General features: G+C 40.5%; 2 protein-coding genes across 7 annotated transcripts; one reads left to right on the plus strand and one right to left on the minus strand.

Annotated features, from left to right (window-relative positions):
* Positions 1–604: 604 nt before the first annotated feature.
* Positions 605–27,258, minus strand: TXNRD1 (thioredoxin reductase 1). The gene is made up of 14 exons (XM_059816164.1): positions 27,215–27,258; positions 24,875–24,997; positions 21,420–21,492; positions 21,186–21,305; positions 20,242–20,384; positions 19,997–20,112; positions 17,985–18,210; positions 15,124–15,216; positions 13,288–13,364; positions 11,505–11,661; positions 8,450–8,557; positions 6,334–6,429; positions 3,957–4,091; positions 605–732 (listed from the first exon to the last, which is right to left on the minus strand). Exons 2-14 carry the CDS (start codon positions 24,959–24,961, stop codon positions 670–672), a joined length of 1,494 nt encoding a protein of 497 aa, XP_059672147.1. The 5' UTR covers positions 24,962–24,997; positions 27,215–27,258; the 3' UTR covers positions 605–669.
* Positions 27,259–49,198: 21,940 nt separating this feature from the next.
* NFYB (nuclear transcription factor Y subunit beta) lies at positions 49,199–67,266 on the plus strand. 6 transcript variants are annotated; one of them, XM_059816272.1, is made up of 8 exons: positions 49,199–49,268; positions 52,997–53,117; positions 58,654–58,747; positions 59,236–59,366; positions 61,189–61,386; positions 63,419–63,500; positions 66,536–66,615; positions 66,826–67,266. In XM_059816272.1, exons 3-8 carry the CDS (start codon positions 58,654–58,656, stop codon positions 66,856–66,858), a joined length of 618 nt encoding a protein of 205 aa, XP_059672255.1. In that variant the 5' UTR covers positions 49,199–49,268; positions 52,997–53,117; the 3' UTR covers positions 66,859–67,266. The 6 variants fall into 6 exon arrangements, with proteins under 6 accessions (XP_059672255.1, XP_059672258.1, XP_059672253.1 ...); XM_059816274.1 differs by lacking the exon at positions 49,199–49,268 and adding an exon at positions 49,287–49,296; XM_059816273.1 differs by lacking the exon at positions 49,199–49,268 and adding an exon at positions 50,662–50,707.
* The last annotated feature ends 4,823 nt before the right edge of the window (positions 67,267–72,089 follow it).

Consider the following 72,089-nt stretch of genomic DNA (forward strand, 5'->3'; position numbering starts at 1 on the left):
TTAATAAAAAGTATTTTCCTTTCTCACCAAGGAGAACGTTTTCACAAATAAGTTTTTCTAAAATAAAAAGTCACAGAGTCAGTTTGGAAGCCAAGAAATAAGTTATTCTAGATGGTACTAAACTTTTTTCCATGGATATCTTCTTCCTCATGATCACATAGGCATGCGAGCTGGTAAAATGCATGCTCATGAGAAGACCTTGCAATTGCTGTATTACAAGCTAGTACACTGAGGCACTATACAATTATCTGAACTTGTGGTAATTTTCTTGAATTCGGAAGTTCTTTGTTCAGGTAAGAAACTAGAGAGGAATAAAACCAAAACAAAACAGTTGTTGTCCAGCTGTGCTAGCAGTTCTTCCATCACTGCCCACCAGACAATGCAGGCTTCAGGCTATGATTTCATGAAAGCATTTGTTAAATGCCCTGCTAGGCAACAGCTCGATAGTCAATATTCCCATTGCGTTGCTAATTGCCAGCCAATCACCACAAGTGACCAACTCCCACAGCGCTCTTCTCCTTAGCATGAGGGAACGCTCTGGTTGAGACCTACACATTTCTGCAGACGACCGAGGATGACTTCTCCCCAAACCTTTCTTCTGAATTGCACAAGTCGGACACTGCGATGAAAGTCAGTCTCTGGCAATAACAAGAATGGGGGTCTTTAACCTCAGCATCCAGCCTGAAGGGTATTTTCACCAGAACGCTTAGTTACAGACAGAGTGGTGAATATCTTAAGGGAAAGAAAAAAAAGACGAATTTTAGTATGGCTAGAATGAATTTTCTCTTCTAGAAGATTAACTTGGGTATAATGCTCAAAACCACAGCCATTTCTTAAAGTAATAAAATAATAATGAAAAACATACATTTAAAATCCTTGCCACTAAATAGCACTCACGCATACAAATACCCTTTGTTCTCTTCATTTACCTTATGGTCTTCCTTTTACAGTGGAGAAGAAAGAATTAAGGAAATCACACAGCTTTCTACCACCTTTTGTCTTAATGCTCCTAAGTTTTTACAGGGGGAACAAGCTAAGCAATAATAAACTCTGGTCTGTACGCCCAATGAATAAGTGTCTTTATGGCTCAAAGATAACGTCTTTGTCAGGAAAGTGAAGTTAACTCAAGGCTACGGCGTTTGGAGAGAACATAAATTTCGCCTCTGTACCTTTCGAGATATTATAGAAATGCGGAACTGATTGCTGATGTAGGTATTATGTCTGGGATTTGTATCCTCTGGACAATAGCTAAGAAACACTTAGTAAACCTAGTTTGAAAAAGTCCAGTATTTACTGCTTTCAAGTCACATTAAAGAAAACATGTTCAAGAATAATTATTGTAAAATAAAAAGGTATCAAAATTAAAGAAGAAAAATTCTACAAAACCTTGTTTAATACTAGAACTTTACTGTGCAAATAATTGCATAGGTATAACAAAGAAAGGAAAAAAGGAAATCAAAACCACTTCTACCTAAATGGTTCAAAGTTGCAATAATTAGCTATCATCAAAGCCATCTCTCAGGAAGAATAAACTTAGCACAGAATAAAGTATATACACATTTCAGTTATGCAAATAACACTGAAGTATCTAAAGATAATGGGGATCTGAAAGCCCTACAGTTCTCAAGTAGAAGCTTTGCTGCATTAAGGCTGCTAGCAGCTCTTCAGAGAACATCAATAAATTATATACCTCTTCCACTTTCTATAAGCACGTAAACCATTAAGCACAAATCAGGAAGACAAACGCATGTCTAATATATGGCAGAAGAACATCAATATATTTAAACTATAGTGCATGGGTTGAGACACGGTTTCTAACTCTTCAGTTCTGATCCACAGACTGACAACATTTATTACTATTTCACTTTGAAAGACAAAGATTAAAAAGCGCAAAGTTTATCTGCTTTCTTCTCAGCCTGATTGCAAGCTCTGGTTGTGTTAGCCAGTTCCAACAGCTGCAGGAACCACACAGGTCCCTAACTCCAGTAAGCCAGCTGGGAGTAATTTGATAATTATTGGAAACATGACAGAACTTGTTTTGACAGAACTTGTTAGTTATTGGAGTGAAGACAAAACCTTAGATCCAATGACTGGAAAGCCATCATTAGCTAACTCGAAGAATCATTCCACCTTTCAGATGACACCTTCTCTTCATCACAGATGCTCGATTATACACACCTGGACTTCAAGCAGTGCAGTACAGTCTAGGCTGAGAGGTAACTCTCTATAAGGCTGAGGTCCTACCAATCTGTGTTCACACTTATTTGTATTTTGCCTTGCAAGAAATTCCATTCAGAGTTCAGGCTTTCTGCAGAATAAAATGCTGCTTAAATAAGAGAACTGAAATCTGGCTCTTAATTTGCAAGCAGTGAGAAATGGGACCCTCAGTCTTTTCAAGTTGAGTAATACCATGTTTCACAGGAGACTCTTTGAGCAATGAATTAGCACTAATGCCAGTGCAGGGTCAAATGCTGACAACTTCAACACCGTCCCTTTCCTGCTCAGATTAGACTTCATTTTCCTCAGTGTTTACATGGGTGCAAGATAAAAATAATGCCGATATTATCCATCATTCTATTCATCCAGATATGCGCAGTCCTCATAAGTTCCAAACAATTTTTAAGCATTTACTTTAATCAAAGAGTACCATCTTGCACTTTGATTTTTGTTTACTGCTGAAGAGATTAAATTAAGTAACAGGCATAAAAAAACCTTTTGAAGACTGGCACTAAAAATGATTGCTGTTCCCTGGAGCTTTTAAATAGTGTATTTCTCCTGAGCCAATTTCTTCCTCCCCCACTCAAACAAATATGATTATCTGAAATTACCTCCCTAAATTATGTCTAATCATCATTCTATTCAGTTTCAATTTTAGCAGCTCAGATGTCCAGAATAAATTATGACTATCATCCTCTCTTCACACTGCATATGCTAATATCCTGCTTGAGTTCACAGGTTTGAATGCCTCACTCAGAGTTCCCCCTCAACAGGGCCCCTGGTAAGATAAGGACCAGCTACACCTCTTCAAGGGCTTCCAAGAACACCATTAGATGATACTTCAGAAAAAAAAACCCAGAATCTGTATTGCGGATGCTTTGAAGATGATTCAGATTGCTAGCAGTCCATTCCATTAATGGAGCTCATATTATATTGCTTATACTGTATCACTTTGGCAACACAAAACAAGAGAAGCGGACTTCACTTCTGCATTCCGCCATCGTGGTGCTATTAAACTTCGTAGCTAACACACGCAGGTAAAAACACAGATTCTGTACAAAGACCTACAAAAGTGATATACAGTTTTTGCACGGATCCTCAGCTCATATAACTGGTCCTAATACTACTAAAATCAGTGGAGCATCTCTGATTTACACCTGAGCGGACCTGTCCCCCACCCACTAGAGAAAATTAAGCTCTTCTTTAAAGAGGAACACCAAGACAAACACAAGAAAAAAATGGTTGTGTGGCCTCACGTACTTCATTTCAAAAGAGAAGACCTAAAGAGTAAAGAAGAGATCTTTAAAAGGGTAGAATTTAATAGAAGTAATTGTCATGTAGCTGGTCCCCTTCCATAGCACCAGTTTATAAGCCTATTTTGAGTACACATATCCAAAAAAATTTAGCTTTGACAACCACTTTAGCAGAAATAGTATGTGAAGCCTTCATAAATGCATCTTTGAGTGGGAGGAAAATTCTATACTTCCCAGTAGAGAGTGCACTGGATTAGGGGAGACCATAAACACTTCACAAATAAACACACTAAAAAAAATAAAATCCCAGATTAAACATAAATGTTAGATTTCTAAGTATTACAGCCAGATAATTTCCTGTCCTTCCCTCCCTCCTACATTCCCCCAAATTCAGACCTCTTTAGTAGAGCTCTGCTATTCAGATTTCCAACATCTTAGCCCAGAATACTACAAAAGCTGAGATATGAGGTGACTTCATATACAAACCTCTGCGCAGACGGGATGAATTCCTATAGTGCTGTCCAACTGTTCTTTTGTCAATCCACATTTAATAGCAGCTGCAAACCCTTGGGTGACTTCTCCAGCATTTGGACCAAGGACATGGAAACCAATGACTCTCTCCTAAAGACCAAAAGAAAGGTAATCAAGTACATGCACAGTCATGCATTCAGTTCTCTTCAGATAATGTGTAAGATTTTCTTACTCAGAGTATATAATTTTATCAGTTCACAAAACACACCACAAATTAATGTAACCACACAAATGTGAACTATCATTAGTACCAACAGATAGGAGATAGTGGGTATAATTTTGTTCTCCCTCCAAAAAGATTTAACTAGGAACTCAAGAATCAGCTTCCTTGCAAAGTTTTGTGCAGGAGTCTTCTGTTTACATTAACAGCATACAAATTTAACACATGCCATGGTGTATGTTTGACTATAGTGTATGTCCAAATTGCAAATATACATTTCAATTTTATTCAGGCAAGCTATTCCACTCATTCCAACAGACTGCTTGCCTAAGTAAAGATAAGCACCTTGCATGAAGGTTTGCAACATCAGGGCCTACACTGGGTGGGCACACGGTGCGTAACTATTGAAGACATTTCAGTTTGATAGTTGCTTACAGGAAAGGGCCACGAGGTAAAGTTCTGGCTAAACAGATGTGGCAAGAAGTGTATTGTAACTAAACTGACGACTATTCTTGCTGCAGTATTCACTATCATTGGGAGAGAATATACCTAGAGACTGGCAAGACAAACTGAAAGACGGCCAGTTGCAAGGACGATACTATTACTTCACACTTATCATACCTATACTACTGTTCAATTGCAAAATACGTCAAACTGCACATATATCCTCAGCAAACACTCAACAGAACAAGTTGTACTGACTTGACCTGCTTTTCTTAAAGAAAAGCTTGCTTCTCTAAGAAAAGCAAGTCCCCTTTGGCAAATGCCAACTGCTGTGGGCTTCAGTGGCTTTCAGAGCATTAATGAGATTTTGCTGAGCATAGATGTAGCCCAGCTGGGTTATCAAAATTTATCAGCTCCTCATACTAAGTATCACATATAAGGGAGTGTGGATACACAGTACACTGAAAGGTTATTTTTCTTTCAGTAAGCCTGAGATTTACCACAGGGTTTATTTAAATAAGAAAAGCTATAATTAGGTAATAACTAAAATGGTACTATCCTTATTTTCCTTTAAAAATATGTACATATGTAAAAATAAAACCATAGTAAAAAAACTGGGGTAACTACAGTCTTAAATAGTTACTGAACAAATTTTTCATCCAGGCTAACTTCCAGTTCTACCTGTAGATGTTTATACACGTTCCCAATTTTCAGGACAGGAAATGGAAACAAATCAATGAAACACTTTAAATCACCATTAAGCCTTTTCATTTTCTTAAGTAACTTTGGATTAGGAACATAACCATGAGTTCCAAAGTAGCTTCCACACCAGTGCAAACTTCTCCAGAAAGAGGAGGTGGGCAAAACCAGACAGGTTTTCAAATTTTACCAAATGGTGATGTGATGCTTAGAAAGACTGCAGTAAGATAAATCTCTGTGTAATGATAAAAGAAAATAGATAAAGTAGATCCAAAATTTTGTTAGGACTGATAACTCCATGCCACTATCTTAACAGGAATACATCTTTACAGCTTATTGTTTTTCATAATAATTCATATTATTAAAAAGAACTAAATTTTTATTAAACAGATGATGATCATTCAGAGGGGGGCATACCAATTCTTTTGACCGATTAGTAACTTTGCTTGTGCTTCAGCAGGTATCGTACATTTCCATAGTCAGGAAGTTTTAACCTAGTCCAAGGATAATCCTGGCATTATCACCCTAAATGAGATCTGGGCAAGATACATTAATCCTGTTAGAATGAGCTCAAGAGTTTTACAGACACGTGGATTTGCAGAGGTTACAAGTTGTGATGGTTTCTGAGTGACTCCAGTTTCAGAGAGAAGAATCTCCCAGAAAAGAATGTCCCAGTTTGGGGAGGGAAGAATAAGATAAACATGTAAGACTGCTAACCATTTTTACATGCATTGATTTGTTCACTTTTCAAAGTTAATGAACAGCCTTAGAGATCTCTACTTCTTATTTTACATATACAAAGTACCACCATATACCAATGGCAACCACAGAAGTTTCTATTTTATTGAGGGCCATTTTTGTATAAACGGAAGTATTGCATCACTATTAATATTTATTAAATTTCAAAAGGTACAAAAAATTAAATTAATTTTTAATTTGTTAAAAATAACCTATTTATAGCTATGGTATCAACAGTTCCTGTAATGAACATATGGCTGCTGTTTTCCCTGGAAGGAAAGATGCACTTACGTTATCTTGAATATTGCAAATTATCTTCGCATAGCATTTGTTGTTGTCTCTGGATGGCACAGTCCATTCCAGTGGCCAGAAATGACTATGGTACACCTGGAAATATAACACAGGTTAAAAAAAAAATAAGGTTGTGGAGTATCACAGCAGAGAGCATGATCTTCCAAAAACTGCCAAGTTATCTTAAATTTGCCTCGTCTACCTCCAAAGGCTAAGCTTTACTACTGACTGCAATTGCTTTTGGAAATCACACATATAAAAACTTTCAACAATTGTGATGCAGCACAAGGATGAACTGTTAACTAATAATTCTTCACTAGCAATCAGCCATGCACATAGAATTTGGAATACTTGAAATCAGGGTGAGACTCTTTCCCCTGATGAACGCCAAAGAAAGAAGCCTCTGCAAAGCAAGCACTAGTGTCATCCAATAATTAAAAAAAAAAAAGAAGCCATAAGTATATTACACTTCCAGGATGCAGTTCACCACGCTCTCACTGAACTAGACAAATACAAGCTTCCCTCATGCAAGGCTGTATGTCTCTGTGTCTACCCAGGATGAAGGCAAAAAATATTTCTCAGAGCAGAAAAAGGGAAGAAATAGCGACAGAGCCTAGGTTTAGGAGAGATGAGGGCATGCTTTTTGCATGCTCTCTTAGATTATGTATCATTGCAAAATGGAAACTACATTTGAAAAAAAAAAAAAACCAAAACCAACCAAACCCACATTCTTCTGCCTGCCCCAGCCAACATCACTGGACAGATTCCTAACTGCAGACAACATTGCTCAACCACCTGTATAGCACGCATTTCAGAAAATGACAGGGTGCTTTGAGGCACAGTTCTTCTACCCAGAACTCTCAACAGCTCCCATTACAAGCTAACCTCAAATTGATTACCATTTGAAAGAAGTTTTTAACTGATCACAATTCCAATTAAAATACGTCCCTTCACAAACTCGGAGAGACAGCTCAATGTTTTTCTATATTAATGGGGTTACAAAGCATTTATAAGCATCGCTATTTGAAATGGAATTTTAACAGGTCTGAATGACAGATGCAACTCAATAATCCTACTGAAGCCAATACAGTGACACGATAGAGAGGTCAGAATAAACTAAATTAGGACTTAGCCACAATACAAATGCTTCTGGATGCATATTTTCAAAAACAGCTTTGAAAATAAAAGTGCATTTTCCACAAAGAAGGGTCCGTTGTTACACACGTAACAGCAAGAATTTGACTCAATAACAAAAATTTGACTGTGTATATACAAACGTTGTGGGGAAAGCAGAATTTAAACCCCTGCCCTGTAGTCAGGTTAACAGTACTTGACACACTGACATTTTAAGTCATATTTACTTCTTTTCTCCACAGTCCAAGTCAAAAAATATAATTGACAAAGCTAAGAGGGAGACAAGTTCTCAACGTTGAGCCACCACTTATCTGCTTATTTCCACAAATAATGTTCCTCAGGTGATCTTTCTGGGACATAAAAGTTCAGTTTATTGTCAGACACCCTCCCCTCATGCTTTCTGTAATGTGGTCTGTACAGTATTTTGTTAAGAACGGCCTTAGGCTCTAAGTGCTTACATATGTCTAATTTCACTCTTGACCAGCAATCCCAGTGAATGAAAAGGGATCACTCACATAAGTAAAATTAAGCACATACCTCCTTGCATAGTCAAAATAAACAGGAAAAATGAGCATAACAACATTTGGCTTTATAAAGTAAAAATCACCATGGCAAGGAATTTGCCACACTGTAGCTACAAAAAGCTCCACTTTGACATTAAAACCAACGTATTGCTTCCAACACATAACCAGCTTTAATTTATCCTGAAGTATTTGCAAACACAAAGAAACCTTTTTTTTTTTTAACCAAATATACCACCTTCAAGACCTGTTTGCCAAAAATAGAACATATTTGCAACTAGAGCTATCAGAATTGGGGATTATTTTTATAACATGTCTAGGTACTGCAAAGGAAGACAAAAATGTACCTAGTCACCTCCTGCCCTTACATAAGAACACAGAATGCTGTTTTAATTGACTCTTAACATTATTTTAAATTACAAATTGGGAACTTAAAATCCAGAAGAAACTAAGGCATTTACCTCAATGTTTTCCTCCCCAAACTTCTCCACCGCAGTCTCTTCAGAATACCCACAGGCTCCATACTCCAAAGGAGTGAATACAGTGGTTGGAACATTCACATAGTCACACTGTGTGGCATTCAAAACAAATTTAAAAAAAAATATTAAAAAAAAAAATAATCACACAACATCGGTAATAAAATCAGCTCAATAGGTAAAAATTCAGGAGTCTGAAATTCAGACAGGAAGAAAAGTTGGATTATGCAGAATTCTGAAAGCTATTTTTTTTTAAATTAAAAAAATTGTTTTAAATTAAACTACAGTTTTGCTGTTGTCCCTCTCAGAGGCGTTAGCTAGAGCAAGACCAGAAAAAACAATTTAAAGCCACACTGACATCAACATGCACAGATTAAAAGGAAGAGGAAATCCAGTGCCCTGTTTTAAAAATGTACCAGATCAAAGGCCTGGTACATTTTCAAAGTAGATAAAAAGTAGACTGTTCAACTGCCTCTAAATGCATGCTATTTTTAGCTGGAAATGCTGCGAAGACACCACCACTATCAAAACCCATCATCTTTTTTAACTACTGTGGCCTAGGCGATGCCAAAGCACCAAAGACATGAACTACAGCTGTTTGCAGGGACAGCTAGAACTAGAGCTGATGCTGTGCGCCTAATCACAGACCATGAGAGACAAAGACTAACCCCTGACTTCATGGAGCTTTACAGTGTTCTAGAGGTTCCCACTCTGGGCAACCTCTGGGCCTGACAACTCTCACTGTAAAGAAGTTTTTTCTTATGTTTAAATGGAATTTTCCTGTGTTTCAGTTTGAATCCATTGCCTCTTGTCCTTGCATTTTATACCACTGAAAAGATTCTGGCTCCGCCTTCTTTGCTCTCTACCATCACGTATAAATACATACTGATATAAGAGCCCCCCAAGCCATCTCTTCTGCAGGGTATAAAAATTCCCAGCTGTCTCAGCCTCTCCTCATGTGCCAGATGCTCCAGTTCCTTAATCATAGTTACGGCCCTTTGCTGAACTTGCCCTGTCTTTCTTATACTGGGAGCCCAAAACTGTACACAAAATCCAAACCTGTCTCAGCAGTGCCAAGCGGAGGGGAAAAGGTCACTTCCCTCCACCTGCTGGCAATGGTCTGCCAGGATGCATCTGCAGGATGCAGCCCAGGATGTCACTGGCAGCCGCCTTTGCCGTGAGGGTACATTGCTGGCTCACAGTCAAGTTGTCCTCCAGATCTCCTAAGGCTTTCTCTGCACAGCTGCTTTCCAGCTGGTGGGTCCCCAGCCTGTGCTGGTGCATGGGGTTACACTTCCCCAGGAACAGGACTTTGCACTTCTCCTTGCTGAACTCTGCGAGATTCCTATCTGCTCATTTCTCCAGCCTGACAAGGTCCCTCTGAGTGACAGCACAAACATTGGGTCCATCAGTTGCTTCCCCCCAGTTTTATATCATCTGCAAACTTGCTGAGGGTGCACTCTGTCTCATCACCCAGATCATTAATCAAGATGTTAAACAGTACTGGTCTGAGTATCCAACCTTGTGGCACACCACTGGTGACCGGCCTCCAGCTGGTCTTTGCAATACTGGTCACAGCCCTTTAAGCCTAGCAGCTCAGCCGGTTTTCAATCCACCTCACTGTCCACTTACCTAGCCTGTACTTCATCAGTTTGTCTATGAGAATATTATAGGAGACAGTGTCAAAAGCCTTTACTAGAGTCAAACAACATCCACTGTTCTCCCCATATCCACCAAATTAGTCATTCTGTCACAGCAGACTAGCAGGCTGGTCAGCTCTATTTAATTTCTATGGATTTCAACTCTAACTAATTTCCTTTGTGACTGGGGATCAACTAAGATGCTGCTTATCATTCTTTCCCCACCTATCCATAATACTTCATTACTTTTCATACAATCACCGTTTCTGGATTTCTTACAAGAGCAATGTAAGCCAGGATCCCATTTAAGTAGTTACTCATTTCTTGGATTCACTGAAAGAGATGATGCTTTCTTTGGCAGCCTAAGGATTTTAATACCTAGAGAGACAGTTATCTGGCATAAAATGTAAATTAAGACATATCCATAGTATTGCAGCAAGAAAATAATTCTGGCTCCAGCTGCAGTTTTCTTAAACTTCACCTGGCTGGTGTAATGACATTATGCACACTAATTCAGGATTCTGTTACCGCAATACCTGCCAACCTAAAATAAACAACTCAATCAAGCTCTAAATCTGACCGACAGCTGAATTTGATATGAATACAGCAGGTTCTGAAAGAGAAAAACCTTTATGCTCATGCCCTATGGTTATGAAGGTGAGACAAGCACCCACATCAATGGTGCTTGGGTAACAGTTCTTTAAAAGCATTCTCCCTTCCTCCTGGTTTAAAGATAAGATGTAAATGAGCACCCGTGCTACTCCTATTTGGACTAGCATAACTTGACTGAAATCTAGAGTTGCAATAGTATGAAATGTAAACACTGAATCGATGAACTCAACATCTCTGATATAAGTACATGCTGACTTATTGGTACATTTGATCTTCCTTTGTGTCTATATTCAATTATAAGCAGAATTAGGTATTACATTGAAAACATATGGATAAGAAGTAAAAAAATTAGTGGAAATAACATTGAAAATGAAGAGCATTACAAACCTCTTTTACACGTTTAGGGACCATAGGTAGGTTTAGTAAACTGCCTATGAATTACAGTTAAAGCACTTAATGGGACAGGAATGACTGCTGACTATTAGGGAAGGTGCTAGAGTTAAAAACAAGTTAAATGATCTCAGTTAATTTTATTATCATTATACTCTGACAGAAAAATAAAACCTCTTAATAGGAAAAAAGAGACTACTGCTTAATTGATAAAGTATTAATTTCACCCGACAGAATTAGCAGAACTTATCTGCAGTAATATCTTTGCAAGGGGAAAATTAAAGTGATCATCAAAGCTAATCCTTAAAAGCCTACTGAGTTTTCCATAAACAAGCAGAGTTGCACTCTGCACTTAGAAGTAGAGCAATGACAGTGTTTTGTGGCAACTGGTTCCTTACCTTACTGGATGCCCCAGCATAAAGCCTTTGAACTAACAATTTTCCTGCCTGGATTGCCACTGGTGTGAGTTCCAGCTTGTCCTGAAGTATATCTCCAACCGCATAAATATATGGCACATTTGTTTGCTCCTCATCGTTGACAGGAATTTTTCCTGTTCTGCAATTTGAATTAACAAGAAAAAAGGTCTAAGTGTTCTGCTGTGAAGACTGGAGGTGTAAATAACCTTGCAGGAATTAGTCCCTTTAGCTTTAAGAGAAAGACATGTATTTGAAGTATGATGGAAAGAAGTCATATTCACAATCTTACCATCTTGTGTAAGAATGTTAAGTAGTGCAAACTTGACCAAAACTACAGGAATTTACACACTGGATAAGGAGGTAGCCTGTGAAGTTGCAATTCTTCGGTGAGGCATAAATCCTCTCCTCAAACACCCTCTACTACCAGCTGAGCTGTGTACTGGCAACCTTGAGGAATGACAGGACGAGATATTCTCCCACTCAAGCTGTAGGACAAAAGAATTTCTCCGCTACTGAAATTCCAGTCCAGTGGCTGAAGCAGTTTCTATAAATTTACCCTTCACAGTTCTACACAGAGACAGGTGATGCTGTTAGACACCCTACTTAAGGGACAGCCAGCAAGCTGTACTAAGCTAATGGAAGTTTTTAATTATTAATATTTCCTACTTCATTAATAAATGAGATAGTGCAGTAATCACTGCAGGAAACACATGTAACAGGGAAACCTAATCAAACAGGCGCAGAAACAGTCACACAGTTACTGGAGGTACCAGCAGCAATTCCCGTATTAAAATCCAACTTCCTCAATTTTGCTCTTGTTAACAAACATACAGTTTATGCTAATAATTTTATAGTTCATTCTATTAAGCTAGTAATAGGTGCCCTGATGGCAGAAAGATATGTACTGTTCTAAACATGGGTCTGCCAATTTTGAGTGGACCAAAATTTCCACTTATTTAGAACATCGCAACAGTTCCCTTCAGCAACATCAGTCACAGTGTTCATATATAAGCTGCCCTCTGCACTGTTTCTCCATAGACTACCAAGTCAAGTTCACGTCCTGTATCTTTTCTTCAAAGGGAAGATCGTCTAGGCTCCACATACCTAGAAGATATTTTAGTTACCAATACTGAAAATGTTACCAATAGCTCCACTCCCTGGTGCAACAACCTCACTACATTAAACACGAAATGTTCCTCTACAGGACACAGATTGTGCCCAAGGGTTGCTCTAAGGCAAGAAATAAACTCCTCCGAAACCTAAAACACATCACCAACTCCAACTGTGAGTTTAACGAATGCTACTTTGATCTTGTATTTCAAAATAAACATGTAGTAGCATTTACATTAAAAATGTAAACAAAACCCACCACACTAAAAGCCTGTATGAACAAACAGATCTCTGCCCCAAGAGGTGGTAGAGATAAAAACAAGCAGATGAGAATAAGAAAGTACAAGAAACAACTGACAGATCCTAGAAAGCCCAGTCACTGGAAGAAGCTGAGACTGACCTGCGAACCTAGACAGAATGGAACAGACACTTTTGACGCCCAGCATTTAGGAACGGAAATTTCAGTATCAAAAAAGCAGATGTGGCACTACTATGGGAGAAAATGCAGTTATCTGCTACATAGTCCCCTACCCAAGTGTACGCAAACAGGAAACAAATTTTTCCTCAAAGCTTTTGAATGTCTATGCATCACTACCATTCCAACAGCAAATGACACAAGCTCAGTAGTCAGTGGTATACAGACAGCTGTCCTTACTTTTCATTGATCTTCACTCCAACTTTGTCCAAACCAATTTTTCTTGTGCATGCATCTCTTCCGATTGCTAGCAACACCTGCAAAACAGCAATGCATGTTACTGATTTTTTAAAACCTCAAAAGTGCATTTGCATGTGGCTATCTATTATTTTCATTATATACTAAGGATTAGTATCTAAGGCTTGGTCACATTAAGATGAATATGTTTGTTACCCATTGTACATTCACAGAGTTCAAGACAAGCCACACCACCACCATGACCCCACAATACTAGGTTTTAATGATGAGATTAAATACAGCCAAATAGCTTTCCCTGGAGAAATACCCCAAGAGTATTCTAAACAAATTGGTTAGGGTCAGATTCTTTATTTCCTCTCACTTTTATACCAAAGTGTTATACCATATCCCTACCAGAGCAGGTGACCACACAATGCTCTGTAAGGAAAGGGCCCTTTAGGAAGGAAACTCAGATGCTTATGTAAATAAAAAGACCATAAAATAATCATTGTTTTGATCAGAAAATACCATTTACCCATATAGGCTCTCAGCCAAGTCACAGACAAAGAATATTATTTGTTGAATATTATTTGTTTGAACATTCATTCAGAATGATGGACAGACCAGGCCAAATTCTTACCCATTCTACCAACTTGGCTACCTTAACAAGCAAAACAAGTTCCAGCCTATACTATCACAAGGAAAAGTGCTATGTGCTTTGCAGTCTTGGCCAACTGCCCAGGTAACTACACAATGCTTCTCATATGAAAACTAAGAACTGTGCTGAAGGAATCTGAGATCTGCTTCAAGTCTTTTAGATGACTAAGCATGCCAGATCTTCAGAGCTGAAGGTCTTAAAATGCATCACACACAGCTAATAGCTTCTATGAGGAGTGACAGCATTTTGGTGAAAGATGTAGTAGCAATAAGAAATCAGAAGTTTCCTTAATGAAAAGATGACACTGATTTGCTAGCTAAAAAGCTTTCACTACTATGGACCAGGAAAAATAGTATTACAACACTGTGCAACAGCACTGTTATTATTGTTAAACTTTCTCATAATATTAGCACTCATATGCACTGAAGCATGTCCTTGTTACGGGATGACTGATGCACTACACAGGTAAATGAGGTCACTGGCACACAATATTTCCAGACTAAAATCTCAGGCTACCAAATGCTTGTCTTTAGACATTCTGTGTAGTTCCAAATACTTTATTCACAACTTCTTTTTTTTTCCTGTCAGCATCAAGGCCTAAGAAAATGCGTGGGGTGAGGGGTGATGGAAACAATCAATCAAACATGAAATGGCATACCTGCACACTGCAATTTTACTGTTTTAAGTGTGTAATGAAGTTCCCTGACTGACTTGCCACAGGGCGTTAGTTGTTTTTTTGACGATGCTGCATCAACAGGTTTTGAAAATACATGACACCTGTTTGTTTAGCTCTTGCACAGACCATTGTTTTGTGCTAACTCCAGAACAGCATGCTTTAATTACTATGAAAGTTATTATAAATCATTACTTATAGTTTATGACAAATATCCCACTGGGGAAAAATCCTGCAACTGATTCCACATGACCCGGTTCATCTACATCCCTAAGCTAAAAAACAGGTTTCAAAAGTACTCAAGTGATCTGGTAAGGCACACAGACCCACACCCATGGATTCTGGGACTTTTGTCACATTAATTACCTGTTGATTGTGTGCAATTAGCATATTGTAATGATTAAAAATATTTTTAAAAAATCTAAACTATGGATAAAGACACCCCACAAAATCTTAACATTAAATGGAAGGCTATTTCACATTCTTTATACGTATGGACAGGACTCACAGTATTGTATTCCCCTTCAATTATTTGGTTCCCCTTTGTGGACTTGGCTGTAACTTTCAATCTTCCAGGAGTTCCTTCCTCAATCTGCTCAACCTACAACATTAGGAAAAAAAACCCAGAACAGTTTAGTTTCAAATAAAGACATGCAAATGTATCTTTGTCCCACCACATATTTTATAATTGAAAATGAGTGTTCGACCATGATCTAAAATTCAAGCATTCATTCTAAAGGTATTTTCACCTTTCTCTAGATTTGTGATACTACTTGCATGCTTAAACATTTTATCTGCATGCATTTATTCTTATGACCCACACAATGAGACCTTGTTTCTGTTTATAAAAGTTGATCGATAGCTAAGTTCTTGTCCAAGCACACCATGTGAAGTGCTAGTATCAACTGGGGACAGAGGAGGTGAGGAGGAAGGGAACTCTTGCAACACCTGGAAACAGCATCAGACATCTACTTCAACCACACCTTGAGGACCATCGTGCCTTCAACCCACAGGAAGCCACAGTCACAGCCCAGCCCTCAGCAGTACAGGCCTTTGCCCTATTCGAATGCTGTTAGTCCAACATGTAAAGCTGCCATAGCCTTGCAGGAGAGGGCAGCAGCTGGCTCTAAATGGCTGAAAAAACACCTTTTTTTTTTTTTTTTTAAGAAAAAAAACCTCTTCAGAGTTCCCCAGAGTCAGCTGAAACAAATATTCCTAGATTTAGCTACGGATCCAGCTGCACACTCTCCTTCAAGTAATGCAGCAGGTTACTGCCTAGTCCAGCGAAGCAAAGCGAGGGGAAAAAAAAAAGTAAAGGTGAATCTTTTTGCAACTGTGCTCTTTGTTCAGAGTAATAAAAAATAAAGGTTTGTTTAAAACAAAACAAAACCCCAAATCCCGAAATACTCTCCCTTGCACACCACCTCTCCATATACAAGAAAAAAAAGGCAGGAAGAGCAACACCACTGGCTTTTTTTCCAAACACTCGTTTTTCCTCTGATAAATAAATCAACTAAACAAGTAAATGGACTTTGAAGCTAGATAGGTGGATTCTCTTTTGTCCTCACTAATATTCACTGTACTGTGAGGAAAGGACTGGATATCCTCAGCTACAGTCCTCTCCTTACTCTCCCAGGAATGGCAAGGTGCCCAGCTGCTTCCCATGACTGGCTGTACATACAAGAGACATGTACATGTGCAACACTTAATTCTGGGAAATTTTTAGTGTTCATTCTACAGAAGAAAAAGTACTTTGCAACAGCTGCCCTAGTCCCTACTTCATATTCAGTATTTGAAGACAGAAAAAGCAAAATTTCTGATTAAGTTCTCTTCCCCTTTTTTATTTTAAAAAACCTAAACCTTCTTTGCCATCCTTTAAAGGATCACTGTGTTAAACTGCTCCTATTCGAAGACAGCATTATTTATAATAATTCATCTTCTGTCTTCAAACATCCCAACAAAGGGTTTTAATAAGCACAACATGCATAACTTCAAAAAACAGTGTTTGAAAGAGATGAGAAGACCTGCTAAAAACATACACAGCAATTTAAGTTTAAGGATATGCTCAACTGAAAACAGGGACTAATATTTTATTCCCATTGAAATCAAAGACATGTAGTGAAGGGGCAGAGTAAAATACACAAAAGTGCATTTTGTGACTAGGGTGATGGACTCCTCTTTGCAGGATGCATTTGGAGAAGACCACTCACTATTTAGTTGAAATTATCTGTTTCTTCTAAGATCAACTTCCTCCTTTCACATCCCACAGAAAAGCCAACAAAAAGCTACATCTGAAACAAAAGCTAGATAATCATCCCTGCTTTTCATACAACATGAGATTTCTACAACACAAACAAGCATAAAAACCAAAGTTCCTTGAAACATCCCACTTTGACTTCTCACAGCGAATCTCTTACACTCTGCAAGAGAGGGTCAGATCTACAGTGTGGTAACTGGCAACAGCATTTTTTAAGCTACTCTTGGTATTGCCAAGGGTGAAAATGAACAGTCTTCACTCAATTTAATGCTTTAATCCCCAAAATGTTAAACTCGGTAACACGCTGGCTTAACACCAAATTGAAAATTGCTTAATACATTATTTCCTATTTCATAATAATTAAGCATTAACTATTGTGAAAAAAACTGTTAAAAAAATACTGTTAGCACCCTCTGAAGTCTTTGATAAGGCAATTTTACATTAGAAAAGCTCCAGAGCTTATCTAATTTGCTTTTCAACCTGAATTTCCCTATACATGTACATAACTAGCTGCACCAGTACTCCTACTGAATTAAAAGAAAATTGAGCAAGTATTTAAGGACTCTGCCAAGCAAAGGATATAGATGGATACTTATAAAACCCATTTACTTTTCGGGATAGTCCACTGGCCCTGGTCACATAAGCAGTATTTGCTGGCTGAGAATTTGAGAACTGGTGATGGAAAATATGAATATTTGTGATACACTGGCCCTGGTATTACAGGAAATTATATATCTGTTTAATTATGAGCCTGCAAGAAGTTTCACAGATTTCAGGACAACTGCTGAATTTAAGTATATTCAACATTTGCAAGACCAGGATGAGCAGGAGTAATGACATTTTTCATGCAACATATACTAACCCATCTAATTCTGATAAAAACAATGAATTCTGGAATCACACAAAATTTTACTACTAAGACTAAGTTGTACCTTTCAATTACATAAGATTCATGGACTTACTCGGTTTAAAACAAAAATTAACCCATACTATATTATAGCAGATCCTGTATTGCAAATTCAAGTTCTGTATTCACTAAAATAATTTACATCTTAAAACATTATGATAGGTATATTGCAACCAACTGTAGTCATATATCACTTTGAGCCTACCTTGATCGGCACAAACTCCCTAATAAAGTTGATTCCATGTTCTTCCATATATTCACCAATTTTGTTTGCAATATCCTGGTCAAATCCTCTTAAGAGAATGGATCTCACCATTACAGTGACATCTAATCCAAGACCTGCAAGAAATCCTGCACATTCCAAGGCAACATAGGAAGCTCCAACTACCAGGGTTTTCCCTGGACAGTAAGGCAGAGAGAAAAGATCATCACTGGTAAAAACAGAGGGGAAAAAAGAGAAGAAAGTTAGAAACAACCAGGAGAATGTATTGTGTTGTATATTTATCTAACTACTTCTGTAAGACTAGGACTTTATTCCTCTTCCTCCTCACTAAAAAAACCCAACAACTTAATTTTTTGGAAATTCAGCTGGAATACAAGATCAGTACATGACGGATTAAAAAGTTCTAATTAGGAGTACAAACAAAAAAAGAGTATCAAAATTCTGAATCACCACAAAAATTTTGAGGGTTTTTTCTTTAGAGAAACTTATGACAAATTGTTAAAAAAAGGTAAGGGTTTTTTTTTCTCTGAATCTTGCTTCAGATATTTTGCTGCAAATTTTAGCTCATGAGAGCTGAAAGGAAGAGGAAGGGGTTCAGCTTTAAGATAAAAATACCATCTTCACTTCTTTGAAGACTTATCCTTTTGCTAAAGCGTTACACACGGTGCCAAATATACACAGACAATAAAACAAATTAATGCAAACCACAGTAACAGGCAGAGATAGAAGTATGAAATTATGGAAAACATGTTTATTTGCCTGCTTTCCATTTCTTTCAACTGCTTCATCAAGCTGCATCAGTTCTACTACACTTTGGGCCTAGACTATAAAAACCAGGGCTTCTCAAGGAAGCAGGAAGGCATCGTGCTGGCTCAGCAGAGACATAGGCAGAGTTTGGCAATGCAATTCTCCAAACATGTAAATCTAAAATAAGTGTCTCTCTCTCAGCCAACAACTGCAAAGGCTAAACAAAGATGCTCTCTGCAAATGTTGTGGTAGAATAAAATGTGATTGTGTAACTAAAGGCTACATCATAGTTCCTATCCCCCAGGGAACCCAGTGAAGATTACACAGACACCCTCAATCTGGTAGCCTTTAACTCTGGCATTCCTGACTCTTCCACTTTAATGTTATTTTAAAGCACCATTTTACAGGCTGTATTATCTGTTACCTTTAGTTTCACTACTACTTCTTAAAAGGGAAACATACAACGTCGTGTTTTGGTTTCACCGGGATTATGCCAGTTATTTATTTCCTTGCTATAGGTTTGCAAGCCTGTAATTCCAACCTCTTGTTTCTACATTAAGTAACTTAAAAGTTACTCTGATATGAAAACACATTTCATCTGCATATCACCTTTTTTTTTGTCAAAATTCTGCTAGAATTGCTTGGTCTTATCAATTAAGCAGACATTTGAAACTGTTTTTTCTCAAAAGTTGCATTAACTTCACTGAGTAGCTGGAAAAAAAATTGGGTTGAGTTTCAAGAGTGCCCCAATGCATGAAGACAGATACATTTCTACTGGCTTCACAACATCAACTGCTTTGCAACTCCCACTTTCCTTGATATTTGAGCAGGGAGGTTTCTTCCAAGCAGACTGTGCTCTTCATTACCAGTAAAACCTCACTATGTGAAGTGAAAAACCATAAGGAATAGAGAGGAAACGGGTGTACTGGTAACAGGCAGAGCTGATGAATTAATTTTATGATGGACACACGCATGGTTTATGGTATTCTCAGTTACTGCTGTTATCAGTCAGAAACAGAACCATCCTAGGCAGCCACCCACAGTCCTGTGGTGTCTACTAAACACCAATGTTTTTGGTACCTTAAAAACTGCCTATAGCTATCCTTGTGCACTTACCTTCCCCTAACAAAAAGTTACATAGGAAAGAAAACCAGCAACCAAGCAGCCCTGCTCATGCTTCACCACTTTCTCTTAAAGGTGAAGCATTTACACATGGTGAATGACTTCATATTCCTCGCTGTTTTTACCTGCTAATGCAGTATTCCTTGTCTCCAGGTATACCGAGGTAGCGTGGTCGTTCACCAGTGGCAATGAGAAATCTCTCAGCTGTGTACAGTTTCTCAACTCCTCTTTTATTTGTTGCCTGTGGACAAAGTATTAGTCCAAAGTGAGTACTCCACAGTCCTACCAAGGGAAAAATTATTCTAATTTGAAAAGCATCTCTATTCAGAAAGTACTATAGGAAGACCCAGCAAACATGGCTAGGGAGTACCTTAACTGTGTGTGGCCCAACAAATTCTCCGTATGCATTCTCATATGTGACTTTCTTCTCTCTCAGTGCAACCCGATAGCCCCAGTTCAGTGAACCAATGTAATTCTGAACAGATTCTGTCATAGTCATCCAGTTGTGTCTGACTGTTAGAAACAAAAGAAAACAGTTCATCTTTCAGTCTGTGAGTTCTGCTTTTGCCATAGCCAACCTTGTGTTCTCAGACAGATTTTTTTCATGACCCAGTCACCTTTGTCTTATTCCTTTTTTATTCCAGCATAACTCTACTGAAATTCAAAGAATTACATCAGCGTAGACAACGCAAGAGGTTACAGTAGAACAGATAAGACTTAAAACATGGAAAATTTAGGCTTACTGCATTATCAATAGTTTTCTACAGACACATGGTGTGAGCAGGTGACATTGCTCAACAAATTAAGACTATGCTTCTCTGAGAGGTGCCTCTGCATGTTCCCCGCTACATGATTACACCCTAAAAAAAATCCCATTCCTATAACCATGCACATTAGAGCTAATATAAAGTAAAATTCATGTTCTTATATAGAGGTGACAGAGACTGAGGGAAAGGAAATCCTTGCCTGCAATTTTGAGTAAGTTTCTAACAGGGGACATTCTAGGGTATTCCCCTCACATGTTGTGTTACATTCAGAAATGGAGTAATACCTTATTGTTTTTATTCACACAGCGATCTTATCAAATACTAACGTGATCAGAAGCTATTAATAAATAGATCAAACGCTGCAAGGCAATAAGCTCCATGGCTTTAGATTTGAACGCACTTGAGTTTATGTGTAATCTCTCCTAAGTTGCCTCACATTGTTAAAGCCAGCATACGCTTAAGCGCAACAAGCACATGATTGGGAAAAGAACCTATGGATTTTCAGCACAAATGAGAAAACTGCAAAAAAAAAGTTCTCTTTCTTTACCTTCTTCTGTAAACTGCCATCCAAATTTGCGTGAATCTTGCAAGGCTTGTCCCAGTAAAGCTGCCTGGTGCATCAATTTTTTAGGTATACAGCCCACATTTACACATGTTCCTCCAAGACCTGAGAGGAAGGAACAGAATGTGTTTTTCATATCAGTGCGGCAGATCTCAAAGGAGGATCAGAGTCCCTGAGTAAAGCTCCTTTATAACAGGTTTGCAATGAAGAGAAATTTACCCCATGAGTTTCCCAGAGGTGTAGGCGTGACAAAGTCCAGCACCATCACTTTCTTTTCATATTTGGCAGCCTCCTGCAAGGTAAATTAAATAAGAGACATATCTAAATATTAGAGGTTAAATTTGGAGTGGATGATAACATCATGCATTGCTGAAAAGCTTTGTGACTTTTAAATAAGTAATAATGAATGATTTGCAAGGGAACAGCCAGACAGTCATTAATCTTCTGAATTAATCTGTGCACTCAGTAGGAAAAAACGATGAAGGGAAAAAGAATAGGCATTCATCCTGCTACACAACAGCACGGCACCACTTGATACACAGAAGACTCTGTGAGTCAAACCTCCTCTTCTTCCTCCGTTCTGTCAGTTTGTTCATACTATTTCCCAACATGCCATTTACTTTTAACATATTTAACAAATTCTTCATTAATCCAGTTTTCCCTTCAAAGATGGTTTCTTAAACATTTGTTTGAAACCACATCACACAATGACATAAGCAGTCACGTGGCCAAGTATTACACCTGTGCTTATCCAATCTTTTTCCTTGTAGTAGAAGGGAACACTCAATTTTGAGTACCATCTGCAGTTGTCAGGATCAGCTCTTGCTCTTAGTCAACCTGTGGCAAGTTGACTTGACTGTCAGGATGTGCAGATGTTATTCAGACTAGAAAAGTGCTTTATTTCATGATATTTCCCCTGAGAAGTTTCATTAGCAAATCTACAATCGATGTGTGTAAGTGATACTGAGAACCGGAATTTCTATACTGATTCCATTGTTCCCTTTGTGCTTTTTAAGAAAAAGGCGAAAATCGATGGCGATAACTGGTAGCAGAGAAAAACACTTAAGCAAGCACCACATAGCTGAGAAACAACAACAACAGATTCCCTCATGAGATTCAGCAAAATAACTTTGATACTTGGAGTAACCACAGCTGTGCTGCATCACATGATGAGCTTTTAGACATGTAAGCAATAACAACTCTAGGCACAGGATATTACCCTAAGGCCTTGGGTTTGGTTTGGGAGGAGCTGGACAGCCTTCAGCATTATGTTACCAGTAATACTTGTTAATCCAAATAGCTGACAATCAGAATTTTAATTTTAAATGTATTTTCCTTCATGCAAAATACAAACCATATTTCAAACAATGCAGGCTGTAGACACCTTTGGAAAATATTAATATATTGGATTTCTGCTTCTGAGAAAGGTCAATGTTAGCCAAGAAGCTACTTTCTATCCGTTATTAGCACCTCTAAGAAAGTTTCTCAGAAAGGTGCTTAGGGACTGAGATGTGTTATTAATGCTCCTTTATAGTGACAACTCTTATACACAGCTCAAAAGAGCTTTACTAGTGTTAGCTAACTAGAATGCATGGATTCCCAAGCTTACACTCAGCTATACGCTCCCATAATACAGCACAGCATTGTTTTGCTACCTCGGCAGAGATCACAAACAGATATAACCATTTCTGCAGAGTGATATGCCCACAGTAACAAAACCTGCCCTGTAGGCTTTCAAACCTTATTGGGTTCAGTGCAGTGCTGCATGAACACAAGGTTGCTTAAGGCTGGAGCTGTTCTGTGGCCTGGCACTTTGGTCTGGGTCTGCGGTTGGGTTGCACAGAGTCAGCTTGGCAGCGTTTGCACTCACTGTGGAGACATGCCTCCAAATTAACAAGCTCTGAGCAGAATAGAGAGAGGAAAAGGAAGACGTGCACACAAAGCTGGATGTGTCATAGCGAAAAACACACATTTATCAACCTAGTTAAACTGCTGCAAATCTGAGTGTAGATATCTGGAACTTGGTACAAGAGCTGTATAGTTGGGGTTTTTCCCTTTTGTTTTGCTTTTTAAAGCACCGTATGTTAATTAACTAAAAAAATTTCAATAATCTAAATCAGAAGTTTATGCATGTAAAACAGTTTCACTTGAACTTCGTGACACTGATTTGAAATACACACATTACTACTGACAGTGGTGTTGACTGTATTGATCCTCCATCTTCCGCTCTACTCTACAATCACTTGAGAACACTAAGAAGCAATATACTTCATATACTAAGTTGAAGGAATAAGGCAATTTATCTTCCTAGCTACACACCTTTTCTGTCCCACAGCTGAAAAATGATGCAATAACCATCACTGCTGTAGCTTCACAACCTAGCGTATGAATATAACAAAGCAGAGCAGTCTCCATATGGAAATTTCAACAGATGGTTTTTTATTACTGCAAACTGGTTTTGCATTACTGCAAGCTCCCTTTTACTCATTTCTCTCTTCTGTCCTAAAACATCCCCATCCTCTGAAAACCAGTTTCTGCTTCTCTTTGTGGGTTCTAAGAATTTTTATAGATCTTATCTTCCATCCTACCCCATGACAATAGTGCCCCTATCGATGGGAAAGCAGTAAACTACCAAAATAGATTATGAACATATGGAACGTTACAATCCACCGCTCAGCACTGCACTCTTTCACTATAACAGAAGTTCTTCTAAGGGACCAAGGTTTAGCGTGAATCCAATGCTATGCCAAAATATTTTCTCCTCATTTTCTTTCACTCCCCAATGACCTCCTTCACTTCTTGAGAACAAAAGAAATGCCTCCCATCTGGAGGAATAATCCAGCTCCAGGTCTTGAGCAATGAAATAGTTTTATTTCTAGGAATGCTCAATTCACTTCTAAATAATTAATTCTACCACAGCAAGAAGCAGCAAAACATGCCTAACTACCGATGAAAAGGAGAGTTACTGACTTACACTAAATTTCAGCAAGTTTCAAATATTTGGGATAATGACAACTCTAAGAGCTGGTATATTCTGCATCACTGTGGATTCTTTTAATTAATTCTAGATATGCTTCTAAAAGCAGTATCTTAACCAAAATTCATAAATTATTTGGCTACACGCAGGAAGCACCAGATCCTAGAAATGAAGGACGAGATCCTAACTCCACTTAATTATAGGCAAAATCTCCATTTATTCAACTATATAAGCTCACAAATCACAAAATCTCCCCCATTGTTAAGACTTAAAACAACATACATGATTATTTCTGAATGGATATTACTTTCAGATAAAACTAGAAACATCCTGATGTTAATTTTCAATAGTTTCAAAAACTTTTTCAACTATGAGTTGAATTTTAATTCAACTACTAATAAACACTGTTGAGATATCTACCTGCTGTTTTCCAACAGAATCATCTCCCATTAGGGGGGGATACAGAGGAACCAAGTTTCATTCTATTAAGAAGTATATCATGACATTTTTATGTTTTTCTTCTTCAGAACATAAGGAAAAGAATATTGTGTAACTGGGGCTAACCTCAAAAGAAATCCCACTGATCAGGCAGAAATGTTACGCCCCTACAGTGTTAAAGATACCCAGCTCCAAGATGTTGAGGATGGCACCCGCCTACTTACAAGGAAAGTATAAATCTGTATTTTCCCTCTCATACCTTGGCAGCTGCCAGACCACCTGAGCCCCCACCAATGACAATGAGATCATAGTCATAGGAATGCAGCACCGGCATATGCCCATTCATTTCCAGCAGTTTCTGAGGTTTGCCTTCGTTATGTGCCTGAACAGAGTAAACAAAAAGGATTAGAGAACATTTAAACATTACCCATAGTGCTCAAAAATTAGTATTTTCAGCAGCAAATATTGTAATAAGGGAACGTAAATGCATCTGGATTTTCTGAGCTCTGCTTTTAATTAGCTTTTGAAAATGTCATCTTCTTGATCTATCCTTGAATAGCTCAGTACCTATTAGATATTGAACTATGATTTTTCTTGTTCGTTGAAGCCCTGGGTTTCCTTGTAGAGCCTAGTTTTCCACATCAACGCCGTTCCAGTGCCTCCTCATACTGTGTACTCCAGGATGAGATACATACCTGCTGACGCAGGCATTCCATTAATTTCTTTTATTCTTTTCATCTGCCCTGGACTTCCTAATTACTGTTTTTCCCCTCCTCCTGCATATATTAGTAGGAAAATGCAACAACCATATACAACATTGTAATAATCTGCAATTACCAGCCTTACCAACCGAATGAACAGAACTGATCGAAGAAAACAATTTCTGCGAACAACGTTTTTGTAACATGCCTGTGTTTATTTTTTCTTTGGTTTAGCATTGTAACTAACTTTGGAGTCAAATGGATCAAGTGTGATCACTACAGTTTCACGAGAGATTCGGGGGTTTTTGATGAGATTACTACTACCACAGAAAAACAACCCTTAGGTCCTAAAGTGTATTTTGATAGCTGTATGCCACAAAGAACATTGCATTATCTTCATATACTCTTTCTAAAATGAGCCTTTGGAACTTTGCGAATTAGGTACAATCTATCAGTGCTTCAGACCTTCGAGCCTTTGGAGTTGCTGGCAACAAGATCTGAAGTTAGTAAACATCAGGCTCCTCAGCTGATGTAAATCAGTGAGTATCAACTAAAGTCATGATAAAACTTTTAAGACTAAAAAAGTAAATAAAGAAACCCATACTTAATCACTTTACAAATCTACTCGCTTTTATTCGAGTGTTTCTACCTGCTTAACTAGGCAGTTGAATCAGTACTACTGGTATAGTCATGGTAAATAAAAGGAAAGGAAAAATCCAAAGAAGTTTCCCCTCTCTTTTCATCTTAATTTTGTTTTTCATTAAGCAGCCCTTTGTGCTCAAACCATTCTACTGTCACCTCCCTCTGGGGTTAGATTATTCCCTCTCTGTAAGTATAACTGTGTCTACCCTGGCAACTGCTGCCAGTGCAGCCATATCACTGACAAAAATCCCCTATCCCTCCAGCAAATTACACAGCAACGTCAGCAGAAATTCAGACTGTGCATCTGCCTGTAGAAAGTTACATTTCAGTAGTCTTTCATAACCCTGGGTAGCATGTTAACAGTAGAAACAAAACCTAGAAAACATCCGTGGCTGTTGTGAAGACATCCAAAAATACCTCGTCTTCCTTCCTCTTCTCTTCCCACTCTGCCACCCCAATTTATAACCCTGTCACCAAATCTAGTTTGCACTCAGTTCCCCTTTTTTCTATTTTTCTAACATGGCCATTGGCCAGACTCAAACTTCATTCTGCAATCAGAGTAAGTGTGAAAAAGGAGCATATATTGTATTACGGTATGCAGTTTCACTTTATTCGTATGTAGGGACATAAAACAGAGAAAGTGCGCCATTCTTTTCCAAAGCACATCATCTTGTTTGCTCAGTGGCAACAGAATGATGTGAAGCTTAAGGGCAGACTCAGACTAACTCCCACACAATCATCAGACCCAACTACCAAGAACAGTATCTCTTTGATGCATATAGAGTATAAAGAAACCACAATACCTACTCATGAAGTTTGTTTAGAACACTACTTACATCATGCTACTTTTTTTTTCTTTAAAAAAAATGCTTTATATTTTCACATGTGTGAAGAAACTTCAGCTTTTATTCCATCAATGGTTCCCTACTGTCACATTCATTTTTCATCAGTTCTTCGCAATCATTCTTCATGAAAACATATTAAAAGTTTTGGTCAGACAAAGTAGATTATGACCTTCCCCTCTGAAAACATCTCCTAGAACCCTGCCGCAAAGCAGCCAGGATCTTGTCAAGCGCTGCTTCCCATTTACCAAGGGAACTTGTTCATGACCACAAATCAGGACTGTGATCCCATCCAGAGAATAGATCTCCTCTGTCCTTCTCCCAAGAACTAGAATTTTTAAAAGAAAGCCTACATTCGTATGATTTTTCAATGTCAAAACTAAATTATAGAGTTTAAAATGTATCTCCCCCTACCTTTAAAGTTTTCTCATGATCTCCTATTTGCTTCTCCTGTACAAAACCAACTGGTTGTGAAGTTTCTGCCGTTACTTCGCACTGCCCTTCTTGCAGCTTTTGTGCTCCCTCTGTGAAATAAAGGATAGAATAACGTAGTGTCTGGAGAGACCTCCTTTATGAAGGCTGTGCTCCTCAAGCAAAATTGTCTGGGGGAGTGGCCTGGCAGCTTCATCGCTTCCTCATCAGCGGCACACCAGTCTCAGAGGTGCGTTTCCTAAGGCGACTGATGAGTCATTTGCAACGTTAGGATGACTTGCTATATTTTTCTCTTTAATAAAATCCCATACAAGAGTTGGCTGGGATTTCAGTACTTTTTGCCAATCTAACAATATGCTTGGAACAAAGCAAGAAAATAAGATTTGCTGTGGCTAAGCCTAAAACTTCAGTCTTAAAAGGAAAAAGATGATTTTTACCTTTCTTGACCAGAAAGTGATTTTCTTATGCTGATGTGCTGTCATTTTTTTCAGTCTCGTACTTTTTAAACGGAAATAAAATTTTTCATTTTTCTCTTGCAATTAGTTCTCCGGAAACTTCTTTCAGTTCAATTTATTGATATAATTGTTTTTTCCATGCAACTCTCACCCCCCAAATAATTTCTGGCATATGGTATTGCTCATACTATGAAATCCTCTAAATAAATGTATACAAAAGTCTGGAAAATATGTTTGCCCACTGATTTTATATATCTATATTGGAGATATGTATATCTCCAATGGAAAAGGTTAAGCATATTAGTGGAAAGGAAAAAATTAACGTCTTTACACATGGTGATACTTTATTTGATATGGCATGGAAAAAGAAAAAAAAGAAAATCTAATACTTGATTGGAATCCATTATCAACTCTGCCTTCCTCCACATAACTCCGAGTTACACTAAGCTTAATTTCCAATAAATGGGTCAGTACACACTTGCTTGTACTTAATCACATACATACTTTGCACTGCACAACCAGCATTAATTAGCAAACTCTGACATGTACACATACTTAGACAAACAACCATACTGAATGCATATACATTCCTGGGGCACTGAGCCCACAAACCTGAAGAGCATTCACACACACACAAATGCAAAAAGGCAGTCATTGAAAATTGGTCTGTAATCCTGCCATCTCCTATTTCTTCTCTGAAACTGGGTGATAAAATTCCTTTATCTCACAAAGGTATTGGGAAGAGTACTTTGCTGATGTTGGTAAAAGGGTTTAAAGATCAGAATTGTTACCCAATAGTTAATAGTAATATCAGTGATGGATAATACTTGGCCTATTCAAGTTTGGGGAGGGACACAGGAATTAATCTGTGTATATACACACACACATCAAAAAAGAAAAGCAAGAACACAGGTTTTGAACACTGGTCAGTGTCTTCACAAAGGAGAATTTTTTTCTTCGATATATTAACAAAGCTACAGTCCTACATGTACCTGAAGCAACTGAAGCCTTACATTTTATTCCTATAACAAGTTTGAACAACCTCAGGAATGTTCACATAAAACTGTATCTTCAATGAGATAAAAATCTAGTCGTTAGACAACACAGGCATTTATATAAACATCTCTAATTATTTTCAGGTAGATCTGTGCTAGTGGTGTCTAGCTTTAGCAATAGCCCCAAAACCCAAAGGCAACCATAACCTCTGGCAGAGACTTGAAAGAGTTTGCATGCAGGCTGCTGCTGCTAGGGGCCTCTCCCTTGCTGGTTCGGGCAACCTGCCACAGGCAGGATGACAAAGCAAAAAGTGCTCTGCACGTCACGTGCTTGCTTTCCATAAAACTCCATCCGATAACGGCAATTACAATTACCCACAGTCCTGGTGAATCGACACTTTCCAGAAATCAATCAGCAGATACCTTTTTGCAGAGCGAGACTGCTAAGGAGAACCTGGACCATGGAGCCGCTCTGGATAATCCTCAGAGACGCAGCGGTGAAGATGACTCTCTTAGCCCATAAGCATCAGGGTTACTTCAGCAAGTCTGTAGCAACTCACAGCCACTGCAGGAAAATCCAGTGAGGCTCTTACCCTGCACTACCACCACCTTTGGTTTTTGTTAGTCCCAGTCTAGAAGATGGTGGCTGTGAGTGCTACCTCCCCTACAACCTGCCAAGTGCTCCTTGACATGGGGTGAACTGATCTAACAAATCACTACTATCAAAAGGGGACAAGCGTACTCTCTTCTACCACACTGGGTTTTTTTCTTTTTCTTGCTGTCTGCGTACTTGGCACCAGCTCTGGCAACCAACAGACCCTTACATGAGCTATATCAACTCACTAACCTAGTAGAAAACTACCCAGGAGAAGAAAAGATGTGGAGAGTTTCCCACCAACCTAACAAGCTCAGCCAGCTCAGGAAAGGACCCCGTGAGCACCGCAGCCAGTGCCAGGCAGAAGGTATACCCACACAGACCTCTGGAGCAAGAGGAGGCAGCAACATTTCTCTTGCTGGTAGCAGCAAACCTGCCAGTTTTGCTCAGCAGCTTGTTAAACCAGCAAAACCCCCCACCTTTTTAGCATTTACCTGAATCCATTTCTGAAGCAGACTACACTAAGCCTCACTGACACTTCTTGAGCAGAGAAAAAAAAATAAATACAGCAAAACAGCTATGGTATTTTTAATCCATATCCTTCCTTATTGGGAGTGAGCTTCCTCACAAACCAAAGTCCTCCCTGGTAGCGAGGCCTCTGAACTTTTGACTGTCGGTTGTGTAACTTCTGGCAGGGATGAAAAAAAGGCACACTGGGTTTCAGAAGGCCTTGACCAGGAGGGAATGTGACCAGCCCAACACAACAGCCCAGACCAGCTTCGTGAGCAGAACTGCTCCAGGATAAGAATCGCCTTACTCTCCAAAACTGTCCACCCAGGGATCCAACGGGCTGCTGAGGCAGGACGTGGGGACCCACAGAAAGCACTTGCCCTTCAACTACTCGTCATGAAGGTCTGTAAGTGGCACTTCAAGGCAAAGGTCTTCGCTGATTTACCTAGATCTTCTGTATCACAGAAAAGGACATTATCAACAAGAATGAACTTCACATTTTTGACTAACAATGTAATTAAAAAATGGCTGTCTCTACTCCAGTAGTTCAGAAGATGCCTCTAATTTTGTAATGCTTATGAACAAGCACATAACTTGCTTTACAGCCTTATCTTCAGGCATCGGAGAAGTACAAGCTATCTCATATGACTATGAACGTTTACCTTACGTTCAAGTGAGCTTTTTAGGTGAAGAAACTTTTAGCTTTTCCTTCTCCTAGATTTGCTCATTTCTGCCCTTTCAATACAGGTCACTACCTCCTCCATTGCATAAACTCAAACATTTGGAAGTGATGGTAACAGAGCCATTATATCATTCAGATTACGACAAGAGAAAACACCTAAGCCTTTAAAATACACACCTCCAGCCTGGATCATATCACAGATCCATGCTGAGAGGCTGCCTGGCAATCAGCTGAAATGCAAAACTGCAAAGGAATGGAAACCTGGCACAGGACGCAGGGAAGGATGAGAACCTCTTAAACTGCCTTTACCCCTACAGTAATCGCAATGCACCCGCACTTCCCTGAGGGCCAGTATCAGTGGGTGGAAATTAAAAAATAATACTTAATAACTACTTTGGTGTAAGTTAGACCTTCAACCTACCTCACACGCTTTATTTTTTTCTGTGACAGAGACACACTACAGCCTTATGGCTTATCAAGAGAAGCAAAAGAGTTGGCTATTGTAAAAGATGTGTCAGGGCTTGCTTAGATAAGGGCTGCATGTGCTGTGCTCTAGTGATCCTGGCCAAGAACCACAGGTACCTTTGACAGGATAAACTAGCACAGCCCTGTGGCTATTCTCTTTCTTTCCAAGTGCTGATTCAGTGCTTGGCTGCCATGTCAGAGGAAGTATAAAGATATCTTAGAGGTACATTTGTCTCCTCACCTGAACTTAGCCAAAGTCTGAACCCATAACAAGTCAGTAATGTTAAGACAGGCCAAGCTGATATTATTTACACACACAAAATTCAATGCTCACTGACAAGCACTGTTAATCAAGAGTGAACCACTGAGGTCCCATGAACGCTACTTCTGAAGGCTGGTATACATGAGCCTTGAATACTGCTGTCTACACACAGGACCAAGATACATGTTACACCCAATTACAAGTACCTCTAGCCTTCTCTCTGAAATCAACTACTTGTCCTTAACTATGCGTAAAGCACCATGTGTGATCACTGCACAGAAATTATATAGCTAGAGTAAAATCTTTACTTTCCCTCCTAAGTGTCAAATATTAAGAAACAAAAACCCAGAAGGTGAAAAAAAACCTACCTCCGAGCACCTTTTGCACCTACTTATGTAAGCAGAAGCTTGCAACAGTTGCATATACTCGTTACGGTTTGTAATTTCAGCCTGCAAGGAAAAAGTTCCATGGTGGGTGGAACAAAGAAAAACACTTCACCGATACCACAGAAACATGCATCATTCCTAGGGCTAAAGGCTGTTTTTTCTCAAAGAATCTCACTGTCTGCATATGCAAGCACTGAGGAAGGAGAAGTTAAGAAAGACTGAGCTATGCACTCAGTCCTTAAGACTGCTTGCTCACTTATCTGTTTGGTGAAGTTCAAATGAAAAACAAAGAACTTCTGGGCATTTGAATAGCTCCTTCACCTGCAGAGTGCGTGAACATTAACAGATGAGACTGACCAGTGAAATCACTTTCATCCAGTTCTCCCTGGATCACAGGTCTGTTTTCTGATCTGCTGGCTTCCCACACATGCAGTCTTCATGTAGCACAAAGAAGTACCGTATGCATAAGCCCAGAAAATAGCCTTGATGACCCTCTGGTTCTGCCAGTGACTTGCTTGACATATTGCTGAAATGTCCAAAAGGTGTTTAAGCATTTGAAATGATTGCGAAAGGAAGTATCTCATCAGAAAATAGATGCACAGGTTTTCTTGGTTTTACGCTTTCTCCATGTTTGACCAAGAAGCTCTTAAAACCATTGGTGAGAGTTACTTCATTAAATTAGTGCATTTTTCATAGCAATCCCTGAGTATCGATATAAACGACAGAAGATCCAAACCAGCCCTAACTTCACTAAGAGACTGGTTGTGTAATCTGGCTCACTGATGTCCTTTTCTACACTCATTTCGCTAAGCCTACCGAACAATGTTAACAGGGTGTTTCATACAAAGTTTGATTCTGACTCACTCTCAAATTCAAAACCCAAGCTTCAAGACTGACAAGTAAAAAAGTGCATTTTCCTAAGAAATTGGAAGTTTTCCAAACTATGTTATTGCTTATATTTATTCAGTGTGTTGCAGCAAAGGGCTTCAGTTTTCATTGTATCCTTGTAAATCCCCTTTTCATATCTAGGGCCTTCCATTTAAATAAAGCATAGCTTGAATGGGATCAACATCAAGACATAATGTAGAATAACTTAACTTTGCACTTACTTGAAACAGGGTACACAAACAGAAACTGGGGGGCTCTACTTTGCCACAGATTTCTGTTAACAGAGTCCTGGACTGTAGTCCATAGTGTTAGTCCAAAACACCTATCTCCTTCATGAAAACATAAATTCTTTTTTACCACAACTATTTGAGTATAAAAGGCATTTAAAAGCATTTTCGTAAGTGGCAAAACATGTAGATACAAATTTTCTTCTGGGACCTTTTCAACCTAAGTGTTCAGTTCTCTAAGCCAGAGGAGAAAAAAAATAAATTCTCATTCTCAGCAAATCAAATGCAGTTAACATATGAAAAAGGCAGAAAATGACAGAAAGCTTCACAGCACTGTTATCTCAAAGGACAATAAAAATCTACTGAGAACTTTTAACCTAACCTCTACATAGCAGGGCAGGAATTACAAAACCAAGACAAGCCAAAGAAGAAATACGGATGGAGGAATGATGAATGCCAGATCAAACGAAAGACAAACATTCAAGTGACATCTATCTGAAGGCCTGATTCAAAGCTCTTGATACTCAATGGAAAAGCTCCCACCCAAACAAAGGCCTTAAGTCACAAAATTCACCCCTTTCAGCTCAATTTTCTAATGAACATCTGGGGACTGACTCAGCAACATCCTCCAATCTGCTTTTCATTCAAGATGGGTCAGTTTTGAGGGCTGCAAACCACCACCTTTGCATCCAAGAAAAATGGGAAGAGTTGCTAACATAGGGCAAGTAGCTTAACACTAAAATACCTCCTTCTCAGCCTCTACAGAACCAGGCACTCAAGCTTATAACCTGTCACATCCTGATAGTCTGCAAAAGGGGTTCTGAAATTGGCCTCAGTGACTAGTTCCTAGCAAAAGAAGTAATTCCTACTTCCAGGCATTTATTTTCCTTTTGCTTTTCTAAATATCCATGCAGCTACCCTGAAAGTCCAACTGTAATACGAAAAAGTATTTTACTTTACTGATTTCAACAAGGACATCATTGTACTCCTTGGCTTGTTATGAAAAGTCCTACAAGGCACGTTTCTGCCATAATAACTTGAAACCCCAGTCCAAGACATGGGCTTTCTTGCAGACTTTCCTAGTAGTGCTCTCACCACCAAAGTCCTTAGCAGTATCAGACAATTGATACTTGCCCTAGAAAGTCTTCAGCCTTTACTCTTCTTATGTAATTGTTTACAGTAAACCATATGGGAAGTAGCCAGTTTGCTTTAATTAGCACCAACAGGGCTGTCTTCTGTGAGCATAACATCACATGCTGACCTCAAATATTTCTAGAACATCGACAATACAAACTCTATTGGCTTAAATAGAACAACCTGTATAAATTAACCAAAGGTAAACTTCAGATTATTTCTTCCTTAGTAGAAAGGCAGGTAATGCTATATTAATTAGGTGTCTTTGACTATTTCCAGCTTCCATTTTATTTCATTGTGAACTAAATCAACCAGGTTATGAAAAATATAAAACTTCTCTGCCTCTGGAACTGTGGTAAAAGCTGTAATATCTCACCATATAAAGATTTATATGCAATCTTTATGGAAAACATCATCTTACAATACTGGTAATTTTAACATGGATTTTTGTCTATTCACTTCAAAAGCAACAGTGACTTTTGGATTTACCCATATTAGTATAACACTTTGTCTAATCTGAATCAAAACAAGGAAGCTGATTTCTGGTGTGACAACCTGTAGGTGTATCATGCTCACAGTGCCATCCATACTGGCTCACCCTTCATTTGGGATGACCTGAAAAAGCTGAGCTTCCTGATTTTTTTTTCTTGAAATTCCTGCGGCCAACACAAACCTGTGGCTCTCATAAACTGTGATTAATACTCTCATGCTACTTTTTTTTTTTCTGGTCAGTAAATAAACAACTCTCTGACAAGAGGAGGAAGTAACACCAGCCACACTTGAACAAGTGTGGCACCTGAGGCACAGAGTACAACAGTACTCAGCAGGGCTGGAACAGGATCTCCTGGTGCCGGTGCCATTCATTAGTCCCTACTGCCATCGGCTATGCCTTTATTGTCTCTACCACAACTGAAGCCATTTATTCATTCCCACATGTCTCTCTATAATCAGGGTTGCATGTGAGTCACAGAGAACATCAAAAAAGGGTGGAAAACAACTCACACACAACCAGCTTTTTTGTCAAACACGCTGGTATTAAAAGTGAACATGGTTAAAGCAAAACAAGCTTTTTGCAGGCGATCTCCTAGAATGGACATGAAGTTTGAGGCAGGTACTGCAGTGTGAAAACTACTTGGGTACTTGGCTCAGAAGCCTGTGATTTCCCCACACACACCCCAAGCAGGGATTTTTTAAGGGCAGGGGGGAAAACCCACTTATTTTGGTCCAGAGTAATCAAAGTTTCTTATCTTTGAAAAACAAAAGGACTTGGGCAGAACAATTTAATCCTGCTTGTAGCAGCCCAGCAAACAATGACATAGCGTTTCTACGAGGTGCGCAAAGCAGGTCACTGCCCTCCAAACTCTCTTGCCACCTGAGTGATACAACAAACCAATCTGATGCATACAGGTTCTGACAAAGGTCTAGCTGGAAATGGTTGTGAAAGATGGGTGGAAAACAGTAAACGTGTTACGCTTTTGTGAGCTAGAATTACAGAGATGTGCTTGCTTTGTGTCAGGCTGTGCAAACAGTGCAGAAGTTAAGGAAGTTAAGAGCTTCCTTCCCACCATACTGGGGATGCAACGCTAGGACACGGGCAAGGTGACTGTGCCAAACAACACTTTCTTCTCCCAGCAGCTGACTCAACAAGTAAAACAGACAAGTTTGCTAGAATAGAAGATGAAATGAGATGATATCTTGATTCACTACGTAAAACCAGTTCATTAGCAGATTCTTAAGAAAAGCTTCGGACTAGACTAGACTAAGCTACTATTATTTTCTATGGAAACAGAAGTATTTGCATACTTTACTTACTTCCTCCCTTTCTATTTGTATCTCTTTTATGCAAATAAAAGTGCTGGGTCAGATAGTGTTGTACCAGCCAAAAATTATGGGGGGGTGGGGGGGTGGGGTGTCGCACCATTCCACAGGGTTTGCCATAGATGAGTCCAACTACATAGTCAACGGTGCAAGGCACAGACAGTACATATAGGAAAGGCAATATGCTAAGGAAACAAACAGCTGTGACCTTTTTGGATGAAAAATAGAAGGTAGAACAAAGCTGAAGAGGAGGAAAAAGATATGGTATGAAATCTAGTTTAGCTAGTTAGAGGATGGCTTTGTGAGGAAGACTTACCATGTGACACCACATTCACAAAAGGAAGTTACTGAAAAGTATGAATGAGGAAAAACCTGAACAAGCACTTAAAAAGAATTTCACAGGAAATACATGAGTCAAGATGCTACAGACTGAAAGGCAGCTGCATTACAACAGGCGGATATCAAAAACCAGATATCAAAAACAGAGGAGGCATCAAAGATAAAACTTTCTCAGGAGACAGCAGTGGTGAAGTGCGCTCACTTTAAACCAGTGGAAAAAGGAGAGTAAGTTACCAATTCAGCATACTGAATAAGCCAAAGTGTACGATTTTATTTGGTATTTGTTTTGTTTACTGCAAGCACAACCAAAAAGATAGCAAGACACCCTACCAAAGGATGTCCAAGATGGGCTTAATGAAGGAACAACCTTCAGACAGGAACAAGCGGTGAAGTTTTATCTCCAAGGAAGTCTCGAAAATAGAGAAACCGTCACAGTGGACTGGGAAAAAGGGGACCAGTACCATGCATTGTAAGGGCCAAGCACTGTTCCCGTTCACAGCAGAAATCAAGGGGGTGGCATAACTGTGAACAAGGGTAAAGGAAGAACATGGGTAACCATGATGCCACCTCCAGGAGTCAAGTCCACACTACTCTTCTCCACAAAGAGTGCTATGACACACCTGTTACTGTTACACCTGAGCAGTTCACATGTAAATTATATGGTCAACACATTTGCAGGAAATACTGCAAAAATAAAAATATTTGGGGCCTCATTACTCACACACTCATCACACGTAAATGTCAACGCAACTTAATCACCATCAGTGTTTGCATTCCAGCACAGAACTAGGACCACCAAAGTGGATCCCCTTTTTTTCTCTCTCACAGTTATGCTGTATTCAGAGGCTCTCATATTAGCGCTAAAAATTAGGAGCAATGATTTTATCAATATTTTGTTAATTCACTTTGTTGAATCCAACCCAAATTTCATTCCAAGTCTATTATAACTTTCCAGGTCCACCAGTAAGCGTGTGCTGTGTCCTGAGTGCCCAGTCGTGAAAGGAGCTCAGCAACTTCAACTTACATGGAAGTCAAACTGAACTGAAAACACAGCTGCTCATAAAATTCATCTAGCATGAGGATCTGGGGGGAAAAAAGCAGCACTTGAGGTGATACCACAGTAGAGTCCCACAGAAACAATCAGTATTTTTTATAAAGCAAAAGCTGCAACCCAGGCTATCTTAATTGTGAGATGCCTATGTTTAGCCCCTTATTGTGTAGCTTTGACTTTTCTCATTAATCCTTTTTGCAGTAAAACACAGGTTTAGAATACAGAAAACTAAAGTAGTGCAGAGATAAATTAATAAAAAGTCAGGAAAAGCATTATCTTCTGAGTTATTTCCAATTCTCATACCTTTACACCCACAAAATGTCATAAATACTGCATATGCAAAATGCAATTGGTGAAGTAAACTGAATGCTATTTGAAGATTGCAGGATAACCTTTTTGAAAGCACAAGCTAAGGACAACGGAATGTCTTTAATAGTTATGTTATGCAAAATATATATAAGCACTTTACCTTAACATTTTTTACTTTTTCCTGTGCTAGTCGTCATTTTCCTTGTCACTTTTGCTCATTACCAGCTCGCTACTGTTTGCTTTTTTGAACATTGGTTTAGATCTTACAGTGAATTACCAACTCTGACTTTATTATTCCCATTGACAAAATGATGGAAAGATGGGAATAGATCCAGAGAGTAATTAAGAAATTCTTACAGCTAAGAACAGCCCAATTTCTTCCTCCTACTACACACAGAAGTTTAAATATGCCTTGTCCAAGAGATGTATGTAGATACAAAAAAACCCACCCTACTACCTGGCATGACTAACTATAGAAAGGGGTTAATTTAAAATTGTTCATGTTTTAGAGTCAGTTAAACAATGAATAATAGCTTATTAGAATTATGTTTAAGTTTTTAAGTAAATTATGTGTATCTATTCATATTTCTGTAATTATTTGGTTTTAATCTTCTATTTAACCTCTTCAACAGCACCCAGAACTCTCATCTCTTGTCCTTGATGGATATTAAGAAATCTTACATGTTCCTTCAGGAAATGGATGTTGGGTTTGAGATAATAATCAACTGGTGCGTGACCATCCCAGAAGAAAAACTGCCTAGATGCTGCAATCTAAACCTTGACATCACAGTTTAAACCAACTTTCCTGGAGAATTACTTTAAGACACTGCCAGAGTTGCAGAATGGGCAGCAGGGAGTAGCAATGTCTTAAACTGAAAAACCAAAGATACAGCAGAGCATATAAACCGAAGCCCAAACAATATGTTCTTTTCAGTCATTTAGCCTGAATGAGTCAGCTTCACAAGGTTGAAAAAGCTCTTTAAGATGCAGGCTTCATTTCTCAATTTGTGTCAGCAGATACAGTCAAACCTAGTTCCTCTGGATGATGATGTAACTCCATAGCCATTTATTCTGCCCCAAACTCTGTGCTGTCACACCCGCCTAGCTTTCAATATCTGATTTAAAGCTAAATTGGGTATTTCTAAATCATAACGTGGTAGTGCCAGCATTAGGTAAGGGAACTGTTGTTGGTTAACCCTAACTAGTCTCAGGGTGTTGCACTGCCCTGAAAGTACAAAGACAACTGGACTCTCTTGAAAGCGGTTTGAGAATTTTCTTTTTTTTTCCAGTCCTTACTGTTAGGGTCAAGGCACATCCAGTGCTTCCAATGCCAGGCCTTTAACTCAGATAAGAGGATTTTATGTTGGTATAATTGAAAAATACTATGTAATATGGAGCCATAACGATAAGCCTATTTCATGAGTTTTAACTGTTATAAACCTCATCTTTGCATTTGCCAGCTCCTGCTGTGCTCCTGCCTTACGCAAATTCTTACTGCACAGACATTTTTATTCTGTTTGCCAATACATATTATAATATTATATATTATTTGAAAGCTACCAAGGTGTCTTAGTTTCTTTGTTCTCTGCATATCTAAAAATGCCTTTAAAAATGGACCCCTTTCCCAAGGATTTGGTAGAGCTGAAAACAGTCCTCCAGTAGTAGATACTCCATGAAATACTACTGTCTCCCTTCAGGCAGCAGCTTATGCCCTGGGAACCTGCTCCCAGCACTGCTGCCTGCGCACCCTCAGGGCAGGGTCCCACACCCTAACTCACGCCGCGCAGCGTCTCCCCTTGCTCCTGTAAGCGAGGTGATGCGTAAAGCCCTGCACAGCCCCACAGCCATCTACGTTCGCCTCAAACAAAGTAAGTCAGGAGAAAAATCAAGCCTCAGAGGTTTGTGTTTGGGAGCATGTCACGAACACACGCAGTCGGATCTACGGTCACGCCAGCTGAAGGCACATTAAAGTTGTTTTATAGCGCGGTACTCCCACACCCAGGAGACGCACCTGAAGGCGCCCGGCCGGCAGCAGGGGAGGGGGGCCCGGCCCGGCCCGGCCCAGCCGCGCCCTGAACCGACCTCCCGGGTGTTTTACCGGGAAACCACAGTGATTTTCTTCGACCGCCCTCCCGCAGCGCCGGACTCGGAGCCCACCGCCCCGGTGCGGAGTGCTACCACGCAGGTGCCTGCCCACCGGCAGCCACCTGCTGCCTACCTGCTGCCTACCTGCCGGGCGCCGCCGCTCCGGGCCGCCGCCGGGCGCCTGCCGCACCGCTTTGCTCTTCCGCAGGGCGCTGCCCATGGCGCGGCTCGGCGCGCACCTCCGCGGCCGCGCACCCACCCCCGTTCCGGCGGCGCCCCCTCGCGGTCGCGGTCGCCCCCCGCGCAGCCCCGCGGCCCTCGGCGCCCCCAGCCCGGCTCCGTCGCCACGGCGACAGACGCGGGCGCAACCCCAGCCCCGGGGCTGGCGCGACCCCTTGCGGCTCCCGAGGTCAGGCGGGCTTTGGCGGGGAGCCGGGGGCCGAGGGCGGCCTTTGGCGCAGGCCGGGCGGCCTGAGGCGGTGCCGAGCCGGAACCGCCGGTGGGGAGCGGGCGAGTTGCAGCCTCGAGTTCTCCTTTCGTTTTTCTTACTGCTTCCGTGAGGCGGGCAGCCAAGGGGGCGATGCCGGCCAAGCACCGGCTGGGGCGCTTCGGAGGCTCCCGGCACCGAAACGCTGCCTGAAGGGAGCGCTTTCCGCAGCGGGGAGGGGGCGAAGGGCTGTCCCGCCCGGCGGAGCCGCAGGACGGCCGGGGGAAGGTCGCTGCCGGCTCCCACCGCCGAGCGGACCTGCCTGCTGCGGTCCAAGGGATGCTGGCGTTGGAAAAACATTCAGGAGGTGTTTTAGAAACACTTTTTCTCACAATTAATGGTTCATGCTAAGAAATCTATATATATAAAGAAGACATTCTAACTGAAAGATTAATTGTGTGAGGCAGAAAGTCTGATGAGGCTTATCGCACTGCTCCCTTCTGGGCTCCAGACGTTATTTGTCATCATCTTACAGTGCGGCCCAGGTCGTGGCCCCATTGTGGTGGCTTTCACATGAATATGTGGCAAGAGGAGTGCCTGCCAAGAAGGATTTCTGGCATAAACCGAGAAGACAGACAGGGTAAGATGAAAGCCATGGACCTACAAACCAACAACAAACCTGCACACAAATCTCTGCTGTTATTGTCGGCTCCAATTTGAGCTTTCTGCACTCTTCATGTGGAAGCACACGACTTCTTACACCAAACATGCCAATTTATCTGGTTGGTATTCTCGCTTCCAGCAAATACTGACATTTGTTTGAAAGGTTTTAAAAAGACGCTAAACCAACCATTAATGTTTTTGGTGGATGGATCTTCTTTTCAGTTGCACAGATTGACTACTGGGCTGTGTACGCTGAGCGAGCGTGAAGGCTGCTGCAACGCTAAAGCAGTGCAACGAAATGCATCCTAGAGACTCAGCAGCGCTTAGTCCGATTCCTAACACGACCATCGGGGCTGCTCTGTGGTCCTGCATAAGTCACTCTTGCTAAGTGTCCCCCAGCATGAAATGTAAATGTCACGTCTGTTTACCCTATAACCCCGTCAGAGTTGTGATTATCTTAATAACGCTTTTAGTACAGGACCCCAACCACATCAGCTCTCAGTACTCTGCCACAAAAGTAATAATGAGCAACAGCGAAGGACCAAAAGACAGGGAAGAAAGAGAACGGGATAATAACTTTGAGTCTTGAGGTTTAAGAGGCATTGCCTCCCCATCCTCAGTTTTTTTTTCATAGAGGACGTCAGCAGTTCCTGTATCTGGTGCTGTATTACTCTTCTACTCTGCAGTGGTATCTCCAGCATTAGCGAAAAAAGTCTCTGACCTCTCTGTGGGAATGACCACTGAGATTTTAGAAATTATGTCTTCTATATAGATATCTATAATAGCAAAAATTATCACAATAATGAGATAATAATTGTTATGGGCATTCAGGGATTATTACAGCTTCAGAAATAAAGTTATTCATTTGCTGAACAAGCTTAGGGAAGCAACTCTATTCCGCCAAACCCCATCTCAATATTTTCATTATATGGGAACTACCAGCTGGCAATTCAGCCAATTTAAAAAAATCAAGTTTAAAAAAGCACCTTGGAGTGCTGTTACTGCCCTTGAAATCGTTCATAATGTTTCATTTTGCTTACTGTTTTGCAATTATGTTCTAATCACGTTTCCTTTCATTAAGAAAAGGCCTTATGCTGCTGCGGTACAGATCCACTGAAGCAATGGAAAAAAAGTTCTACATTTGAGATGTTTTGTAAGTTTGAAAATCTGTGCATCCAAAAATCCGAATTATCCAAAATCACTTAAAAGTTTTAAGTAAGCATAGTAATCAAGGGGTCTGTCACTGCAGAACAGAATCTTGATGCTCCACCCAAAGACTAGCATTCGTCTTCACCTTTGCCCCGCTCCTCCAAATCTGTTGCTTCTTCCTACAGTTTTACTGGCCCACATCACCTCTTACATCAGTTATTACAGCTCCTCACAAACACTACTTTCAGGCCATTCAAAGTACAGCCTGAGAACTTATGTTCCTTAACTCTTATTTTAATCAGACCACTCATGATCTTGGCCTCTTAAGACAACTCCTTTCCCATTTTTCCACAGGCTTCATACTTTCTCCTGAATCACAGGTTGTGATCAACTCCAAGGTCCTATAAAACTATTTCCTTTTGGCTGATTTACTCTTCTTATCTTGCCAGATACCTACCGGTATCTGTTTTACCTACTTCTTCAGCTTGTTTGTGTGCTTCTCCATAGAGGACTTCTGTTTGCTCTTACAGCGTTCCCCATGTTAAATCTGTTTAATGGGCAGATCCAAAAAGTATCTGCCCTCTTTTCGTTTAAATTTTGCCTAGAAATTACACTTTTTATGAAGCTTATGAAAAGCCAAGTGCATCAATTTATGTTACAATTATTCCAGTTATTACTAATGTGATCTCCCGATGCCTTGTCTGTATGTTACATACTTTTTTTGGTCAGTCTTTGCCTTTCTCTGCCTGCTTAGACTCTTTGGGAGTGAGACTTTATCTTCCTCTCTGTTTAGAAAACGCTTGACATTTCAATTTCTACTGCTGTCCTCCTCATAAATAATCTTCATGCTGCTGTTTTCCAGTAGGAAGGACACACATAGGAGAGCAGTCTTCAGGATCATAAAGTTGAAGGACACCCTGGATCCTGTAATATTTCCTTAACACAGACACCAACTTAAACCCCTGTTGGAATCAGAGATAAGTCTGTGTACTGAAGTCACTGGGAGACTGAAAGCCTATTTCAGTCCGATACCAAAGCACTGATTTAAATATGCTTTGGGTTTGTCTGTTTGTCTGTTGGTTCCATCTACATGAAAATTCAGTGCAGATCTTTGGAACTGCTGTGTTAAGAAGCACGACAGCAAAGACTGTCTCATTAGAAATATCTGTAGGACAAAGGAAAGTCTTGAAAATCTGTCACATTGCGTCCTGTTTTCAATATTGGACTATTAGAAGGCACAGACTGCATAAGCTACTAGGGTTGGGATTAAGAGATCAGCTGCAATAAATTAAATTAGTGTGTAAAAAGTCTATAAAATACTTGAACAACTAATAAAAATAGTAATTACATTAAGATATTAACTGATCATGTTCTTTATAAAGATGAAATGTAAGGTGTTTTACTCTGTCTTGAAATCTCAGTGAAGCTATTTTATATCAAACATACTTGGCGCATGATTGCTGCTGAAGAACCCTGTAATAGAGCTGCGATAATCTAAACGGTACGTCAATGGGACCGGTCCCTCAGTTGTTTCTGAGATAATTGATTCCCAGCTCCCCGTGGCTATTATAAGCGTGATCATTAAAATAATATTAGCATTTCCGTTCCCACAAAGATTTCTATATATTCCTTCCATAAATAAACTGGGAGGAAGGCTGTCTCAGTAAATGAAGAGCCCACAGTGCCACCTTCTTATGAAGTACAGAATTCTTGGGGCTGAATGCAAAATCACCCAACTATTAGCATTATTAAAGCTGACACAGTCCTTGCATTTTCAGAATATTAATGTCATTGAAATACCACCAGTCATTTTTGTAAGCTTAGATTCATCTTACCTTACATCAGCCACCTAAAAGTCTGGCCTCTCATGTAAGCTCTTGATCTAAGCTCCTTCTGCAGCCAACAGAGAAAGACAGGCAGGTCCACATGGTAATTCATGCTTCCAAAGACAGGCACTTCTATAGACTGAGCCTATCCCTAGCCCTTAGTCTGGACAAATTCAAGTGAGAATGATTCCAGCTTTCATGTTAAAGTTGACAGAAGAAATCAATGTCTCTGCCTACACTGCAAATGTGACAGTGTCAGTCAGTTTCTTAGTGACAGTTAAGGGGCACAGTTAAGATCCACCCAGTGCAACAGATTTTAACAGAACAATTTTGTTTTATTGATGCCACTGACACAATGGTAATGTACGCATGCCTTTGAATCAGTGCAGTTTGGAATCCCATATAATCACCTCTACAGGAAGGAAAGTACAAATACTGACAAGCGCCACAGCCTCTGGAAACCTCTGATGCTTCCAGGAAAGTCCTGAATTCCTTCAGTCATGCCAAGCAAAACCAATTTAACCGTATGGACAAAATGTGAGAACACAGGCTTTAGGAAAGGAAACTCTCATGATACAGAGCAAAACTTAGTTCTATAGTTGTCCAGAGCCCCTACTCCGTAACTCCAGTATATCAGCACTGACAGTGTCTGTAATCAGAACTGAACTGGGCAACAGTCCACATTTCCTCACTTCCCATCTTCATCTGACCTGCCTTCTGTGCTCCCTCTGCAGTACCCAAAACAGGGCTGTAATGAAACCCAGCCTCCCTGCCCATGGGAGATGTAGGGTTTCACTGCATAGCGGTTAAGCAGCTGCTTGTCCTCTTGCACAGTAGAATTAAGTAAGACATCTTTTACCTTACTTATGCTACTGAGAAATTTCAATCCCACATGTAGCTGATAATGGGACAAAACCCAAAACACATAACCACAGAATGCAGCTGAATGCAGATGATAACAAATAAACCCATGTGAACAACACTTGCAAATGTGTCATAAATTTAGCTACAAAAAATTAAGTTAAAATTTTACTAGAGCTACTTAGGTTTTTCATCTTATACTTTGTATTACTTGTCATAAGGTTTGAAAAAGCTAAATGATTTCATCCTTTTCTATTCAAAATGGAGCATTGATTTTTTTCCCCCTGTGTTTTGAAAAGAGCCAAAACCAATGCAAATGTTTTTATCCAGGGGGCCGTAATGGCACAATTGCAAAGCAAGACTCCTGTCAGATTGCATCTCAAAACTGTGGCATTGCTTTGTTGAAAACAAAGCAGAGAAGATATCGTGATAGTTTCACCTCCAACTGTTGCTGTATTATTCATGGACACAGTAGAGGTTTCTGCCAAGATCTCTTCTAATCCTTCAAATGGTTCTGTCTGGACCATCATCTTGCACGTGTACTTTGAAGTTCTTTGTTGCTCTTGTGGAATGTTTATACTTGATGGTTTAGACATGTTTTAACATATACATTAGCAGATTATAAGTCAGTTCTGCTCCAGGTCCATTTCAAAGGGATTGCTGCTAGCCACATTTAACCCCACCTGGCTGAGATTAACCAGCACATCTTAACTTCAAGTAGTATCTTTGGATCTACTTGCTTGACTACCTGTTCCCCTGGTGAAAACAGTAAGTTGATCTTTCTTCTATCTACGGGAACAAGACTTAGGCATTCATGCACTGGCTACCTGTCTTAGCTCCCCCAATAACTTTTGAAATGTTGGCCAATTTAATCAAATTTACTTAGTATATGTCTCAATATACTACATTTCTGTACATCTTGTGAAAGCAAGGCAGTTGAGCAGTGGCGAGGAAAAGGGTCAAAAATTAGTTCAGCTCTTATTAGAGATTGCACACAGGAGCTCAGTCTCAAGAAGCCTTCAGCAAATGGCTTCACTTGTCATTTGTTACCTGTGGTACTTTTACCTCTCCTGTTCTCCTAGTATCTAAGCAATTCACAGTTCAGCTTAAAGTGGGAAAGTAATATTGCCACTGATACAGCAGATGCGGAATTGAGGCACAATATGATTAAAATTCAGACTTTCAAAGGTATTTACGTACCTCTCAACTGAAATCTGCTGGGCCAGATTTACACTAATTTGCCCAAGGTCATACAAGAAGTGTGCAGTAGACCTGGGAATTGAATCCAAGCTTGCATCTTGCTCTTTGGACCATGCTTCCCAAATGAGCTGTAGTAATTTCAGGATCACACTCTGCCCAGCCCCCTCTTTGGCTGGATACCAGTCTGCTGTGAATAAACACATCCTTTGGTCCTCATGGTGTGGATGTCAAAGCTGGCTACTATTATAGATCTGCCTTCCGGGCATACCGTCACAGTACAGACCCCATACAGGATTCCCTTTCAGAACTGTGGGACCACACAGCATGAAGGCCACCTGAGCACCTAGACCCTTCCAGTATAGCAGAAATTTTACTGTTAAAGGGGCAATACTATCTAAAAGCAAGGTATGCTTGGGTAGCTGAAGAATTTTTCAACACAAGTGAGAGCTACTGTTCCTTGGAAAAATGAAAAATGTCCTGAACTTCAATTAATTCTAACTGATCTCATCCTACTGTGACTTGGTTAATTACCTGTAGATAATCTCTTCCGGATTTCTGCATTCAATCTTTTTTCACATAACATTGTCTGGCTACGTAGCATCTTCCAAGTATCTTTTAATTAGGATTGTCTAATACAAATAGGAATGCTCTAATCTACAAAAAAGGAGATAACAGGCATTAGAAAGATCACTGTTAAGAATGAAAATAAATTGCTGAAGCACCACCGAGTTGACAACAGACCTATTTCCAGTCTGTCATGCTCAGAATTTCACAGTAATGAGAACTCTGGAGAATGTTAGATGAACCCCCCCCCCCACCATCCAGTGCTGTTTCTACAAAAATTGCAATTTCTTATTTCAAACATACACTTTTCCAAATGACAGAGTCCAGACCACAAGTAAGGCACATTTTCGAGCAGGGTGGTATATCTGTTCTGGTTTAAAGAAACATACTTGCTCCCCTTTGACAGCTTTCTTAGCTAATGCCTACTAAGTAGGACAGAAGATATCTGAAGATTTTGATTTCCTTACTGAAAATTTCAGACACAAAATGACAACTTCACCAAACAGATCACAACCCCACGAAACTCTCTTACATCTTACTGCAGTTAACTCTACCTGCTCTTGAACATTCTTCCCCTCTTTTTGTATAGACAGAATTTGAACTGATCTAAAAGGAGAGGTAGATTCGATACAGAATATGAGGAACACACTGCAGACTGGAGAGATTATATACAAACCTGGAGAATATAAAATCTAAATGACATGATGGGGAATTTGAGACTATAACTGATAAGCAGCTAGATGACAAAGTAACAAGCATTAAACTATATGATTTATCAACGTTCACACAAGACACCCCTGATACTGTACAGAAGGGAGATGCAGATCAGACGTGTTGAAATACACCTTTTTGGGATATACAGTATGAATAGAACACATACTGCTACAAATACATGGAGCTTGAGAATGTACTTAGCATGTAGACAAAATAATAAACCAATTAAAGACTGCATGATAAATGTGTGACAGAAATTGTTACTAATGGAGGAACACAAGATACAATGTATGTAAATGGGAATCCTGGCTTGGATTCCCTGGCTTCAGCTGGGTGGCAAGTTTAACCACTGAGTGCCGTTCTGTCACCAGTAATAGTGAATGCTTGTTCCCACTATGCTATCCTAAAGAAAAGCATTGAGTAAAGTAAGCGGATAAGTGGTTTTTCCATCAATGATAAATGCCAGCAAAAAAGCCACAGGAGAAACAACTAATATTTTTGTTTCAAGTTTGAAAAATATGCAGTAGAGAGATTTGAGAGCCACGCTTTCAACGAAAGATTCAAAATATCAACTAGCTGCTCAACAAGAGGGCATTGTCTGCTCTGTGCCCTGAAGAACCTGCACACTGGTGAGCATTCATCTTTCTACTCACTTGTGAAATTCTGGGCTGAGATGAGAGAATCCATCCAAAGATCTTAAAATTGCACAGCAAGATGAATAGTATATTGTCATGGTATTATATTTAGTGAACACAAGCTATAAAATAGTGGGGAAAATGCATTTCCTAAGGTCCCAGAGTTAGTGAATGTTCTTGCATTACTTTACATCTTCCGAGCATTTAAAAAAAAAACAACAACTAATTACTGCTTACAGTACCCAGGAGGCAGAATCAAGCTGCATATAGCATTTGCAGTAAAAACCTGAGGCCATACACAATTTGTCTCATTTGATGTTTCAGTTTAAACTCAAAACAATCCAAATACATGGACATTTTGAGTGAGTCTGAATCCTTATGATATTCAAAAAATATGAAACTAATCTTATGTGAAACCAAGTGGAAACATGCAAGGTTTATTGAGTTTTGCTTTGTTTAAATCCAAATGCCAGAAGAAAGCTAGGAAAGGAATGTACTGTCTTTATCAGGTATTAACCAGAAGAAGAATGCTAGCAGAGGCCATTGTGAAACATGAGTTTCATACCAGTTTAGGTAAAATACTTAAGACCCTCAAGTAATGAAGAATGACTGTAGGTTATTAAGAACTGCACAAAACAAAATTATTCTCAATGTTACCTCCATTGTGGAGACTGCACCTACACACGCGTTGACGGTAGATGTGTGGAGTATCTTTGGCTGCCTCCACCTAGAAGAAAAATCCCTCTCTCCGATTCTAGTGAATGGCAGGATTGGTGGATTATGAAGTGTTTCATAAAAATCCTTCATAAGAGAGGTTTATAAATCTCAGTGAAGTCAGTCCAACTACCATCTTCACCCAGCAGCCCGTATTTCTTCAGAACAAAGCCTAAAAGTGGAAGGAAAATGTGCTCTTTAGGCCCTGTATCAGCAGAGAGAAATGATCCTTTCAGATCTGCAGTGAGATTTTATTTCTGTAGAGGGAAGGGGCAACACAGACTGCAGATCTTCTCACCCAAGGTTTTGTTCCACCAAATGGTTGGTTGGGACCTAGGTCCCATGGGCCATCCTCCTCCATCGACCTCCTCTTCTTCATCAGCTTCTTCCTTATCAGTCTATGTGAGACCTAAGAAGTCACTGGGGGATGTAATGCGTTTTCCTCTCAACCAATGAACCGAGACGCAGGTGCAGGACAGTCCTGAATAGAGCTGAGGAACCTCTCGACCCTCCACAAAAACGGTGCCTGCCCTACTGACAGCAGACCCCTGCCGCTGAGGTGATGAGGCCATCGGGACACAGCTGGGGACGCCACTCTCTCCCCCGTTCCCCACCTCCCAGGGTTCTTTTACCACAGCCCCGGGGAAGAGCTGTGCCTGGTCAGCGACCCCACCACACAAACACCACCAGCCCTGCACCCACCCCACGGGAGAGAGACCTTTTGCAGGGGACAACCCCCCCGGCAGGCCGGGAGCCTGTACACGCACCCCGACAGGCGGTTTTACCTCAGCCCAGCCGCGGGGCCCCCTTCGCGCCTCGGCGCGGGGGAGGCGGGCCCGACGGCCCCCCACGCCGGGCGCCTCCGTCCGCATAAAGGAGGCGGGCAGGGCAGGGCCGGGGCGTCGGCGGGAGGGAGTGCGCTGAGGGGAAGAGCCGGCGCGCCTGGCGGGGAGGCGGCGCGGAGGGAGGGCAGCCCGGCTGCGGGAAGCGGGGCTCCGCGCTGGGACTGGTTCCTTCGCAGCCATTTTCTGTCCAACCAAACAGCCGATTTGCGGAGGGAGCCAACCAGGGCCGCACTGGAGGTTTGTGCCTGGCTCCGGCCAATGATTGGTAACCGGTTCCACTGCAGGCTCGAATGAAATGTCCGTCTCCCTCCCCGGGCCCCGGCGCTGCCGCCGCGCCGCCGCCGCGGGGACCAGGAAGTGGGGGGCGGCAGCCCCCGGGCCCCGCCACCGGCCGCTTGCCTCTTTGTGCGACCGGAGGCGCGGGGGCCGTGCGGCCGGGGAAGCGGAGCGGAGTGGGCGGGCGGGGAGGCGGTGGCGGCGGCAGCAGCGCGGGCGGGGAGGGGGAGGAGGAGGAGGAGGAGGCGGCGGGGGGTCTTGGTCAGGGGTGGCGGGGCGGCTGCCCCCGCCGGTGTCCCCTTCTCTCCGCTGGGCCGGGCGCGAGGACGTGCCCCCCCCGCGCCGGCTCCATTTTGTGGCCTAGGCGGCGCGGGGGGGGAGGGTAGGAGGCGGAGATGGGAGCTCGGTTGCCTCGCGGCCGTGACCGTTGCGGGCCGCGGCCGCCGGTGCGCGGGCAGGCGGGGCGCGCAGTACCCCTCACCACCCGCTGCTGTCGCGGCGAGGTACCCGCGGGGCGTACGGCCTCCTGCAGGGCCGGCCTGCCGGCCGCCGCGACCCCTTGGCGACTTCCCTCTCGGCCCGCCGGCCGCTCTCGGCCTGCCCCAGGGTCCCTCTTGCCGGCGGTGGCATGGCGGGCGCGGGGGGTGGCTCTGTGCCGGCCGCACTTCGCCGTACGCGGGCGAAGGGGGTTCCGCTGTCTTTTGTTTTTGCCCGGCCAGCGCTGTAGCCCGCTGAGCCCCCTCCCCTCGCTGCGGGAGCCAGGGGCCGGAGCCCCGCCGCGTTTCTGGCGGGCCCCCACCACGCCCACGGCCCCTCGCCGGGCCGGGAGCCGGGCTGCGGGGCGAGAGCGGACCGGCCTCCCGGCCCCTGCCGCCGCCGTTGTTGTTGAGACCGAAATTTCCTTGAAGGTCTGGCGGTGTTTTGCAGGGATGAGGAGCGAGGCCCCGGCACGTGGTGAGAGTACCCGGGTGGCCGTGCGGGCAGCCCGATCCGGGCACAGTGCTTCGGGGAGGGAGTAACAGGCAGTGGTCTGCAGGAGTGCTCTGGCAAAGAGCTCCCAGCCAGCGGGCAGGTACAGGTGTGCGGCCTCTCCTCCCCACAGATGCGGGAGGCTGCCATGTTCACCACGGAAATCACAGCCAAGGTGATGAGCAATAAAGTTGCTGAATAACTGGGGATGCATTGCCTTGTTTGACTTGAAAACAAGGGATCGCAATAGACCGAGTATCTCGAGCAGATGTGTGCTAGGTACAAGGAAGACGCAAAAGAGCTTTGAGGCTATTTGTGTGCAAGTAGGAAGGTTTCCCCTTCGTGTCCCTGCGCTGGCTGTTGTTGCATCATTGATGGGCATGAAATCAGGAAGTGAGATCGATCGGCTTATTCCGTAACACACATGGCAGGTAGGAGAGAGCTGGGACTCTGCTGTTCTCAATGTCTATGCAACTGTTATGTGTGCAGCAAGCGTTCTTGGGCGTACCTGTGCGTGCCAGCCACTGGTCCCTCCAGAAATTATATAGTTGGTGATCCTGAAGAGTATTGTGTAGATTATTCACAGGCAACTGTATTGGAAAGTAAAATAATTGTGTTCTGGTAATGTTTCTGCAGCTATTAAGATACACAGGTTAAAGAAACCTTCCTACATCCCATTGTTAAGCGTAATACTGCAAGCAACAGAAAAACAGTCAACTTCTAGCTTTATCCATTTCCTTGAGACTTAGCCAAAAAGACTTTGTTCTGTAAAGAACTGACATGTAAAGGCTACCTAGTGGGCTTGGATTGCTTTTGGGAGGGCAAAATAATTGTCAACAATGACCTGAAGATTTCTGAGCAGGGAGGGATGTAGAAATCTGGGTTTTTAGTCCTTGAATAGGCTCTCTTATATGTAGTAGCCTTTGCCTATCTTGCTGATAGATGGAAGTTACTGTAAATTAAACAAAATAAAAACCTTGTAGCTTTCTCAAAAGAAGATCAGGCATCATAGTAGCAAAAAGCAAAATGGAAGGAGATGTTTTGGGCATTATTCACAATCTGGCTTTAATTGGCTTGCAGGAATGGAGAAATGGTGTTTATGCATAATCATTAGTATAGTGTTCTTAAACAATAAGCTTAGTGATTACTTTTTTTTCTTTGCTTATGTGGCCTGTAGCATGACAGTTACAATGTTAAGGGAGGATCTGTCTGTAATTCTCTGGGAGAGCTAAGGTAGTTTAATCTGAATCATTATTTATGAGGTCTGCAAGAGTTGTGTTCTGTGTTGAGTGGGTGATTATATGTGGTCTTGGCTGCTAGTGTTTACAGCTGTGAACTTAGATTTGAAAGAAGTTAAGAATACTGGGTATTACTCTTTAGACTTTAATATTTGACAATTACAGCAGTTCAAAGTTTAACAGATAACCTCTTATTTGTGGCAATAATTACATGAAGGGAGACAGTGTGCAGAATTTCAGTGAAAAAGATTGTTCAGGAGACTGTGAACATATGAAAAGTGAAATACTTTGAAACTGTTTTGAAATCAGATATCTTGTTTTGTCAAAATTTAAAAAAGGCTTGCAAGGCTCTTCCTTTAGTGTTTTCACATGCAAATCTCTAATGTTACTTCACCTTGAACATCTTGCTTAGAAAGAAACTTGACTTTTCTGTAGTGATTTTTGCAGTAGTACTTTAGAGAAACACGGTATTGGAAACTGATGTTTTAGTGGCAGGATGTTTGTAAAAAGTGCAAAATATGTCTCTGTGTACACATATACTAAACAATATATGTAAATAACACCAGTAGAATAAAAGGAATTGTCATCGATTTTGATAATTTTGACTGAAACTCCTAGCCTGTCCTGAACTAGCTTTGTAAAACTCTTACTTGCCCTATTGCTTGAGAGGAATAAGCTTCTTGACATGCTTGATGTACTACTGCAATGAAGGAAAAACATAACCAACTCACAAATGCTAGCAAACTTATAAAAGAAAAAGGCAGGATTTATGGATTGCTGTTTTGATAAACCGACAGGCTCAGTTTTTCAGCAAAGGTGGTAAGAAAGCATCAAGAACTTCTTATGGAAAGGTAATAGGGACTTCTAGCCATTGTTGCAGAGGGAAGGAGGTGCTGATGCAGTCTGTTCAGCACTGCTGGCCTCTTCAAGCTTCTGCAAAAGCAACAAAACTGCCTCTGTTCCTTTGTTGTTCTCATTTTTTTACCTCCAACATCTTTCTTTTACTGCCAAAAAGGAGAAGGCATGCAAACTCAATTTCTCCTGCTTGCTCTGTATCACTGGTTCACTCCTACTTGATGTAAAGACGTATGCACTGGTAGGGTGCCCATGTATGTTGCAGCTAACCATGCTTGTAAACGGTTAGCTGGCCTATTAAGGAACCACATACTCTAGCACAGATGGATCCAGGCGGAGGGGACTTGTGGCTGGTGACATTCAGGGCTTGTAAGATGTGCTGTGAAGTTTACAATACTGGTACGTGGAGGGGGAAGGTGGAAGGTTGAAAAGGCCCTGTTTGGATTTCATAAGGGGAAGGAGCCTGGTACAGGCTAGATGCTAATGAGCCTTAGTGATGCTGTCAGGTCCTCTCAGCATCAGTCTGCTTCTCCTAATGTTATTCTGCTGTGGGGGAAAACACTGAATGTGGGAGATTAAAGGAGCTTGAGATGGAGAGAGACAGTGCAGCATCTGTTTGTGTTCTAGGCACGTGCTAAGTGGTTTTAACTTTACATTTTTGTGGATCTGCTGGAACGATGTCCTGTGTCCCGTGAATGCATTTACCAGTCGGTGTTTCTTGCTGCAGAACACACTGCTTTGCTGCCAGGTGAGAATTCAGTGGGAAATTAGGTTCTCCAGAAGTCACTGAAAATAAAAGGAAATTAAAATTGTATTTTCAATTTAAAATTCTTTCTGTATTTCTGTTTAGGAGCAGCAAGTGAGGGTGCAGAAAGCTCAAATAAAACTTTGTTGTCTCTGCTGTTAACGTACTGCTTTACAGCTTTACATCTCTTGTGATAAGGTGTGGAGGCAAAATTAATCTATGATGACTGATGAGGTTACTACCTGCAGCTTGTTACCATTGCTGTCCTGCTTCTGTGTCAGGGACAACTGTGTGGAAAGTGACAACTGCGTGGAAAGTGTACTAAGTGCTTCAGTTCCTAGCATATAATTTTCTGCTGTACCTCTTGTAGACAGGATGGATAAATACCATGTGAAGTAAAATAACACAAGAAGCCTTTGGTTTACCCTCAAGAGAACCGTTTTGCAAATCACTGTGAGATAACTTCCCCATTCTGAAGACAAAATCTTGGGGTTTTGGTTCTGTTTTAGCCTTTCATACTACTCTAAGTTTTAGACCCTTCCTTTTCTCAGTGTTAACAGGCCTGGGCTTGCATTCTTCTTTAGTTATCATTTAGCTGAGCCACTGATACTGCTCTTTTAAGAGAGCTCTTAAGATTAAACAAGATGCAAGCTTTACTTTGAGATACTGAGGTAAAGATGTATTCAGTATAGATGTATTCTAGGAACAGTCTTGAGTATGCTGACAGAATCATATTTTTTTTTAAGCATCCTCCAGAAAATTTTCTACCAGATGTCAGTATAAACCTGTATGTTCATTCACTTGCATCTTATCACTGAATTTTCTTTGATGCCCTTGATCTGAAATGTTTCTCTTTTAACATATTTCTCAGGTTAATTTCCTTGGAGCTGTTAATTTGTATATTCCTGGTCATATTCTTTTTCATTAGAGTTAAAAAAAAAAAAACCAAACAGAAAACCACCACCAGAAGACTTTGCTGCAGCTCTGTATTCAGATGCTTTTTGCAGTATATCACTGAGTATTTAGGTTGAGTGTCCAATACTTACTTCGTTTCTCTCCCTTGTTGTTGATAAAAATCAGATGGTGGTATGGTCACTTTAGAGACTGACGTGTTGTCACTTGTGATATGCTTAGCTGTCAGTCTTGATTCAGTCAATATGTGTATGCATGGAGGAGTGTCAGTGTTTTCCTAGCGCTGAAGGCTAAGGATAATGTACAACATGCAATAAGTGCTGCTTGCAGATGTGTGCAGTATGTGCTACTAGACCAATATGTTGGAATCCTCCTTCCTCGTGCGATTTGGTAACTGCACAGGTGTAGGAGACCCTATCTTGTACTAAAAGATATTGCATTGTCTGCATGCTGAAACTGCCAGGCAAATGTGATATATAATCTGCAAATAGGTACTTTTCTTTCAAGAAAGTTGTAACAGCTCCAGGGGCTAAAGCAAAATCTGTGAGGAGAGTTTTTGCCCATCTGAACTTTTTAGGATTAGATCTTCCAGGATTCTGCCTGTTCATGAAATTTAGCATCTACTTCCATCCAAAGAAGCAGCTCTTCCTACTAAACATGCCAGTGTAAGAACTGTCCTTTTAGTCTCCCAGTGACTGCAGTTACTGTAGGCAGGGCGGTGTTTCTGTGCTACATTGGACTACTGCCGTTTTAGAGTAACTTCAGGGACACTGAAAGTTTAGTTTGTTTGGTGGTTTTGGTTTTTTTTCTTTTTAGTTTGAAGGGGGGACTAATCAGCAACAGTGTATTGAGAGCAGTGTCTTCTCATTTTCTGAGCATTGCATTGTGTTGTATGTATTACAGACCTTGTGCTGAGCTGACAATCAGATATGTGGTGACTGACTTGATTTTTGAACATCTGAAATTAAAACCGTAATACTTGAATGTGTAACTGTGTTCATTTGAGATGACTCGGATAGCAGTGGCAACATTTTTCAGCAGGGTCATGTTTGTGTCATCCATTGGGCTCAAAGAAATACTAGTAGAGTGACTAGGTGGTATATTAATTACAGTTGCTATATTTAGATGCCTGGATCTAGATTTGAATTAAACGACAAAATTAAATTTGACTGAAATTCTTCCATCAAACTTACTTGGATTGAACTACTGTGTAGTGATACCACTCCTTTTCTCACCACAAGGCCAGCCAAGCAGTGGAAGAGGCTCACAGGGTGGCTGGGCAGGCACTGTCCATGGAGGTCTTCAAGACATGGCTGTATAAAGCCCTGAGCAACCTGTGCTGGGCTTGGAGTTGACCCTGCTTTGAGCAGGGGTTGGACTGGAGACCTCCTGAGGCCCCTTCCAACCTGAATTATCCTGTGATCCAGGATTAGGACCTGGTTATGCTAAGCGTTATGCAGAAGGGTGTTACGATGGCTGTAATCCCCTGTCCCACGGTTGTCCTGGCAGCTAAAAAATCTTTCTTAAAGTAATACCCACAGAAGTGATTTCAGTTGATGTTAAGCTGTTGGTGCCTGTTTTCTTTATCTGAGACAGATCTGCCTTCTTCTTTTGCAAGCCTTTTCCTGTCAATTTTGCTAATCGCTATTTTAGATTCATAATGTTGATAAGCTTCCACTCAAATTCTCACTAATTGTGAAATAATACATACTGTAAGTAGATATGGAAGTGTGCACACGGAAAAGAATAAAAGCAAAGATACCACCTGGAGGATGCATTAGTCTAATATGGCCAAAACTGTCTACAGATGCAGCAGAGGTTTAAAAGAGATTCAAGCAGGAATTGTCTTTTGAAGGTGAGCTGGGCTAATGAAAGCAAGATGGTTTCTTAAATAGTATTACTGGATCTTGGCAATAAAGATTCAGAATGGTGTAGCCTGCAGGATGGGTGAGCAGAAACAAGCGAATTATCACATCACTGCAGAATTTTGAAGAATATTGCAATCCTGAAAGAAGGAAACATTTTAGAATATGTTTCGTAGAAGACTGAAAAAGGAGAGGGGAAGAAACATCAAGGCATTTCAAATAATACTGAGGTTGAGTAAACGTGATGCTTAAAGTTTGTGGAGACCCTAATTCTGAGTTAAATTCTAGTAGGGATCAGAGAGCTGAAAGTGAGAACGAGACTGCCAGAAAATCCTAACTTAAATCCCAAAAGCTACCTCCAAAATTAGCAGACTACAGAATGTTAATTCCTTCAAATTGCAGAAGGAAAAGAAAGACACAACTCGTAATCATGGGTGATGTCAATTTTGGTCATCTTGACATGCAGGATTGTGATATCCTTGTGTTGTCATTACAGTGAGCTGAGTAAGCAAACTGCAGGCCCTTTGGAAAATTGAAAAGCAAAGTTAAATCTCCCAACAAAGAGTCTGTAAAATGCAGACAAAGCAAATTTACATGAAAGCTGGCACATAGAAGGCTAATGCTTAAAACACTACTCTTCCTTTGGGCAGAGCTGCTGTGTAAGAACTGTAATTGTTTTACAGAAGCCTATCAACAGGGACCGGAAGAGCTTTAAAAGAAGCGATATGTGTATGTGTGTAATATTCTGTACAATGAAGAAGAGATAGAAGAGTTTTTTCTCTTAAGCAGCTCCTAAGGCTACATCCAGCTGTTTGTAGTATTGCCTTGCATGCGAGCAGTGCTCAGGTTACGCATGCATCTGTGGCCAAGTGTAGCACTGGTTGTTGCCTAAAAGTTTGAAATCAAACCCAGCCCTGTGGCCACAGGCAGAGTGCAGATTAGAGAGAGGTTAAATTGCTCATATTTCTGGGTAGGTATAAAAATAGCACAAGATTTCTTCTCCCTCCCTCTCCCTCTTCAGGCTAATGGTTCTGGAAGAAGTGAGCTGCATGGTCTCACCGGCCATGACAATGTGACCCTTTGGGGCAGAGGCTGTTGTCCAAAGACACCTGGGTATCTGCACCGCTGATGTAGATCAGTGAGTGAATTGAGCTGGGTTCTGCCTCCTGTGGGGTTGTGTGTGTAGCTTGTCAGTAAGGCCAGCTGCTCAGGTTGGAAACAGCTGGGGTGGGAAGGGGGAAGGATGGGAACTGCTGGTCCAGAGAAGGAACTGCATGAAGTGTAGAATGGGAACAGAAGAGCTAATTTTCTAGCAAACTGGTAAATAAACAAATGCTAACAGAGCTGTTTGATGTTAAACGTAGCCAAGAAAATCTGGAGCAAAGGTGAAACTGGTGCTGTGCATCTAGAAGTTTTTAAAAGCTGGAGACTTGAAATCAAACTTAAGTTTGGCACTGCTAAAATACCCCCTTTGAAAGTGAAACTGTTGTCTGCCATGATTCTATATAGGTCTGAGCTTTCTATGGAGCACCTCGTGATAGTGTTTAAGGAAATTATTCCTGTAAAAAGGCAAAATGTAATATGGTAACAGGCTACACGGGCTGGAGCATTTGCTATTGCAAGAATGCACGTATATCTGTGTGTTGTGTAGGGTGGCAAAATGTAGGCGCAAAAGGCAGCGATGTGTTGGGTTGCTGTTGTGGCAAGTCCTCACTAAAGAGGTGCGAACTTCCACAGGATGTAGGAGGCATCTTCACCTCTTCCACCTCTGCAGAACGAGGAAGTGCAATAGGTGTGATATCTCCGAGTGGTAAGACAGCAGGCTGCTGAGGAGTCTCTGGGCCACAGCCTCTGTTTGGAGCAGCACCATGAGACCTATTTACTCATTCACAAAGTACATTTTCTAGCAAATGTTGAGACTTCCCAGCAAATGGCTGCTGATGATCTCAGTAGTTTTGCCCCCGTGGGAAGGGGGAAGGCAGGAAGGGCAGGCTTGTCCCAGACTCCTCCAGCTGAAATGTGGTTGGTGCCTCCCGGGACAAAGGTCCCTAGCCAGGGAGGAACGTGCTGGCTCTCTTGGCTTCTCTCTTTCTCCTGGCTGTCAAATTACCTGCTAAACTGTGACCCAGTCTCTGAAGCCTTGAGGAGAAGACTTCTTGTTGGCCACCACATAAGAATGTTCTCAGAGGAGCACTGAAGGTTGCCCAGAGAAGTGAGGTGGCACAGAAGCAGGGAGAGCAAAGGAAAACATGACTTGGAAGACATCTAGGAGTGACTGATGCCTCAAAGAGGATGAGGATGCAGAGCTGGTCCTGAGATCTGGCTAGGAAAAGTTTGTCAGTAGGCTTGACAAAAGCTATTTGGGTGGAGGGTAATAGTGAGTGAAGGATGCACTCTGTGTAATAATTGTAGGTAAGGCGTTCAGTCAGCAGTGGGGGCTGGCATTAGGTTTTGAGGGCTGTTCAGAGAAACAGATGCCTAATGCCATAATGACACAAGGTTGTTATGTATGTGCTGCATGAACCAAATGTTTCTGTGACTGGTTGAATTTTTGCGGAAGCTTCACAAAAGAGTTTCACTATTTTCACTGTTAGTAAAGCTCAGTAATGAGAGAGAGTATACTGTTCTCAAATGACAAAATATTTATACTTTGTATAAATTGGTCTCATAGTTCTAAGTTGATTAAAGTGCTGTTTTATCAGCAGTAGCTGCACTTACAGTATAACAAACATACCTGAAAGGTTTCATTCTTCTGTTTGTAGATGGATGGTGATAGCTCCACAACAGATGCTTCTCAGTTAGGAATTGCTGGAGATTACATTGGTGGCAGTCACTATGTGATACAGCCTCATGATGGTAAGAAGTGTAACAGTGAATACTACTGTTTGTCTGTTTGCGTGTATATATAGTTCCTTCCAGTTCTTGTCTAGTTCTCTACTGTCAAGCTAAGAATTTGCAATTGTTTGTATTCATAACGGCTCACTGTATAAAGTATTTTTTCTGCAGTCTGAAGGTGGAGGTTGGATTTGTCTATGTTGACACAGCGGCCTTTGGGGTGATAACAAAAAAATTGATGTTCTAGGAAACAATTTTTATTTTGACATAACATTAAGAATCTTGGTGTTCAGCAGCCACATACATTGATGTGCATAGTATGATAAAGATGATATCGAACACCCATAAAGATAGCCTGGTGTTACATCTATTTTAAAAATTATTTCTACAATGTTAATACACTGTGCTTTCAAAGGTCTTCATCATCGAGTGTAAGATTTTAAACTGTCTTAATTATTGCCTACTGTCTATCAAATACAATTTCTGTTAACTTTTCTTTATTTCATTAGACACAGAGGACAGCATGAATGATCACGAAGATACAAATGGCTCAAAAGAGAGTTTTAGAGAACAAGATATATATCTTCCAATTGCAAATGTGGCAAGGATAATGAAAAATGCTATACCCCAAACAGGAAAGGTAATACCCTTGTCTGGTAAAGAAAGTGTGTTAATGATTGTTATTCCTTTCTCTGAGTGAACTTTAGCTGGTAGAACAATATGTTTTTCCAAATGATTCTGATTTATTGGAGAAAAGCCTTAGAAAAGAAAAAAAAAAAATCTGAGCAGGAGGAGATTGAGACCAAGTCCATTATTCTTATGTTTCTTAAAGCTTCTAGTAACTGCTGTAGTTAGGGTATCCAGAACAGTGCTCTTCATAGGGCTTTCAAGAGCTTTCTTTTTCTAGGATGTGTTCTCTGAAATTGTCATAACAGGTCAGACTTGGTGAGAATCCTGTATCAGTAAGAACATTTTCTATGCAATTCTCTTGTGAAATTTAATGTGCTTTCATTGAGGTGCATAAAATTTGGAATAAGTGAACCACTTCAGATGAAATAAAAATCCAGTCCTCATCCTGAAGGAAAGAGAAGGGTTAGTCTTCCATCGCCCGAATCTTTACATATCCAAATGCCAAAATGACCTAAGAAATCTGCCTTATACCATGTAGCAGATAAGGCCAGATATTGAAAGACTTACTTTATTTCTTACTTCTAAGAATAGACTTTGTAATCCATTCTGCTGAGCTGGTGATTGTATAAGCACTTGACCATTCTACCTGTTTGTCTTAAACCTTTGCAGGGCTCATATTACTTGCTGTTTCTCTATTGTATTCCAATACAATTTCTGCCCCACTAATGTTTCCTCTAGCTAAAACCGATTTTTTTTTTTTTTTTTTTTAGATCACTCTAAATAGAAGCAAGACATAATTTACTTGCATCTGCTTGTACTTTCACAGTGTTCAGTGCTTTCTGGAGATCTGGGTGTTACATTTATATCTTTGCTGCAAAAATCTCTTCACTAGTCCATATTGTCATAAATTTTTAGTGATCAAGATGAGATCAAGACTTTAGCATATGGGATGTTGAGCATCTTGAAAAATCAGGGAGGTTTTTGTGAACGACTGTAAGGGAAGCTGCTGGCTGATGAGTACTTCTGAAAATCTTGCCCTATGTATCTGAAAATATCTGAGGAACTAGTGAAGGTTCTGGTTACTGCTTGGTTACTGCTTCATTATTTTTTTAAATAAAAACAGGTTCTTCTCATGTGAAGAATAAGAATCTAATTATAATCTTTCAGTTGGCTTCTGTCAGCTTCCCAAATAATCATGAGTAATGCTTGCTGTTATTTTGAGTCAGGTAAATTACTTTTGTCCAGCTGAAAACTGTAATCAAATTTGCTTATTTCATTCTTGCCAGAGGGATATGTTTCTTCATTTGAATTTTCATTTGGAAAATTTATACCAGAATATTAATGCATTAGAGAGGCTTGCTGCTAGGCGTATATTCTAGTCCCTGAATCTGGTCAGGATAAAAATACTTGTCACTGCTGAATTTGTGGAAATGTACTGCAGTGGGGTTGGAAGTGCTGGGTCTATCCAAAAGGAAAATGGAAGTGGGCTATGACATTGTAATGAACAGGTTTAAAGAGAAGGCGTAGGCAAGCAAAGTAAGCAATACTGAGATGCATCTATATGTAAAAGCTTGTACAGAACATAGTTACAACTTCAGGACATCCTGGCAGTTGGCTGTGCTGCTTGAAATAGTAAGCCTAGGTTAAAATCATGTTGCAGCTGTGCTTACATAGAGCAGTGATGACATCCAGTGGTTCCCTCACATACAGGTGTTGCCTAAATGGTATTGTCATCAGGTTTTGGGATATTTCCTATATTATGGAGTGTATTCTTTTGGGTTTTTTTAATCTTCTTGCATCTTAAGTATTTTATCATACTTTCTCCTTACTAGATTGCTAAGGACGCAAAGGAATGCGTGCAAGAGTGTGTAAGTGAATTTATCAGTTTTATAACATCAGAAGCAAGTGAGAGGTGTCACCAAGAGAAAAGAAAGACCATCAACGGAGAGGATATTCTCTTTGCCATGTCTACCTTGGGATTTGATAGCTATGTTGAACCTTTGAAGTTATACCTCCAAAAATTCAGAGAGGTTGGTATATACTTCAGTATTTCCTCATTTATTTAACCTGGTTGTGTTTATCCTTAGCTCCCTGTCATTGTATAATGGATAACTTGCACAGTATCTCACAGCTATTGTCAGGGGCTAATGTAACATTTAAAAGCAATCCGGAGGGTATCAAGAGAAAAAGGAGTAAGTAAGCATTTTGATTAGACTTGCTGACTCAAAGTAGTTAAAGCTTTCAACTGAATAAATTCCCTAATATATTGCTGGTAGTAAATAACTCTGTTCTTTAAAGGTGCCTATTAAGAATACTTAATTCGATCTTTGGGTTCAATCAATAAAACTGTACTAGACTGCATCCTCTGAGGAACTAGCCTAATGTCTTATCGTTTGTCTGGGCTTCGGATCTGCAAAAGAAAAAGTTGTTTTTCTCATGTGGGAATACTGATTCACATGGAAGGCTAACTGCTTCCATGTTTGTTTTTAAATCTGTTTTTTTAGCCTGTCCTCAGTTTGCTTTTGATACGTAGTACATGCTAGGTATGTTATCCAAGCAGTTTAATTTATCCCTTCTCTAGCAGAAAGTGACTTTTTTCTTTTTAGCAATTTAAACTTTTTGAAAAAGAAGTTGCTTCTGCTTGGGTTTTTTGTTCTGGTCCTCTGTTCCCCTGTCTTGTCTGAAGACTGAAGAGAATTATGCTTGCTTGCTGCTTTAATTTGGTGTTCTTTTACCTCAGAATACCAGATTTAACCAAAAAAATCAAAGGTATTTTTACCCAGTGACCTCTCTTCCTCATAGTCCTGAATGAAGAAGTTGTTCAGGGTTAAAATAATCCTGGGGGGAAAAAAAAAAACCTCAAAGCAAATTAACTTTTTTTAAATGTGGATCCCTCTGTTGGTATGGCTGCTTGGTTTTACTGGCATGAGTGAAGCAGGTATGTCTAAATTGGCAGTGCTGTAGATAGAGATGCTCTTCAGACTTCCTTTGTTCTGTAAACCTAAGGGGTTTTTTAATTAATGGGGTCAGACTTGCTAGTGATATTTAATTTGCCGATAACACTTGAAGCTTCCCCTTCCCAGAAGGTCATTTGCTGTGATAACTGAGTAGTAGGAGCTGTAATCTAAAAGTTGACGTACTGCTGTGTGCTATCTTCCTCCAGTTCTATGTAGCAGTTGCACATGCTGTCAAGTGCTGCATGTGCTTTAATTAAAAATGCAGGTGGTGCCTAACTAGTTTCAGCACTTTTGGAGAAGTCTGAAGTGGGTCTATGATACTTTCATTCTGAAGTGACTATTTTTGCAGATATATTTGCTGTGGTAGCAGAGTAGTGGGATTGGATGGGTGGATTGAATGGTTTTGCTCATCAGCTTTAAACCTCCATTCCAGCTAGTTCTGTCTTCAGGGTACCATATATAGTGAAATATTTCTGGCTTGTAGCTTAGTATTTAGTCTACATCAGACAGTTGCAGACAATACTTTTTATACCTATATTATTTGCTTAGAAGTTCCTCTGTAATAGCATAGAGCATCAAACTTGTAAAACTGCATGCAGATGACTGGGAGCCTTGGCTTTCTGTGCTGATATCCTTTCTGACTGTAGTCCTTGATGTGGGAAAAGAAATCCAATATCTTGGTTTTAAATGTCAACTCTTAGCTGTATGGTGATGGCTCTTGTGTGTGGTTGGTAAGCAAATGTTGCACATTCTCAGTAGTTCTGAGATCCTGTGATTTCTTGTAAATACTCTGCTCCTTCTGGATGACTGCAGATCTTTGACTTTCTGCAGAAGGTAAAAGCCTTTCTTAGAACTACGCAATCCTAGTTTGCAGAGTTTTTATTTCTGAGGAGTATGGCTAAGTTGAAAACCACCCTTCACATATTCTTGTACTATGCGTGTTCTTAAATCCAGTAGACTTTTACAGGTCTTGGATTTCAAACTCTGGCTGCTGCACAGTGACTCTTCTGCAAGTTCCAGACCTTGGCTGGAGCTTCTGGGGTCTTGAAACAATCTCAAGCCAACTGTACTCTAATACATTTTTTCTTTTTCCCACTGTCGCCAGGCAATGAAAGGAGAAAAGGGAATTGGGGGAACAGTTACAACTGGAGATGGTCTAAGTGAGGAGCTCACAGAGGAAGCATTTAGTAAGTAATGATTTTTAATTTATTACATTATTATTATGGCTTTTCTTAAAACAGCACTTCTTTAGACATCAGAATTCTTACTTGAGCAATACATCCTGGACTGGCCACATGTTACACTTGTGATCCATCTTGATTTTCATTTGAGATGTCTGGAGTATAACCTGTGCTCAGATAAAATCCTCCCAGTCAATAGAATTTATGGTCAGAATGAAGAAATACAGTGATAAACGATGCCACTATAGTAATAGCTAATGTCAACTGTGGAAGTTTTTTAAATGCATATAGTAGTGACAGTATTTTTTCTCTACACTTAAACAGAGATTGTAATGAAAGGTGCAAACTTACACCCTCCCTCCCCCCCATATTTAGGCTACATTTGTTTTATTTACAAGACTGTTCAGGGGAAAAAGTAAAATTAACTCCACTTGATGACTTGAGGAGCTCGTCTTTGAGAAATGAGACAGAGAAGAACATAATCTTCATTGAATTCTAAAACACTTAGTATTTCTTGCATTCAAAAGAATGCACAGATCAGCAGCTAAAAGGTGTAGGGCAAAGAGGATTCGCTGTAGTTTTTCTTCCTTATACTGTGAATTAAAGCCTGACACTTGTTGTGACTTTGCGTTGGTTTTGTTGATGCTGGGTTCTTGCATGTAGTCTTCATCTTGGCTTTTAAGTGTTATGGGCTGGTAATCTTGAAGCTGAAACAGGAAGAATTAGGAGGTGCAGCTTAGTCCTATCTGCTGACAAGATTTCGTTTTTCAAGTGTCTGATACATCTTCTGTTTAAAATCACTGGTAAACTACTGAACTAGCAAACATTCAAAGCTTGAGGACTGAAATGACCTATTCATAGTCTGAAACACACTTTGCTCCCAGTATGATGACTTTGGCTATATAAAACAGTACAGACTCTTTGGGTCTCTCCTAGCCTGGAAGATAAGCTCATAAAACTGGCTGGAAATTAAGAACCTAAAACTAAATATTGCAGAGGACTTAACAGAAAGCTTTGGGGTTTTTACTATGACTATTTTAATTCTATAATCAAGGTTAGGCAATGCAAATAGTAAACTCTTATACATACTCATATGTAATAGCTCTGGTTCAGCAGTAGTAAGACACTAGCACAACTATAGGCCCAACTTACTTACCTTGGGTATGTTGCTAATGGTTTCTGGATGGCAGCTGTTGGGAGTCTATCCAGCTTGGAAGCTTGTCAAATCAATATATAGAAATTGTTCTAAAAGCTTGAATTTGTATATATTGTGACTTGCACTTCCAGCATTTAAGCTGCAGCTCAAGAGTTGAGGGAGAATATATAGTTGGAAACTTCTGATTGTGTCTGTGTCCAGTATCTTGTTTTGTATGGGCAAAGAGGCAAATTCACAAAATATTTCTCCTCTGGATGTTCATGCTCCGCTAAGCCTGACTGCAATGCCTACCAGAAAATGGAAAACAGAAGAAAGGAGTCCCCTTACATCTGTGGATATTCTGTCCTGTTACCCAATTTGATATGGTCTCTGTTAAACAGCAGAAGGCTGAAGATTGGCTCCTAGTCACTTGTTCAAGTATCTCAGGCTTGGGAGCCTCAGTGTGCTCTATGAAATAAGCCTTAATTTGCTGTGATTTGAAAAGAACAACTTTGGAAGCGAATATTAAGTCTTGGCAGGATGCAAAGGAGATGTTGCAGTAGTAGTAGAAGGAAAAAATTGTTTCTGTAAAATAACTGATCGTGTCAAGTGCTGCAGGTATTTCTCTCCATAGGTGCAGCTATAGGTCTATTCAGAACGATAGTCTCACTGCAGGAGTAGAAGTAATAGCTGTGCTGCTGTGGCATAAGCCTTAGCTCTTTGTCTTAGCCTAATGCCAGGGGTGGGTCAGAGGCTTGGCATTAAACTTTGTTGGATGTGGAACATGTGTATCAAAGGGCAGTAAAATTTCGGACCTGCCAGAGCCACTTCTCACTATGATCTTAATGGATCTCTTAACTTGCAACTTAAGTATTTGAAAATTAGTACAATGAAGGTAGGAAAAAAACCCCAAAACCTCAAGCGTCAGCTTTCAGATGAAAGCTGTTAGGATTATACTGTGTGTTCAGAATATTTTCATGGGTTATCTGTCTTATTTGTACATAATAACAGCCATACTTCAGAAAGAAGAAAGTCCCATTGTTTGTCTCCTAGCGGAGAATGTTATGCTACAGTGACTTAACTTGCGACTTTAGGGTTTTGCTGCTTTGCTTCCAAGTAGCAATTGTAACATACTTACTCTGAATGTCGCAGAGCTCAATGTACATGTTATTGCAGAGATTTATCTTAGAGCATCACTCCCTCTGTTTTCTCTCTAAATCTCAGAAGTACTTTTTTACACCATTCATTGGTCTCCTCTCTCCTCTATGAAATTCAGAGCTCTTGCGCATACCCTGAAGGGCATGCTGAAGTCAACCAGCATGTCAGGCTCTGGCAGTGCCTTTTTTTTTGTCATTGCCTGTCTCTGTTCATCTCTGCTGCCTTCCATGGGACTTCCACATTACAGAGTCCCTGATGGATCTTGTTTTATAAAGCACAACGATTTCATTGAGTTCCTCACACATGTATGCTCAAGTGCTAACCTTATGTCTAAACAAAACAAACTGAATTCTCCAGGTTTCTCGGGATATTGAATGCTGGAGATTGCTTTTTCAGTGGTCAGGATGGCAAACTTCACTTCATTCGCCAGTATACAGCTGTGTATGTTCTGCTTCAGATACATATAGGGGAAGAACAAGGTGCAGTCTTACTTCTAGATTATCTGATGCAAAATTAAGTTGAATTTTGTTTAAGTGTTTCTTAATGGGAATAAACTTGTTTACTTGTAACACTGAGTAACAAGTGTGTCTATATGCAGCATAGGATGGAAGCTGTCAGGAGAGGAATGGCTCCATAGTACTGGAGTGGACCACAATGAAAGGTTATTTGATGGTGACAGACACATCAAACAAGGCTCTGCGTATCCTGCAGTTCCCATCTAAATTTCTTAAAATGCTTTTCCTTTCAGCTAACCAGTTGCCAGCAGGCTTAATAACTACAGATGGTCAACAGCAGAATGTTATGGTCTACACAACATCGTATCAACAGGTACTGTATCCCATCCCCTACGCTCCCTTCTGCTGCTAAAATTCAAACGCTAATTCGGCTACCCTGTTCTGAACGATGAGAATGAGTTTTCTTTAGTTCTGTGGTGGTGGCTGTCATGACATTTCAAGACTGACAATTCAAGGCTGCTAGCTGCGATGCAGTTTAAGAAAAGGTGCATTTGAATGTAAGCTTCCATTTTTCTTTCTCTAGATCTCTGGTGTTCAACAAATTCAGTTCTCATGATTTGAAGAAAACTTTGTATCTGGGAACACAAGACGGAAAAGCTGTGCAACTCTAACAAAAAGGCAGTTTTAATGACTGGTGAAGAGATTTCTCTCTTTGTATATTAAATAGCTGTAATGTAGCTACCTGAAGCTTGACTAATTGAGGTGTGAGTTCTGACTCAAATCTTTTTCATGATGATTTTAAAAAAAAATTTGGATTTTAAAGGTATTAAAGTATTTTTGTTTTGTACAAGAGTTTGTTGCTCTGTATAACTCCTGTATGCATTGTATATTGCAATTTATTACTGTCAGAGATTTGTAGACAGTTTCTTATTTTCATATTGAATCATGTTACTTTTGTAATTCAGGTAAACAGCTGGGTTAATTCATGTTTACCCTTTGAATAAAATTGTAAGGGTAAAGTTCATTTTTTGAATGCAAGTTGCCTTTATTATAAAGATTGAGTTGGTCTTAGTTATGTAACTTTGTCTTGCATGACAACCTCAACTAACTTTACATGTCAGCATATTTATTGAAATTTTGAAAGGGACTTTTTCCTCATGAAACTAGCAGCTCAAAAGAATTGCTACACCTGTTTGGGTTTTTTTTATGTAACTGCAGAATTAAAAGTTAATCAAAACCAACCAGTGCTCTACCACATTTAGAGACTTAGAGCTTATCAACTGTGTTGATGAAAACACACACTGTGTGCGACACAGGTCTTCATTTTATTTTTTTTGGTTGCAGTAAGTCTCCTTAGACTTACTTTGATATATTTAAGGTAGTCTTTGTGCTGCTGAAATAACTCTTCCTTTTTATGTATGATTTTTTTTTTTAATCCAAAACTTAGAAATTCAAGGGGGGGGTGTGGGATTTTATAGTCCTGGTGGTAAAAGATCTCATTTTAACTTTTTACTGAAATGTTTTAAGGTTTCCTGTGAGACTGTGGGAACTCAATTGTGTTAGCGACTCTCTGTGTACAGGCTGCGTGTGTGTGTGAGTGACTGAAACTTGAACAAGTGATACAAATCTGAAGTGGAAGACAGACTTCTAGTTTGCTGTCTCTTTCCTGGTTTTGCAATAAACTACTTAGATAATGTAGTTCTGTATATTTAGTGAGCTGTTCTTAGTAACATTGCTGTTTCTTTAAAAATTGGGTGGGTAATTTTGTTAGATGCAGTGTCTTAGCCTGTTAGGAATAGGGGTGATGGTTTTAGTAATAGATCTTATTCAGACTGAATTTTGGGACCTTTGATATTTTTACTGTTTGCAGTGGGCTGAAATGTTATATAATAATTATCTTTCCCCATACCTGTCAATTTAAGCAAACCACACCTTGAATCTGTTGCCATATAATTTCTTGCTGGTTTTGTCTTTTTAAAAAAAAAAGTGGCAGTTTAATATTGGGAAAATAGTTTAAACTAAGACATCCCGGAAGCCTGAAATAGCCAGTTCTTTGCTAAACAAAAATTTTATGTATGTGCAGATTTGAACAGTGTTTCTTACAAATCAGCATCATGCTGGCAGAGCCTCTGGAGGCGATCCAGCGTATTTTGTGGTGATCGGGGCAGATGTTCTGGGGTTTGTGGCAGTCTGTCAATCTTCAGCAGCTATGACTGAACAAATGGAGTTTTTCATTAAATGTATAAATGAATAACACAATCACTACACGATCCCCTTCTGTTTGTATTCTGTTTATTTCAGGCTGTCATAATCTGTTCTTGATGTTCCCAGATTTGCAATCGAAAAAGCTGTGATCTCACTAGGGAGAAGCTAAGGGATGCCTGGCAGTTGGACGTGCAGTTAAGGGGCTGAGGTCATCAGTCACACTTGCTACATTTTTCTGTGGAAAAACCAGCTACATTTTTCTGTGAGTTTAGGTTAAAGCATTTTGAGTTTGTGGTTCACACACCATCATGTGAGCAAAGGAGCTGATACTGCTTTGGTTTTCTTTTCTCTTTTCTTCTCCCCCTTACCCCTTGAGGTCCAGGGACAAAACTGCAACCAACTTTTTCATTCACTTCCTGAAAATACACATATAGAAGTAGTAGTACAACACTTCATTTGATCTCTCTCTGAAACCATTCACCTAATGAAGTTTGCAGGGTGCTGGTAAAACAAATGTGGTCTGATGAAACGCTTGCCTAATTTATATTATAGTAGCACAACCACTGTGGAGTCTTCATTTTTTTCACAACTGATGTGTTCTCCCCTTTCTGTTTGTAGTCCTCAAAGTTTAAAAGTAGCTTAGACCCAAATCAAGAGTGACCATTCCTGCTGTATCCCATCTGCTTCTGTAAAACTGCTGTCTTTGGTTCTCTGAATGTTTTGTTTGAACTAACAAAACCCCAAACTGAGTTTGAGACAGCTTTGGCAGCCTATGCTAAAACTTGGAGAAGGGCTGCTTGAAGTAGCAGTGATGTTCAAAGATCTTTTTCCAAGCACAGTGACTTTTTTTAGGTGTCTTTCCACAACACAAGCAAATTTTACTACATTAATTTTTTTAAGGAATTTCTGTGTGACTTGATCCTTTTTGAACTTTCTTTATAGAGTGCATGGGGTATCTTTAAAAATAGCGCAGAAATATTGTTATATCTAGTGAAAAGGCAGTTATGAGAAAAGCTAATTTAGTTGGCGTTCTTCTACATTGCATTTTCATTACAGGCTTAATGGGAGCGGAGGCTCTGCCTTTACCAGTCTTGCTGATGTACATATGCATCTTTACTATTTTATTTATTCCTCTGTTCTGATCTCTACTGAGCACTAAAATATGTGGCTGGATGGTGTAGCCAGAACACAGAGGGAGTCTTGGCAAATATCTACTGACCCACGCTTATCTGCTTGTAGTTAAAAATCTGTCTGAATTATACAGGCTATACTTTCAATAGCCATCTTCCTTGAAATGCACCCTGGATACACTGTGAATCATGTCACATTAATAGAGGGTCCCTATTGCAGAGTTTCAAGATGATGCTCATTATATGTTGTAATATATAGGTGATCTCTCTCTTGCCTTCGGCAGGAGAGGAAGCATACGGGTAACTGCATGTGCACAGGAGAACGCTCAATGCAAAGCAACTCAGAGAGCCAAGGGCTAGTATTTTCCCCAGCACCTGTTATAAGAGCTGGCAGTAGCCTTGCTTATAGCTATAAAATTCTTCATTTTGCAGAGCTTTGAATGTGATTAATGGTTGAGTTAAGTCATGTAGACTCACTGCTTCAGTTTTATCTACAGTGGTAAGACAACTTGCTTTTAAGTCACTGCATTCCCAAATGGTGCAGACTAGATTTTTTTTCAGTTTTGATTTGTACCAAGTGAAGTAGAAGAAAGGAAGTTTTTCACTTAAATTTGAAGTGAATTTTCTTATCTTTATAGATGAAAAAAACCAAACCTGTATGTAGATTCTAAGATAAATAATGTGATAGGGAAGCTATATTTTTATATAGGGCCCAAGCAGTCCTATAGGAAGAAGTTAAATATTGATAATGTGGACAATGGTTACTCTTATATTCCCCTTTCAAAGTGGTTTGGTGAAAAGAGCATTGGTGGAAGAATGGCTTTTGGCTGTGGTACAGTTTAAGACATGTACCTAGTTGCAAACAAAGACCCATTTCTCATCTTTGAAAATAAGAGCTGTTGTTCTGGCATAATCATTCATGCTTCCACCCTTTAAAAGGCTGAAAAAATCATACGTAAGCAACTGAATATTGATCTGTTTACCTATTGATTTGTGAAATTGGCATGATAATGGACTGCAACATCACCTCTGACCCTCAGTATGTAAAAATTTAATGGAAAACTCAGTAGAAACTCAGTGCCAGTTCAGCTTGCGCTGACATCCAAGGCCAAATGCTCTTGGGAGTGAGGGCAGTTTGCTCTTGTGCACAATAGTTTCCAAATTGGTGCCAGCTGTACTGCATTTATTAAATTGCAGTCTCCAAGAATGGCTGTGAAGGCAGGGAGAGGCAAGGCAGTGCACAGCAGCTCAGAGGGATTTGGCTTCGCTGCTTTAGGAAATCTTCCAGGCGAAGTGCCAGAGTAATTTCCTGGAGTATCTTCTTGCAGCACACTGGTCCAGAGGATCCATTTATCAGGAGCAGTGGCACCTGATTTGCTTTTGTATGAAAGACAACTATTGAGGGTTTAAATCTGCTGGGCAGAGGAGCATCCTCCCGGCTGCTAATTTAATCTGTGTGTGCATAATACTTAATCTGGCCCAGCCTGTACAGCACCAGAGATGGCAGCTGACTTTCAGGACGAAGCTGCCTGAAAGGGTTTGGTTTCTGGCTAACAAACCACAGTAATACGTGGCTTAGTGCTCGCCCCCAAAACGCACATCAAAGACAGTGAATTGCTGCTCAAACTTTGTTGGCGATTTATTCCTGGGCAGAATCACCCCAGGTTTTTGGTCCTGTTCAGGGTGCAGACCACTTTTCTCCAGAAATCACTGGGCGCAGTGTGAGTCCTCCCCTGCCAGTGGGGCAACAGTGACTAAAGCACTTTCCTGCTGCTCCTAAACTGTTGTCACTGTACATCTTCAGCATGCACAATAAAAGAACAAGAAAGGGTTGTTTCCAACTCAAAGCAGTTTCCTGCTCTGCCTCAGTATGTAGCTGTCCCTAAACTGAGGGTAGGGCATGGACTTAGCCACTGGTGGTAGCTTGCCCAGTGACAGTGACAGCAGAAAACTTAGATGCATTTGCTTCAGGTGTGTCTTTAGCATGATAGAAACAAGGGAGGCAAAATTACAGAAGACTTATTTAAATCAACAAAACAAGTAAAGAAGGGCAGGGAATCTGAAATGATACAACTGCGATGACGAGTATCTCCCACCCAAAAGGACGCAGGACCAGGGACAGCAAATAAAAGCAACTTCCAACAGCACATCTAAGACTCACAGTTCAGATATATATGCTGTGTCACTCAAAATACAACTGCAGCTAAAACATGGTCACCATTTTATGCAACAGCAAATTAGGAGGAGTGTATACTATCTTTACTCCTCTTGGCACCCTGTGTAAAGACAAATACTTGACTCCATCAGCACAGTGCAGATAACGGACTCCAGGATGCACAGGTTTGTTTCGGCAGTGTCCAACCCCTTGGCTCCGGCCATGAAATCCAAACCCACCCTGATGCCCACAGTCCCTGTGTAATGTAACTCAGCAGGACAAGCGATCTGGTGAGCAGGAAGCTGCCTGGAGCCAGCCAGTAGGAAAAGCTAAGCACTGGGGGAGAAGGGAAAGGAT

Source organism: Gavia stellata, chromosome 4, assembly GCF_030936135.1.
Source record: "Gavia stellata isolate bGavSte3 chromosome 4, bGavSte3.hap2, whole genome shotgun sequence".
NCBI classification, from domain to species: Eukaryota; Metazoa; Chordata; class Aves; order Gaviiformes; family Gaviidae; genus Gavia; species Gavia stellata.

Coding starts and splice junctions, on each gene's coding strand:
- TXNRD1 (XM_059816164.1), bottom strand. CDS start 24,961: ATGAATGGGCATATGCCGGTGCTGCATTCCTATGACTATGATCTCATT. Junction 13,365..15,123: donor TTGAAGGGGAATACAATACT/GTGAGTCCTGTC, acceptor GCTGTTTTGCAG/GTGTTGCTAGCAATCGGAAG. Junction 4,092..6,333: donor TTTGCAATATTCAAGATAAC/GTAAGTGCATCT, acceptor TTTGGTCTTTAG/GAGAGAGTCATTGGTTTCCA.
- NFYB (XM_059816272.1), top strand. CDS start 58,654: ATGGATGGTGATAGCTCCACAACAGATGCTTCTCAGTTAGGAATTGCT. Junction 61,387..63,418: donor ACCTCCAAAAATTCAGAGAG/GTTGGTATATAC, acceptor CACTGTCGCCAG/GCAATGAAAGGAGAAAAGGG. Junction 66,616..66,825: donor ACACAACATCGTATCAACAG/GTACTGTATCCC, acceptor TTCTTTCTCTAG/ATCTCTGGTGTTCAACAAAT.